Source organism: Dipodomys ordii, unplaced genomic scaffold, assembly GCF_000151885.1.
Source record: "Dipodomys ordii isolate 6190 unplaced genomic scaffold, Dord_2.0 Scaffold165, whole genome shotgun sequence".
Taxonomy (NCBI): Eukaryota; Metazoa; Chordata; class Mammalia; order Rodentia; family Heteromyidae; genus Dipodomys; species Dipodomys ordii.
Window position 1 is genome coordinate 1,970,870 of NW_012267381.1, and position 65,147 is coordinate 2,036,016.

Consider the following 65,147-nt stretch of genomic DNA (forward strand, 5'->3'; position numbering starts at 1 on the left):
TCTTCGGGACTTTGTGACTTTGAACCTTCAAAAGTCTCCCTTCTGTCTTGTGGGAATGTAGTAGTATGTTATAGTCACCAGAGAGGAGTTGGTGGTTTTTGCTAATGTCGGGTGCTGGAAGGAGAGAGCAACACAGCACTACGTGTACATGCGTGCATGCTGGTCCTGGGGCTTGGTTAAAGGCTAACACTCACTTGAGCCAACTCCACTTCCAGCCTTTTGGTAATTTATTGGAGCTAAGAGTCTCATAGACTTTCCTTCCCAGGCTGGCTTTGAACTACAATCCTTGGATCTCAGCCTCCTGAACAGCTGGGATTACAGATGTGAGCCACTAACACCCAGTGGCCATCTACTTTTCATTCTTTTTAATAATTCATTGTTTCTTGTTCCTTTCTCTAGTGAGACTAGGGCTCTACCACTTGAGCCACAGCACCACTTCCGGCTTTTTCTGTGTATGTGGTTCTGAGGAATGGAACCCAGGGCTTCATGTATGCTAGGCAAGCACTCTTATGCCTCTTCTAAATTGCTCTTTAATGGAGTTTTTATTTTTTACCACTGGGCTTTTCTGGAGTTGGGGTAAATATGAATTATAGAATGCATATGATATTCATAGCCCTTGGGTTCGTTCTTGGCTTGCTACCCTGAGATCAGTGTCTTTCTTCTGAGAGGGATAAGGGCCTGATTTCTTTTGTACAAGATGAATGGGGGGGGAGGCTGCCACCCTAGCAGTTTCTGAAACTTGTGTGTAAGGGCTAGGGATGTGTCTAGTAGTAGAGACACACCCTGCCTAGCCAGTCAGGTGAGGCCTTGAATTCAGACCCAAGTAAAACAACATGAAAAGGAGAAAATCTAAGGACCTTGGCATAACTACTAAACAAGTTACTGTTTTTCTTCCACTTTGTGGTGTGGCATTACCATCTGCCATCACTATCTTAGGTTAGTTGAACTCCTCTTCAGCCTACAAAGAATGTTCCAAAGGAAAGATGTATATAAACCTGGCCATTTCATTTGACAATCTTGGTTTTTCTGCTTTAGCCTCTGACCTACATAATTCCTAGGAAGCAAAGATCTCATATACCTACCCAACTTCCTAAGGTTTGAATGTAGAGGCATGACTCTTCCAGACAGTGCAGCATTGTGAGGTCAGCCACAAAGTATAGATTGCTTTTTTGAGTTGGACCAGGATAATATGGTTTGGTTAAATCAGAATAAACAGATTTGAATTCCCAGGCCTCAGAAAGATGTAGTTAATTTTGTTGTACAGTTTTTTTTTCAGGCTTTTAAAAAAATAACCTGTATTTAACATATGCATTACAGAAAACATATAAGCAAAGAACAAAGTATTACTACCACAGGCAGTTCAGTTGGACATGCCTAGATCCTCCATGTACACACGCCAATCCTTTTTAGGTAACTGATAGTATGGTATGTGTCATGCTGACCAATTCAAAATCCCAAAAGCTACATGAATACTACACCAACTCAATCTGGTAAAAATAAATAAATAAAAATCTTAGGGATAAAAACTTCACTGAAGACAAAAACAGCAACAGGTTTCTAGGCAAAAGTATTGGCAGAATTACAATTAAGATACTGATGCGTTTCCTTTATGTTCAGAATGAGATATAAAGCAAGATAAACTAAGCAATTCCTAAGTTCATTAGTAGTATAGCATACTATTAAAATATTAAGAAAGTATGGTTCTACTAAGTATATGTATCCTTACGGGTGCAACTAGAACCATCTACATCAGTGACTCTCATCAATAAAGTGTAAATCTGAAGCTGGGCACTGGTGGCTCGTGCCTATAATCCTAGCAACTCAGGAGACAGATCTAAGAAAGTCTGTGAGACTCTTATCTCCAATTAACCACCAGAAAACCAGAAGTGGTGCTGTGGCTCAAGTGGTAAAGTGCTAGCCTTGAGCTGAAGAGCTGAGGGACAGCGCCCAGGCCCTTAGTTCAAGATCCACGACTGATTTTCCAAAAAGAAAAAGTGTAAATCTATGCCTATACACATCTTTCCCTGCAGGCTTCCTCTTCCTCCCTCTGCTGCCAGCCTCTAAATAAATCCTGACTCCATTGCCCAGAAGTGCCAATCCAAGATGGATGTGTTGATTCTAACAGATACTTAGAAGTTTATTTGCTAGCTCTACTTTTTATCATACACTGTCACCCCAGAACATCTATAAAGATTAGATGTCCTAAAATAATGAACTTTGGGTATGAATATAAGTACTTCACCAAACATGCTAGATGTGGAGATACAAAGAGCCCATCCCTCACCTTCCTCTTCCTCTTTTCTGTCTACAACACTCCAGATTCTAAGTCTGAGATAAAGACTGACTAAATTCACTCCCAGAAGAGTTTTTCCTAAAAACTAAGCAAAGGACATTTATAGGGATTATTTTCTACTTCTTACTTTGTCATTAGGTCTTATCCCTTAATACTTAGCAATATTAACTAAAATATACATATAGAACAAAGTCTAGACAATGATCTAGGCCAACAATGGTCACAAGATAGCCTTCTCTTTGCACATTTCCTTCCCCAACTGTCCCTGCCACCTCTGTCCCTTCCCAGCCCACTACCTTTACTTTTAACATACTGTGAGTACTTCTAAACATCTAGAGACACCAGATGCTTCAAATAAGGATTTAATTGTTCACTGTATTGTTGAATAAACCACACACATGTAACATTGATTCTATGTGAAAGTATCTTCTAAGTGGGAGCATTCTAGCCCAGAACCTTTCATTTCTTGAGTCCTCTCCAGTATTACCCTTGATACAGGTACATAGTCCTTTTCAGAAGACAGTCTTTCTTTTTTTTTTTTTTCTTTTTGATTCTGGTCATGGTGCCTGAACTCTGGGCGTGGGCGCTGTCCCTTAGCTCTTCAGCTCAAGGCTAGCTCTCTACCACTTGAGCCACAGCACCACTTCTGGCTTTTTTCTTTTTGCTTATGTGGTGCTGAGGAATCGAACCCAGGGCCTCTGGCATGCAAGGCATGCGCTCTACCACTGAGCCACCTTCCCAGCCCAGAAGACAGTCTTTTTTTTTGTCGGTCGTGGGGCTTGAACTCTGGGCCTGGGCACTGTCCCTCAGCTCTTCAGCTCAAGGCTAGCGCTCTACCACTTGAGCTACAGCGCCATTTCCAGTTTTCTGGTGGTTTATTGGAGATAAGAGTCTCACGGTCTCTCCTGCCCGGGCTGGCTTTGAACCGCAATCCTCAGATCTCAGCCTTCTGAGTAGCTAGGATTACAGGCGTGAGCCACCAGCGCCCGGCTAAGACAGTCTTTCTAACATGAAGTATACGTGTGCTTATTAGCTCCTTTGTCATACATTGGCCCCCTCTTTAATATCTACAAACTAGACATTATAAAATAGAACTCATTTGTCTAGTCTATACACCAATACCTTACAGCAAAGCTAAATGAAATGTATATAACATACAGGGTAAAGGATAAGCTGAAATTATCTTGCACACACTAACAACATATTTTGCAGCAGTTTCTTTTCCATTACCCTTCTCAATCCAGTGAAAAAGTGCAGACAGTATACTGCTCAGGCTAGCTCCACTTCCAGCTTTTTCTGCTTATGTGGTGCTGAGGAATTGAACCCAGGGCCTCATGCATACAAAGCAAGCACTCTACCACCAAACTATCTTTCCAGCCTCTAGCAACTCCATTTCTTTTTTTTTTTTTTTGGGGGGGGGGGCCGGGCGGGGGGCCTGAACTCTGGGCCTGGGTGCTGTCCCTCAGCTCTTCAGCTCAAGGCTAGCACTCTACCACTTGAGCCACAGCACCACTTCTGCTTATGTGGTGCTGAGGAATCGAACCCAGGAATTGAACCCAGGGCCTCAGGCATGCAAGGCAAGCGCTCTACCACTGAGCCACCTTCCCAGCCCCTAGCAACTCCATTTCTTAACAAGGTATTTCCCCAAGTTTTGCAATTACAGAGTTAGTCTACTTGTACCTTTTTTTTCCCCCCTCTTTGGGCTTGAACTCTGCCTGGGTTCTGTCCCTGAGCTCTTCAGCTCAAGGCTAGCACTCTACCACTTGAGCCACAGCACCGTTTCTAGTTTTTTCTGGTAGTTTATTGGAGATTAGAGTCTCACAGACTTTCCTGCCTAGGCTGGCTTTGAACCACAGTCCTCAGATCTCAGCCTCCTGAGTGGCTAGGATTATAGGCGTGAGCCACCAGTGCCTGGTTCTCTTTGTACTTTTAAGTACACCAAGCACTTCTAAATACCTAGGATTGGCTATTTTATACCCAAACTTGCCTGCTGTGCTCCTGGAACATGCAGCAGTGGTTATAATCTGAGGTTATCTTCAAAGTGTGGCCATTTTGGCCCTGGGCCTTTCCCTCCTCAATTCCTTCTTTCTGCCTTCAATCCAGCAGACAAGTGCAGGTATATGTAATGTTTAGAGACAGTTATATTCATTTCTACATGTCATTTACAAAGAAAAAGCTTTCCAATGACATGTCAATACAAAGTACACAAAATATACACTGGCAACCTCGTTAACCTCTAGAATCTAGATGCTGCGAAATTTGGACTTTATTTGTCCATTATATAAACAGTATATACACAGCAAAACAAAATGTACACAATACAGAAAAATGGCATCTGAGAATGTCCAGGTATGAACACACTAACATATTACCTTTCGCAGTTGCTCCCCTCTACCTCCTCCAGACCAATGAACGAGTACAGTGCAGGCAGTACCTGCCATTCTGCTCACAGAGTTGGTTTCCCCATTCAGTTTCCTAAAGACGGCATTTCATGTGAATGTTAGATATCTAGAAAGTGGTATTTTACTACCTCTACATTTAACATACATTGGGTACTTCTAAACATCTAGATAGACTAGATGTTCTCAAGTAAGGACTCAGATCGCCCACTACGTGTATATACACAGCAGTCTTCACTCACTACACACATGTATCACGTTATAATCTGAAAATTGTCTTCAAAATACAAGCATTCTAGAACCTTTGTCCACCTACCCAGTGGGCTAACTAGAATGCCCAGATTTTTGGAAGACCTTTTCTAGGAATTTTAATATAAAACATACAAAGTTTACCAGCCTACTAATTCTATTTTTCTTTTTCTTTTTTTTTTTTTTTGCCAGTCCTGGGGCTTGAACTCATGACCTGGGCATTGTCCCTGAGCTCCTTTTGCTCAAGGCTAGCACTCTACCACTTGAGCCACAGAACCACTTCCAGCAGGGCTTCGTGCCTGCTATGCTAGTGCCCCACCACTAACCCACATTCCCAGCCTACTAATTCTATTTTTTGTCATACACTGGCAACCTGTCTAGCATCTAGAAAGACTAGATGTAAGTTAGGACTACTTTGTCCTTTATATAAGTTCACAATAAAACAAAATGGGATAATGTTACTCTACTGTAAGCACTGGTGTGGCTCTCCTTACGTTTCCCTTGGGGACCAGGAGGGCACAGCACCATGCTTTACAACTCAAGGGGTTGACCATCCACCCCACCCCCAAAAAATACATAGGAATTTTAACAAAAAGACATTTTTACAAAACGTGTTATTTTCCTACTCCATCCGGCTCTTGAGAACATCAAAGGTGCTTCAGCCAGGGGAACGACATGCGCACAGATGGGTGGCTGTCACTGGAACATGGCTTCCGCTCCCAGTGGCCCTCCTGCTGTCCTGCCCTGGAGGTGGTTAGACATCGCCATCCAAAGTCACTTCCAGAAGGCATGTCTGTGGGTTTTGCGCACACCTGTGTGGCTTTCTGCCCCTGCCTTGTCCTCCGCGGCCGCCTCTCCGCATCCGGCAGCGCCAGAGTCGAGTCGTCTTTTATAAGGTTGCGCGGAGTGCAGAGCAGCTTTTCCACGGTGGCCTGCGGGCACTGGGGGCACTGCGGGGCGCTCCACCCACCATTCCTCCGCGGGCACCGGCCCAGCCGCGCCCGGCCGCCGTGCGGGGCTCTGCTCATCTTCCAGAACCATTAGGGCCATCGGAGGTCTGTCGCGGGGTGAGGTCTCCCCCTGAGCCGCAGGGAGGACAACCCCCTCTCCCGCACCGCCCCCCCACCCCCCGCCCCATCGGAGGGCTCTGCGGCCTGGCGTGCTGGAGAACTACCCAGGCCTCCTGCGGCCTCGGGCCCTGGAAAGCCTCGGCCATCCTCGCCTGGTTCCACCGTGTCCCCTGCCACCCAAGGGCGCCACGTCCTCAGCAGCCCTGCCAGGCTTCCGCGGGGCTTCAAGAGGCCACAGCTGCCAACAAGTCATCGCCGCGGGGGGGCGAGGATGCGGGTAGCTCTCGGCCGCCAGTGCCCCTATGTCTGCGGGATAATGGCTGCGTGGGGTCCCGGCCGGGCCTGGGCCCTGGCTCAGCCTCCAGCCATGGACCCCTGGGAAGCAGGCTCTGTCCTGGAACTCCAGTTTTGTTTTTCCTTTGTGGTGGTGGTGGTGGTGTGTGTTTCTGCCTGGGCACTGTCCCTGAGCTGCTTTCGCTCAATACTGCCCTACTACTTGAGACACAGCTCCAGTACTGGGTTTTTTTTTTTAAGAGATTATTAAAGAGTCATAAACTTTCCTGCCTGGGCTGGCTTTGAACTGTGTTCTTCAGATCTTAGCCTCCTGAGTATCTGGGATTACAGGTATGAGCTACCAGTGCCTGGCTCAGATGTAGGTTTTTGTTTATTTTTGTTCGTCGTGGGGCTTGAATTCTGGGCCTGAACACTGTCCCTGAGCTCTGCAGCTCAAGGCAAATGCTCTACCACTTGAGCCACAGCGCCACTTCCAGCTTTTTCTAGTGGTTAATTGGAGATAAGAGTCTCATGAACTTTCTGCTTGGGCTGGCTTTGAACCCCGATCCTCAGATCTCAGCCTCCTGAGTAGCTAGGATTACAGGCATAAGCCACAGGCACAGGGCTAGATGTAGGGTTTTTGTTGTTTGTTTTGTTTCCAGTTCTGGTGCTTCAAACGGCCTGGGCACTTTCCTGAGCTTCTTTGTGCTCAAGACTAGTGCTCTACCACTTCTGGCTTTTTTGAGTAGTTTATTAGAGATAAGAGTCTCACAGACTTCCCTGCCCAAGCTAGCTTCAAATCACAATCATCAGATCTCAGCATTCTGAGTAGCTAGGATTACAGGTGTTAGTCACCAGTGCCCTGCTTCAGATATAGTTTTTAAACAGTACTATCATTTACTGCTCTGGATTTCTCTAAAGGTAGAAAAGAAATTGGGAATCCTTCTTGTCCTTGGAATTCATGTATAGAAGAGACTTTATTTAATCAGAGTAATAACTTTATTTCCAAATTCACTTTTACAGCAACAGTCAGTGTAAATCATTTGTTAAAACACACAATACACTATATGGACATTCACAGACAGGAAGCTAAGCTAAGCTGATTTCATGTCCCTCCCCCCACCCTCAAAATTACCAAAGACATCTTGGGACTTGCAAGTGCTGGAAGTGGTCCTGCCCAGCACGGCAAATATACAGGTTAAGTCCAAGAGGAGTTAAGACACTTGATCAGTGCCCAGGATAACCCTTTCCAGAACTGGAGAGAAGTACTTGAAAGGCTCATGAAGCCACAGACCAATAGCTGATAACCACCTCTACCCACATCCCCACCTTTTGATTGACTTGGAGAACAACAGTGAGGGGTGTGAAACATCCTCACAGCTACTAGAAATGCAGACTGTGAGAGAGCCAGTGGGAAAGGTATGATCCTAAGGTGCCAGTAGCTTAGAGGGAAGAGTGCCAGGGCCTCAGGGAGGTATAGATGTGGGCTCAGGACACAGACAGCAGGCCAGAGCAACCAGGGGTCAAGTCCCTCTAAAGCTGGGTGGCTGTACTGGGCTGGGGATGTGGCAGGAACCAGCTAGCTGCCTCTGCAAGGGGTAGAGCAGCAAAAGCCCCACGACATCACCTCCCTCGACCAACATGGTCAGAATCCTGAAAAGGGTTACAAGGCAGCTGAACTTGCTGCACTCCAAGACTGCCCCCCACCCCACCCATATGAACTATCTTACATGTTGTCCCATTTCCCCCCACAGCACAACAAGCAATCGCAAACAGGATACAGTCTCACCATTGAAGTCAATTTAAATGGAACTATAAAGTGAATAGACAGTTTGAAGGAACCAGTCATAATATGCCTTATCTAGCCACCCAGAGCCAATGGCTCTGGAGTGGGGGAAATGGAGGGAGAGACATGCCCAGCCCCAGGGCGGGGATTGTCCATTACAGTCACAAGCCAAGCATCCCTTTGCAGTCAGTCAGCATGGACCTGACCACCTGAGGCCACGGCCTTTGGGTTGACCCCAACAGCCCATCCCACAAGGGAGATGAGAAAGCCCTCCATACACACACGGCACTGGAATTACAGAAGGGGGGAAATGAGGTGCAAGGAAAATCAGTCAAAATCTTTGAAGCCATCCTTCCTCCTCCTCTCCCCGTCAGAACTCCTTCCTTTCTGAGGACAGCTGAGACTCGGCAGTGGGGAACCTCACCATGGAAAGTTTCTGGGGCCCCTACAATTCCTTGCAAGGAGAGCTCTGCCCCCATGCCCAGGGCTCTCTTTAACTGTACCCATAGCAGAAGTGGTAGAACTGGGCCTGAGGCTGCTGGGTTTCGGCAAAGATGATTTCACTTTCTGAGTAGCAGCAAAAAAAGCTTGTTGTAGGTCAGTGGAGGTGGGCGAAGGCTTTGGGAACTAAATGGGTCCCCTGACTGGTCCCCTGTCCTCACACAGCCCAGACACCTGGAGTCTGTGCATGCTGGGCAGTCCTTCCCAGTCCCTCCAGTGGGGAGGCCCACCATGCTACCCCACAACCACAGGCTCATGGTGCTTCGGGGGCGGGGGAGGGGGGCTGCAGCTCTTCTGGCCGGCATTGGTGTCCTTTTTCTTGCAATACAGTGATAAGACTCTCTTTTAGAGCTGCTGTGGGCTTGAGGCTGTGACGGTAGAGGACCATCTTCATGTTGCGAAGCAGGCTAGCCACAGACTGCCCTAACAGAGCATTCTTGGGGGCAGCTGGAGGCCTCCGTGCTGGAGACATAGGCAAGCCTGTGCTCGGGCCTTCTTCACAGCTGAGTCCTCAGATGTCAAAATCTGCTGTTGAGCAAGTCCTAGCCAGGTTCTGGTAGGGGTGAGAAAGATCCAGAACCACCTCCCCACAACAGGGTGGGCTAGAAACCTCTTTACAAACATTTCAAGGTACATGCATCTTTTTTTTTTCTTCTTTTCATTATCATAATCACTCTGATGAAGCAAATGTAAACAGACAAATTCAACTACAATGCGACAGGGCGTGGACAGGGGGAAAGGGCCACATCTATGTGGATGTTCAGCTGCTCCAGCAGGACAGGCAGCACCGCTTCCGCTTCCGCTGGGATTGGGCGAAGAACTATCTGAGGGCGTGTCCCATAGCTGGGTGTGGAAGGTCGATTCTATGCATGTGGATTTGAACAGAAGCAAGCTGGGGTGGAAGCAGGGGATGGAGGGGGCTCTGCCCCGGGGAGTCTTTATCTGTGAGTCCTAGTGCTGGTGCTGGCCACCAGGACACCTGATCTGCTGCTGCTGGCTCGGCTCAAGAAGGGAGCTGCCCTGAGAGGAAAAGGCTACCACAACACCAAGCCTAGCCCTGGCTCCCATCTATGATGGGCGGTCAGGGGAGAGAGATTCAATGTGAGAGGCACACAGATTGGATAAGGGAACTTAAGAGCAGGATGGAGCTCCAACCCTTTGTGATGAAATGTTGCCTTCCCTCAAATCTCGGCCCTTAGTGTAGAGTGGGTGTTGCCCGTGTCTCACCAAGGGCCATGAGTCGGGTGGAAGAAGCCGGCCACTCAGAGGACAGTGAGACAGAGTGAGAGGTATGGCAGTGAATGGGCTCACAGCAGACACATGCACACAGCGGGACAGGCAGAGGGGGCTGTCGTGGCTACGGGAGGGATGGGAGGCTTGGGACCCACCTCCCAGTACGACTCCACCCCCACCCTGGACATTCTGGAGGTGCCAGAGGCCCAGGCTTAGGAAAGAAAGATATCCCCTTCAAGAGGCACAAGTCCTTACAAAGAGAGAACTGGTTAGCCCTAAAGTCCCAGGTCTGTGACACGGTCAAAATCGTGCAGTTTCAACCTTCAGAACTCAATAAAACAGGGTTTCTGCGGGGGTGGAGGGAAGCCTCTCAGCTCAGGAGCCCCCCACTGCAAAAAGGGAGAGGCCAATAATCTACAAGGTCGAGCTCCGTCTTCTCCACAGAAGTGATCCACAGGCTGCCGCCTTCCATCTCCTGCCCACTGTCCCTTCTCCAGTGACCACCTCCTGAGGAGGGACAGCCGCGGCCTACAGCACACCTGGACCCCAACAGCAGGTAGACAATGCTGTGGGGACAGAGGCCATCTTTCCTGCAGCCTTTTCTGCCACTTTCAGCAGGGCCCAGGGCCCCTTTCCATATCCCTGCCCTCCCCTCTCATCTGCTCCTCCCTGACCCCCCCTTCCACCTCCCCCACTTCACCCCTCACACTCACACATCCTCTGCCTGTGGCTCCATGAACACACCAAGTTTCAAATCGTTTGTTGTGGCTGATGCTGTTCATGACACTCCCTGGATGGGGGCGGGGGGCAGCAGGAGCCCCAGTCCCTTGAAATTCCCCAGAAACAGCTTTCAGAACCTCTCCTTCGCCCTCTTAATACTTAGGGGGGAAAAGAAAAAAACAAAACAAAACACAAAAGGATCAAAAAGAATTTGCCCAAAGAAATGTTGGGCATGGCCGTGTTTTACACGCTTTTTTTTTTTGTTTTTTGGAAAAATATTTTATTATTAGCCCACCAATCTATTTGGAAAGATGAAATTTGCTCTTATTCCTATCTCTGATTTTAAAGTCCCAATACCAAGCGACAAAAGCAGGTTAGGTGACACCGGCGGGCGAGCCCTGTGCGGAGCAGCGGGGAGGGCAGAGGGCGAGGGGCCAGATCATTCATTTATTTTTCCACACTCTCTCACTCTCTCTTCTCTCCACGATTACTGACCGCCCTAGGGGCCTGATCACAAACCCTGCTTGGCCAGGGAGGCAGACACTTCATCAGCCAGTGTGGCGAGCTGCGGCGAGTCTACCATGTTGATGCTGCCAGTGGAAGACACATTGCTGAGGTGCCGTGGAGACGTGTCCCCGGACACCACAGGAGACTTGTACACAATCTCTGCCCCGTGGTCTGTCTTGGCTTTGGCGTTCTCACGGAAAGTCAGCTTGTGGGTTTCAATCTGCAAGGAGAAGTGGAGGGGAAGTGCCAGGGAAAGCTCTGCCATCTCCCCAACAGGCAGGGCTGGCCTTCGGCGGGAGCTGATTTGGATTTTGTTGTTTTTTTTTGTCAGTATGGGGGAGAGGAGAGGTTGAACTCAAGACTTTGCCCTGGCTAGGCAGGTGCTCTACCATTTAAGCCACACCTCTGGCCCTTTTTGTTGGTTATTTTTAAAGACGGGGGGGGGGGAGACTCCATTTTATACCCAGGCTATCCCAGACAGTAATTCTATTTGTGCTTCTAGGTTACAGGTGACAGGTGGTGCTCAGCCACTGATTGAGATAAGATCAAATCCCCAACCCCCAATCTCTGCCTCCCAGTGAACTAGGATTGTAGGCTTGAGCCATTGCACTTGTTTGCAATTTGGAATTGTACAGTCCTTCTCTACCCAGCCTGATCAAAGGGAATGACTATTATTTCTTTTATCCTCCAAAGATATCTCATACATGTATGCTTAGTTCATATGACAACAATGCATATGGGTTTGCATGGTTTTTTTTTTGGGGGGGAGGTGGAACCGGAATTCAGGACCTCATGCTTGTTAGGCAGGTGCTCTAGCACTTGAGTCACAATCCCAGCTTTTTCTTTTAGTCAATTAAAAAAAATAAAGTCTCTTGTTTTTTCCTGGGCTGGCCTTGGACTATGATCCTCCCTCCCACCTATGCCTCCAGTAGCTGAGAGGCCTTGTACCACCACGCCCGGCTGTATTTTGCTTATCAAACTTAACACTTTCTCTTAGTACACGGAACATCTTGGTGCTTCTTGTTGCTGACTTAATATACCGTCACAGCAGATGAATCAAACTTTACCTCCTCCCCTCTGGATGGACATTTAGGTGGTTCCAATCTTTTACTTTTACATCATTTCACACATGCCAGTATAAAGTTGCTAGGTCAAAGGGCATACAATGGTGTGTGTGTGTGAGAGAGAGAGAGAGAGAGAAAGAGAGAGAGAGAGAGAGATTGAACCTAGGACTAAGCATACTTCTGCACTGAGTTCCACACCAACCTCACAGATTATCATCAACTTGCAACCAAACATGTTAAAGATCACTGCAAAAGATGACAGTGCTGGTGGTTGGGAGCACAGCTCAAGGGACAGAACACTTGCCTAGCAAACACAAGACTGAGTTCAACCCCCACCCGCCACACACACACAAAAGGATCAAAGGTTGTCTCCACAGCCACCAATGCCATCCATGAGTTACACATTTCCTCTCTTTTGTCAGTGGTTGATAATCTGCAGGTGACAGAAATTGCACCCAGCATTGGCAGGTGTTAGCTGTGATACAATGTAGCCCTTCTTAAAGGGACAGAGATGTAGCCAAGAGTCTAAAGGATGCTGGGAAATTCAGAGTAGAAAGCATTAGCTGGAGGTGTGTGAATACAATAATACTCTACTGATTAACCCAAGGACGCAGACACAGGAATTCTCCACCTTATTTTGGATCCTAAGCAATTTAAGCATCTGATGAAGCCAGAAAAATGTGTGTGACCACACTCACACACACATTGCAATGCCATTTTCCCACACAACCTCAGGGCTCTGAGGACCTCAGATGAGCAGCCTCTGCTCAAGGCCTTGCATGTGGACAGAGAAAACCCAGACTCCCATTTAGGCTACATGCATTTCTTTTTGGGAGGAGTGGTCGCTTTTTAAAAAAGAGGCACTTTCTGTATTGCTGTACTTGAAAGGCTGTTTGAGAGAATTATTGAGAGTATTTATGTTAATAGTTTTTTTTAAAAAAAAAATTTGTTTCTTAAGATTAAAGCAATAGCTTGGTTGCTGGTGGCTTACACCTGTAATCTTAACTACTCAAGAGGCTGAGATCTAAGGATTGTGGTTCCAAACCAGCCCAGGCAGAAAAGTCCCAATGAGACTCTTTTTTTTTGTCGGTCGTGGGGCTTGAACTCTGGGCCTGGGCACTGTCCCTCAGCTCTTCAGCTCAAGGCGAGCGTTCTATCACTTGAGCTACAGCGCCACTTCCGGTTTTCTGGTGGTTTTTATTGGAGATAGGAGTCTCACGGTCTTTCCTGCCCGGGCTGGCTTTGAACCACGATCCTCAGATCTCAGCCTCCTGAGTAGCTAGGATTACAGGGGTGAGCCACCAGCGCCCGGCTTCAATGAGACTCTTATCTCCAATTAACCACTCAAAAACCAGAAGTGGCACTGTGACTCAAAGTGGTAGAGCACTAGCCTTGAGCACAAGAGCTCAGGGACAGTGCCCAGGTCCTGAGTTTAAGCCCCACAACCAACGATGACGATGACAACAGCAACAACAACAACAGAGAATAAAGCAAGATTCCTGGAATAGCCAAAGCTGTGCTCCACTGCTTGTGCTCTTTGAACTTGGGAAATGGAGGACTGAATCTGAGGCCACCACAAAGATGAGATAGAAGCAGAGGATCCAAGAAGCTTGGACTTCATTGTGGCTCTGACTGGAGTTCTTAGGGCTTTCCATCTTATTCTTTGAAGACCACCAGGCTGAGGATCTGAAGATTCTGCCTCCATCCCACCTAGAGCTGTACCCCAGGAAGCTTCCTTGGCCTTATGGGCCCAGTATAGCAGATGCCTTTCCTGACGCAGACAATCTCCAAGGCCCTGGCCTGCACCAGTCCCACCAAGTCACTGCAGTGACTGGTCACACTGGAGTGGGGCCAGGCCTGGGGATTATTAAAAATGCCTCAGGATTGTGAGGCCCAGCCTCCTTGGGTGGGTGATGGAACAAAATAGTGGAACCTTGGTCTTTAGGCAGAGAATTATCACCAACCCTGCAGAGCACAGGGTCCTGGCCTGTGCCCCTCAGGCAAATAGCCTTTTATCTGGCTTTCTGCTCCTGACAGCCAGGTACTAAGGGCTCCTATGTGGGGCTGTGGTGGAAACTTCTGCTCCACATGAAATTGGCCTTGGGCTTCTAGAAACCAGAGGGGGCGGTCCCTGGGGAGCCAGAGGCTGTGAGGCCATGGGGGGACCAGGGCCCTTCTGCTCCCCTCAGTGCCAAGTGCACCAGGTTGGATGGCCACTTGGCAAGTTTCTCTCCACTAAATGATGCCCTGGGACATTTGCACAGACGTCAGATGGGCAAGTTCTTACGTGCACAGGCAGAGGCAGAGGCACGGGGGCTGTGGAGGCAGGCAGGGGATGTGTGAAGACTGGCCAGGGTAGGGGACTCCCACGTGTCATCCAGCATGGAAAGCCAGCCACTGCCTCGTCCAGCCAGCTGCACCACCTTGGGTGGTGCCCTGCCTCATGTAGGCTTGCTCTGATTTAACACTCCTGGGACATTCCTTCTCCCTCTGTTAGTCCCCAGCCAACTTTAACTTGGCCCAAGGCTAGTAAGGGAGCCTTCTACAGAACTTCCAAGTAGGCAGGCAGGCATGGGTGGGGCACCCTGGCTGCATTTATGCAGAAGAGAGGAAAAAAAAAATTCAGGGGCTGGGAAGGTGGCTCAGTGGTAGAGCGCTTGCCTCACATGCGTGAGGCCTTGGGTTCGATTCCTCAGCACCACATAAGCAGAAAAAGCTGGAAGTGGTGCTGTGGCTCAAGTGGTAGAGTGCTAGCCTTGAGCTGAAGAGCTGAGGGACAGCGCCCAGGCCCAGAGTTCAGGCTCCAAGCCCAGGGGGAAAAAAAAATCAAGCCCCTCTCTGGCCTAGAGGGAGTGGGAGCAAGCTCCTACTTTCAGTGTACTCTGGTCTCCCCTGCCCAAGACTAGAAACAGCTGGCAACTCCCAGGTCCAGTAGCTGACAGGCAGGGACTGAGGCATCTTTGCTTTGTTCTAATTGCATCCTAACCAAATGCAAATGAAGGTCTGTTCCCAGAAGATGTCTGTGGAACACCAGGGCTGATGCTGGGTGTGGCTGAGAATGCGGATCAAGCCAGTCCATTCAGACATTCCTCCTTTGGAAAAGTGAACCCTCCTTGTCCACTTCATTAATACCCATATCTGAGTGTGTCCTCCCCCAGACCCCCCCTTTACCTTCTTATTCCCTCCTCCAGGAACATGAGTGATATTATCCAGAGAGCCGATCTTCGACTGGACTCGGTCCTTGAAATCCAGCTTTTCAGACTTTACTTCCACCTGACCACCTCCTGAAACACAACACACACACACATACACACACACACACACACACACACACACACACAGAGCGCCACATCATATCTTCTGTGGCACAGTAAACAATGTCCATTACACAAGTTCTGCAGCCTGCAGAGCAAAGTGCCAGGGGCTGCTGGGGGCACAGGTGCTCTGGAGAGTGACACCAGGTACATGGTCTTGCAATGTAGTCCAGACTGACCTTGGATTTGCAATCCTCCTGCCTTTACCACCAGGGGCTAAGATGGCACCACCTTGTCAGGCTGTTGGTCTGATGGCCTGCTCTATCCTGAATAGGGCCTAACTGAGGTGCAAGTTCCTGCTCTGGCCTGTTAAGTTGGGACTCAGAATCTCTACTTATGCTGTCCAATATGGCAGCCACTGTCTACTGTGGGGGAGGACAGTTCTGGAGTTGGAACAATGAAGCCTCATTCTTGCTAGGCTGGTGCTGCTCTACCACTTGAGCCATACCCCTAGACCATTTACTTGTAATGAAATAACAGTACAGCTCTTCTACTGCACTGGCCACATTTCTAGTGCTTGCCAGACACGTGTGGTTAGCAGCCACAGGGACAGTGCGGATGAAGATCTCCTCACTGCAGAAAGATGGTGACTGGAAAGATGGTGGGGGGTGGAAGGGTAAGTGGCTGACAAGAGCTCTAATAGCCTCCTCTTCTGTTTAAACAAAATCACAGCAGGGCCATGACCAGGGTCTCAGGTCTCATACTGTAGAGCAGCTTGTGAAGTATCCCCAGTACTGGTCGGAGACATCCACATATTTGGCTTTGGCAAACAAATAAGACCCAAGGCCAGCCCTAGAAGCCCTGAGTACAGTCTTCTGGAGAGTGATGGGTTAGGGTCTGGGGCCAGCATTTCCCCTCCATACCTCCTGTGAGATGACAGGAAATGCTCAGTAGTGAGCTGGGGCAGCCATGTCCCTCCCAGCCCCCATCCTGCCCCCACCCAGTCCCATGCTCAACACCATCTCTTGAAGGAGGAACCCTACCCTGCCCACCCAGCACCTTTCTGTCCCAATCCTGGCCTTCCCCAAGGGCTACCTGGTTTATGATGAATGTTGCCTAATGAGCCACATTTGGAGGTCACCTTGCTCAGGTCCACTGGTTTGTAGACTATTTGCACCTGGAGATGAAAGAGAATGAGAGTGACATATAGATGGGAGGGAGGGAGGGAGGGATAGAGAGAGAGAGAGAATAAAGTGGGATTTTTTTTACTGTGGGTGTAACACAATGAGAAGCAGCTGTGTGAGTCAGGGCCAGGAAGAAGACATCCCAGTATCCCAGTCAGGGTGAAAAAATGCATTGTTGTTAAATTCAGCTGACCTGGCCCCCGGGGAGCTGGGTCATCACAGAATGACTGTGGGACTGTGGGACAAGCAGGACACTCGGTCATGGTGCAGTGCCGTTCTGTTAGCAAACACTTCAATGTAAACATGGTAGTCCCTTTGTGGACAGACTGACAGCTCACGTTCAATGAAGACACAGGAAGGAGTGCTCAGTCCGTGCAGCCTTTGAACAAAGTACTGGGAAGAGCGAGAGCAAGGCAGCCGTGGGCCTCAAAGGGTAGAAGCTTGGTACAGATGGGTGGGCTCTATCCAGGAAGCTTCCACAGCTCCGGACCCACATGAGAACAGAGACACTCAGCAAGCAAGACCCAGCAGGCTCTGCGACTCAGCATTAACCCACCTGGCTTAGCCTGGACATTTCAGCCTCTACCCAGAGGAGTGAAGCGTCCCCAGCAGGCAGGGCAGGTGCACAGCAGAAACCCAGGGGGAGCAGACAAGGCTGCTCCAGGAGGCCTCTGGGCTGGCTCTGAGATTCAAAGCTGGCCCAAGGGTTCTGCATGTAGCCTGGTCACATGCTCACCCTTCCCTGGGGAATCAGCTCTCCTGCGGCGAGGCTGATAGAGGACAGGGTCTGTACAAAACCATTGCCAGGAGGGTCCTAGATGTCTGGCCACTGACTGACGCCTCTCAGAAGCCCAGGAGCCAGCCACAGCAAGCCTGTGTGAGGTCCCCTAGAGGTGACCGTGAAGGGAAAGAAGGGGACCTCGTGTGAGAATGGGCTCATGGAGGCCAGCAGAAAGGAGAAGGAATTTCTACTTGTGTCTAAATGGAGGGCTTCCGCATTATTTTAGGTCATGGTTATGCTGGCTCTTGCTATTTGTTGACAGACAGGAGTGTGACCTACGTGTCACTGTGCAGGTGCCTGCCTACATCTGGGCAGGATGGGGGTGGAGGAGGCATTTTTTTTTTGTCAGTCCTGGGGCTTGAACTCTGGGCCTGGGCGCTGTCCCTCAGCTCTTCAGCTCAAGGCTAGCACTCTACCACTTGGGCCACAGGGCCACTTCCCGTTTCCTGGTGGTTTACTAAAAATAAGAATCTCATGGACTTTCCTGCCCAGGCTGGTTTGAACCTTGATCCTCAGATCTCAGCCTCCTGACTAGCTAGGATTACAGGTGTGAGCCACCGGTACCTGGCGGTGGGAGGCAATTTGCAGGACTGCCTGCAAACAGGCTCGGGGGGGTGCTGTGAGCTCTGGGGCTGGCGTGGATGGGAGTCTGGGGCAGGCGCATCTCCTGCCTTTGTGACCAGGGCATCATTCTTTTCCCCCTACCTTGGATGGGGCCACTTGTGAGAGAACTAGGGTATAGCAGGGGCAGGAGATGGCAAGAAGAGAAAAAGATGGAGGGCAGTGGGCCCTGGGGGGGAGGGAGGAAAGCAGCCATAGGAGTAGGGAGAAACCCAGCCAGTAGGCTGGAACATTGCGAGATGGAGAAGGAATGAGGCTGGCCTGCTGGGAAGCCCCTCCACGCTGGGGAGGGAAGGGATCCAGCACCCCAAAATGCCATGCCTTCCTACATTCAGCAGTGACCACTGGCCAAGGACAACGCCTAGGGTCAGCCCAGGCAGGCTGCCTTGGTGGCTCTAGGCAAGGTCAGAAGCTAGCCCCCAGGCTGGCGCAGAGCAGGACATGTTGCAGGAAGCCCCAGGTGTCCTGGGCTCTGTAGCTTTGTCAGCTACACATTGTCACGGGGGCAGTGGTCACACTGTCCTGTGCTCTGTCCTCCCATCCTTCTCTGAAGGAGGAGGTTGGACCCATTGCCCAGTCAGCAGACCATACAGCAGTTAAGCTGCAGAAAGCACATGGCCTCCCCTCCTATGGCCAGAGTGGGCAGAATACGTCCAAACAGCAACCACAGGTGTGCCCACAGACAAGAGGCGGCCAGTGGGGCAGGATCAAGTGGGGGTGGACAAGCGCTCAAGGGGAGGGGTGGAGAGACACTCAGCAGCAGACAGTGAGAAAGCGTCAGTGAGTGAAGCTCAAGCAGCAGCCCAGCCAGAGGCCTTGGAGGCGGAAGGCAGTGGGGCTCAGGGCTCAGCGTGCAAGGCAGCAGTACATTGCAAGAATAAACCCTCTGGGCCTGGAGGCATGACATGCGGTTTCCGGAGAGAGGGAGCTCACCCCACAGCAGCGCTCTCAAGGATCTCCTGCTGACCAAGAGAGCCGGGCATGAGGATTTTGCTGAGAGAAGCCTAAGGGTGTGAGCACTGTCTAGTGAGCACCGGCCAGCCAGGAGGAGCCAGCTCATCAAGGCAGCAGATGGGAAGTGGCTATCCAAGCCCATTACCTCACAGGGACACACACTTTAGGACACAGGGGGTCCCTGGGTACACAATTTAGAAGGGCCAAAAGCAGTCCTTCAATAAAGAGCCCAAAGACAAGCATCACCAGTGGCATTGTGTGTGGCTGTTTGCATCTGCAGACTGCCCTTGGGTACACCTGCCTTAAGGAAGCCCTCCTTCCCCCCCAGGGGTAGGAGATTCAGTGCAGCGGCAACTAGGCCATCCTGCCTTTGAGGTGGGATGGTCAGGCCTCTACATTCACTCACCACCTGCCCACCGTGGAGCCATCTAAAGTAGCCTGCCAGGTAATGGGGAGGAGCCGATCTCAGGTGCCGCTGTCTCCAGCCCAACTTCAGATGGACTGTGCAGCTCCTGAGAACAGGTGCTGGGCCGTGAGTGGTCCACCACTGGTAAAACAAGGACCCTGGGGGTTGGGCCAGGAGGACTCTCATTCCCAGAGAGGACCAATCATCTTGATTATTCTGCCCCAGCAAGCACATGCTCCCAGAGCATGGGGGGGGGGCGCAGAATCTGGGAACCTTGGACCCCCGTGTGGGCAGGAGGGGTGGGGAACTCTCTTCCTAGGGACATGGGGAGGTCCTGAGCCTGAGAAGATTTATTCTATGCAATGTCTCGCACGTCTACACACTCCTGCCTCTTCCCAAAGCGGAGACCGCAGCACGAGGATGGAGAGTGAGCCAGTACTCACACTGCCGCCGCCAGGGACGTGTTTGATATTGTCCTTTGAGCCACACTTGGACTGGACGTTGCTAAGATCCAGCTTCTTATTAATTATCTGCACCTTTGATAGCCAGAAAAAAGGATGAGTGACAACCACACCCAGATCCACTCTGCGCCCACTCGGGCTTCCTGACCTGGGGTGGGGCAGGCCCTGGGCAGTGAGCCCTGGGCACAGGCCATCTGATGGGGGTGAAGGGAAGGATCTTCAGGAGGAAAGGAAGAAAAGTCATCAGAACTTGAGGTTTGACATGGAGGCTACGGCACAGACCCTCAGAAGGCAACTGTTCACTTTGCCAAAGGTTTGTGATGAGGGAGGTCTTAGCACACCTGTAAGTCAGCAATGGGCGCATACCCGGTTGGGATGGAGTGGGAAAAGTCCCCCATGACACAAATCTATGAGAAAGCAGAGTCCCCCAGGGTCCTCATGCTCGAACCCTGACAAGACCATGGGAACATTCTCAGGGGACTAATGGGCACTGGAAACACCTGTAGATTTTCTTGGAAAGAAAACCCCACACTCCTTCCACCTCTGACTGAGGACAGATTAGAATCTAAGTTGCTGTCCTTCTGAAAAGTTCCCAAGATTGTGATACTCGGCCAGGGTTGAGAACCCCCAGCCTTGTGGAATGCACACTGATGGCTTTGCAGAGAAGATAATTTCTTGGGGATGGAGGCATAGCTCAGTTAGTAGAATGTCAGCCAATGAGCAAAAGTATTAGGTACCAAGTTGGAGTTCCAGTCTTGGATCAAAATTTTAAAAAGAGAGGGGCTGGGAAGGTGGCTCAGTGGTAGAGCGCTTGCCTTGCATGCTTGAGGCCCTGGGTTCGGTTCCTCAGCACCACATAAGCAAAAAGAAAAAAGCTGGAAGTGGCGCTGTGGCTCAAGTGGTAGAGCGCTAGCCTTGAGCTGAAGAGCTGAGGGACAGCGCCCAGGCCCAGAGTTCAAGCCCCACGACCGGACCAAAAAAAAAAAAAAAAATTTTAAAAAGAGAAAGAAAAAAGATCATTTCTGCTCTTTTTTGGGTTGGCCATGGGACTTGAACTCAGGACCCGGGCACTCTCCTTGAGCTCCTATGCTCAAGGCGAGCACTCTACCACTTTGAGCCACAGTGCCATTTCCAGTTTTCTGGTGATTAGTTGGAGATAAGAGTTTCAAAGATTTCCTGCCTGGCCTGGCTTTCAACTGTAATCCTCAGATTTTAGCCTCCTGGGTAGCTCAGATTACAGGTGTGAGCCACCAGTGCCCAGCTAGTTTCTTCTCTTATAGAGGTTCTGTTGCCTGGAAGGTGGGGTAAGCACCCTGCCCCTTTCCACCCACCCATCCCTCTTCCTCCATTCCAGGAGGCCCTCAAAGGAAGCAGAGCCCCATTCTCTGTGAACCCATGTGGGCCCGGTCGGTACTGCTGATGAACTCTAGTTTTTCTCTCTCCAGGAAGCAGGGAGAAGGTGTAGGGATATCATCAATGTTTTAAGTGAGGAACCGTTTTTACCAAATTTGCCTATCAGCTATGAAACAAGCAACCTGGTGTGTGGAAAGAAGCTGGAAATGTCTACGTTTGTCAGCTGGAGCAGGATGACATCTTCCACCCCACGCGGTTCCGTGGATGGAAAGAGTGGGCCTGGCTTTTATTAATCACAGATGGAAAGAATTACCAGCCAGAGTTCCTAATTAAGAGTCAGCAGTGCCAATACGACCCAACTGAGGTTTCAGTTTCGCAAACATCGGCACCTTTGTGAGCAGTGGGTGAAGATTTGAGATGGCCTGGGCCGGGTTGAGAACTGCCTGGAAAGAAAACCCCAGTCCAGCTTCTGACTCATCTTGTTCTTTTCCTTTATTTTACTGGTCTGACTATTACAACCTGGGAATCAGAATCACATGTCTAACCCACCTTTTCATTTATTTATTTAGTCAATCATGGGGCTTGAACGCAGGGCCTGGGTGCTATTTCCAAGCTCTTTTGCTAAAGACTAGCATTCTACCACTTGGAGCCACAATCCCATTTCCAGTTTGTCTGGTGGTTAACTGGAGATAAAAGAGTCTCATGGACTTTCCTGCCCTGGCTGGCTTTGAGCCTCGATCCTCAGATCTCAGCCTCCTGAGAAGAGCTAGTATTACAGTTGTGAGCCACCAGTGTCTGGCTTCATTTTCATATATATATATATATATATATATATCTGTGCTTTTCATTGGAAAATATGACATTATGATGGTGAAAACAGAAATTAAAAAAAAAACAAGTTAAAAAAATTCTTTTTGACATAGGGTCTCACTGTAGCCTAAGCTGGCTTCAAAATAGAGCTTCTCCTGTCTCAATCTCCCCAGTACTGCATTTACAGACATGAGCCACCATACTTGGCAAGAGAACAGTTTTCTTACCAACCTACTACAATCACTGTTGAGTTTTGATCTATTTCCTTGAAGTCCCATTGTATATAACTGTCACCATGTACATATACATGGCAGAATTATTATATATCTGCTTTCTTTTCTTTTTTGTTTTTGGTGGTACTAGGGTTTGAACTCAAGGCCTTGCTACACTTTCTAGGTAGGTATTCTACTACTAGAGCCACATTCCCAGCCCTGAATACCTGCATTCTCTCTCTCTCTCTCTCTCGTGCACCTTTACTAGTGTTTGAACATTTTTGCTCAAAGCTAGTGCTTTACCACTTGAGACATAGTTCCACTTCCATATGTTTTTTTTCCCTTTTCTTTTTTTCTTTTTTTTTTCTCTTGTCAGTCATGGGGCCTGAACTCTGGGCCTGGGTGCTGTCCTCAGCTCTTCAGCTCAAGGCTAGCACTCTACCACTTGAGCCACGGCACCACTTCTGGCTTTTTCTGCTTATGTGGTGCTGAGGAATAGAACCCAGACCCTCATGCATATGAGGCAAGCACTCTACCACTGAGCCACCTTCCCAGCCCTCTTTTCTTTGTTTTGTGTGTGTGTGTGTGTGTGTGTATGCACACTCGCGCACACGCATGCGCTTAATTGGAGATAAGAGTCTCACAGACTTTCTTGCCTGCACTGGCTTTGCACTTTGATCCTGAGATCTCAGCCTCCTGCATAGCTTGGATTATGGGTATTCACCACTGGCACCCAGCCTTTTTCTCTTTGAGAGGTCTGACTATGTTGCCTAGGGGCTCAAGTGATCTAGCCACTTCAGCTTCCACTGAGACACCTTCCCAGCCCCATAAGCCACACTTTTTTTTTTTTTGGGTCCAGTTGTGGAGCCTGAACTCTGGGCCTGGGCACTGTCCCTCAGCTCTTCAGCTCAAGGCTAGTGCCCAACCACTTGAGCCACAGCGCCACTTCCGGCTTTTTTCTTTTTGTTTATATGGTGCTGAGGAATTGAACCCAGGGCCTCAGGCATGCAAGGCAAGAGCTCTACCACTGAGCCACCTTCCCAGCCCCGCCACTTCAGCTTCCTAACTAGCTAGAAATAACAGATATAAACCTCCACACTTGGCTAAATGTCGTCGTCATCATCATCATCATCATCATCATTTTGCTTTTGCTTTTGAGACAGAGTCTGGTTATGTAGCGTAGCTTAGGCTAGCCTTGAACTCGTGACCCTCCCGCCTTTGCCTCTCATAGCATGTTCCTTTAACAGCATGTCCTATGTACTCCATGAATTGTTCCTTTTGTTGCCAAATTGTTGCATCGATTCCATTTTAAACAGCATCCATAGCCTCCCACGAACATCTTTCTGCAAGAGGAATTTTTTTTAACAGTATAGATTATTTTTCTAGCAGAGGGCCCTGGAAATAGAATTCCTGGGCCAAGGTTAAAAATATTCTCAAAGCACTCAACACAGTTCTCCAAATGGCCTTCTAAAGGTATTGGCTTGAGAGCAGACAGGTGACAACATTACCGCCGCCACTGGCTACTTAGAAAGCCTGCTTTTACTAATGCACTTGGTCGTTTCTAGGCGATTGGGGGCCGGAGGGGGGATTCACTTTCCAGGGGAAGGCTAGGAGTCAAAAACTTAGAGGTTGATCTCAGCCTCAACCATTCATCTTGAATAATCCACTTAGCCCTTCCGTAAAATAAGCAGGGGAGTGGGGATTTACCTCAGTGGAAGAGCACTTGCCTGGCAAGTGCAAGGCCCTGAGTTTGGTCCTCAACTCTGAAAAAAAGAGCTAAAATGTGTGGATGGCAGAATTGTGTTCCTAGGGCCTTGGAGAGATGACACCCCAAAGGCAGCGCCTGCCGGGACACACTGGACAGTGAGGACTGTTACCGCGGTCACTTGGGAATAGCTCCAGTTTGTAAGCAGAATGCAAAGTCATAACAATTGTTTATTTCTTTGACCAAAAAACAGAGCTGCACTGATGGCTCCGCCTGAATTTCTTCCTTACTAAAATTGCTTCTTCTTTGTTTCTTTGCACTGTTGTTTTTGTATTTCTGAAGGCACTCTGAAATTGCTTCTTTTGTTCCCTTGTTGTTGGCAGGTATGGTGTGTGTGTGTGTGTGTGTGTGTGTGTGCTCCTGTGTGTGTGTGCTCCTGTGTATGTGTGTGTAGTATTTAACATACAAATGTTTACTTTTCATTTTTTTTTGGGGGGGTGCTATTCCTGGGGCTTTAACTGTAGGGCCTGGTAGGCTAGTGCTCTGCCACTTAAGCCACAGCTCTACTTCCAGCTTTTTGCTGGTTAATTGGAGTTAAGAGTCTCATGGACTTTTCTACCCAGGCTGGCTTTGAACCTTGCTTCTCAGGTCTCAGCCTCCTAAGTACCTAGGATTATAGGCATAAGCCATTGATGCCTGGCCAATGTTGACATTTTTAAAAGCTGAAATTCTTTCTTAGTGACATCTCTGTCTAAATGGAAGTTCAGAGTCGGCCAGAGATAGAACTCCAGGCCACGCCTCTGGCCCCCCTTCTTTACAGCACAGAGGCCATCTGAGGCCTAGAGGCTCAGCAACTGCAGTAGGGCAGTGGTAGACATCACATTAGAACCCAGAATTGGATGTCCCTGCAGCCACTGAGGACAACAAAGCTTTGCCTGGGATGACCTCAAGGTCTTGCCTCATAAACCAAATAAAAACAATACTGACTCCTGGCCGACCCAGAACTTCTCTCCTGGCAGAGATGAGTAGTCAGTCACTGGGACAGCGCGCAGCCAAGGTTGGGCAGGGGTGGGGAGGCCTTTCCCATACTGGTTGGTTCTGTGTGTGTGTGTGTGTGTGTGTGTGTGTGTGTGTGTGTGTGTGTGTGTGTGTGTGTGTGTGTGTGTGTGTGAGACAATACTGGGGCTTGAATTCAGGTCGTGGGTGCTGTCCCTGAACTGTTTTGCTCAAGGCTAGCTCTTTACCACCTGAGCTACAGCTCCAATGTCTGGCTTTTTGGTATTTAACTGGAGATAAGAATCTCATGGACTTTACTGCCCTGACTGGCTTAGAGCCATGATTCTCAGATCTGAGTAGCGAAGATCACAGGCTGAGCCATTCACATCCAGCTTACCCTCAGGTGATTTTAACAGTCTCACGTGAGCCTCTCCTTTGGGACTCTCTTCTCCCTTTCCCCCTTTTTCCTCTTTCTCTTTTTCTTTCTCTCTTTTTGGTGGGCTTGAACTCTGGGCCTGGGCACTGTCCCCCAGCTCTTTAGCTCAAGGCTAGCACTCTACCACTTGAACTACAGCGCCACTTCCGGCTTTTTCTGCTTCTGTGGTGCTGAGGAATCGAACTCAGGGCCTCATGCATGCAAGGCAAGCGCTCTACCACTGAGCCACCTTCCCAACCCTCTCTTTTTCTTTCTTTCTTTCTTTCTTTTTTTTTTTTGCCAGTCTTGGGGCCTGAACTCTGGGTCTAGACACTGTCCCTCAGCTCTTCAGCTCAAGGCTAGTGCTCTACCACTGGAGCCACAGCGCCACTTCCGGCTTTTTCTGTTTATGTGCTGAGGTGCTGAGGAATCGAACCCAGGGCCTCATGCTTGCAAGGCATGCACTCTACCGCTAAGCTACCTTCCCAGCCCCCTCTTTTTCTTTATCTCTTGTTTTCTCCCTTTCTTTCTCCCTCTCCTTCCTTCCTTCCCTCTCTCCTTTACTTCCTTTTTCCTCCTTTCTTTTCCCTTCCCTTCCCTCCCTCCCCCACTTCCTCCTTCCTTTCTTTTTTTGTACTGAGTTGTGGACCCCAGCCCATGGAGTCATTTTCTGTTCACAACTTCTTCTTGGATAAATCCCAGAAGCAGATCTGCCAGCTTTCAGAAAAGAACAGAAGCAGTTTAGAATTACAAAGCTCACAATGGCTCACCTGGCTACTCAGAAGGCTGAGACCTGGAGGATTGCAGTTCTAAGCTAGCCTAGGCAGGAAAGTCCAAGAGACTCTATCTCCAATTAACCAGCAAAATGCCAGACTGGAAGCATGGTTCCAATGGTAGTGCACCAGCCATGAACAAGAAAGCTGAGTGAGAGTGTGTAAGACTTTGGTACCAAAGATTTTTTTTAAATGAAAAAAAACCCCACACATTCCATCTGATAATAAAAACAAGTATCTATAGCTATACTATCCTGAACACACCCAATCTCACCTGATCTCAGAATCTAAGGAGGGTCAGGCCTGGTGAGTACTTGGATGGGTGATAACAAAACAAGAAAAACTTAAAAAGCAAAATGTAAAAATAAGGGAAGGCTATTGAGAATGACAAGTATAAGACTGAATGTTATATTTAGCCCTGAGCTTCCTGGAAGCCAAGGCAAAAAAAAAAAAAAAAGAAAAGAAAAGAAAAAGAAAAAGAAAAAAGAAAAATGATGGGTTACATAACCCTTCTTATTTGACAAAGAAAACTTTCCAGTTTCTCAAAGGACGATAACCTTATTTTCTGCACTAACACATAAAAGAAACTAATCAAATTAATCAGGGGACATTAAGCAATAACACAAGGTCTGTAATGTACATTAAGAAAAATTTTCCCCAATGTGGTTTTTTTCTTGTTTCAACCCCACAGAAAAGGCAAGAAGCTTTTGTGGGGTTTGGCAACAGACATAAGGATATTTACAAAGCAGATGTGAATGACCGTCAGTTGTCCCATTAAGTCAACATCCTTTAGAGAATCTCAGATTTACAGAAAGCAGAGAAGAGGATGATGGTTGGCATTATGAAATTGCAATCCTGAAATTTCTCAGTTAAAGCAACATGTAAGATTATTGAATCTCAGCCCTGGCCAGACACAGGGAATACCCATCAGGGGAGAAGAGTGTTTTGGGAGCTCCAATATTTTATTTTTCTTTTTGTCCATCTTGGGGCTTGAACTCAGGGCGTGGGCACTGTCCTTGAGCTCTTTTGCTCAAGGCTAGAGCTCTACCACTTTGAGCCACAGTGCCACTTCTGATTTTTGAGCGATTTCTAACTTTTTTTGGGGGGGGTCCAGTCCTGGGGCCTGAACTCTGGGCCTGGGCGCTGTCCCTCAGCTCTTCAGCTCAAGGCTAGCATTCTACCACTTGAGCCACAGCGCCACTTCCGGCTTTTTTCTTTTTGCTTATGTGGTGCTGAGGAATCGAACCCAGGGCCTCATGCATGCAAGGCAAGCACTCTACCACTGAGCCACCTTCCCAGCCCTTTTTGAGCGATTTCTATTGGAGATAAGAGTCTCATAGGCTGGCTTTGAATCGCTATCCTCTGATCTCAGTCTCCTGAGCTGCAAGGATTATAGGCATGGGCTGCCAGTGCCTGACTAAGGGATCCCCAATTTTTTATCTGAGTGACTTCTATCAGGAGAGAAATGAGTGTTGTAAAGGATTGACCCCAGAAGAGATACTAGTAGGCTGGGGCTAGGATGGATCCACTTTGGTTTAACCCATTTCCTAAGGAACCCCAAATTCTCCCAATCCTTCACTAGGCCTTGATCTGGCTCTGTCTGGGTTCAGACCTCTCCAGATGGCTTCTGCCTTGCTCTCAGGCTTCCAGCCCCCCCAGCCAGCCTCTCTGACTCCAGTCTGGCTCAGACTAAGCCATCATTGTCTCGTGCTTGCTGGGCTTGGCCTCACAGTGTCAGTCAGCAACACCCTGGCAGTACACTAACCCAGAGCAGTCAGCAGACATCCACAGCAAGCCTTGTCTTAAACCCAAGATGGTCTATCTGAACATAAGCACAGAAAACCCTGTGTCCTGTCAGGTCAACTGCCAAAGAGATTCATTAACAGGAAGATCCTCTTTAGGACTGGGACTGCTCCTTTAAGATCAATTTCATCAACACAATATTTTTCAGAAGCATAGACATGCAGCAGAGAGAATGCTGGGGAGTCTTAGGGGGACAGGGCTGTCCAAGGCAGTGTCCAGCCTGGCTCTGCTCACCGTAGTGTCTGACACTTCAGCCCAAGTCACCCGAGTCCTAGCCTGATCCTGAAGGAGATGGAAACTACCCCAGGTTCAAATTCACTTCATTTATTGCACACGTGTGTGTGTGTGTGTGTGTGTGTGTGTGTGTGTGTGTGTGTGTGTTTTAGTGGTCCTAAGGTTTGAACTAAGGGCCTGGGCTCTGCCCCTGAGTCTGTCTGTGCTCAAGGCTAGCACTCTACCCCTTGAGTCACAGCACCACTTCTGGCTTTTTTTGAGTAGTTTATTGGAGATAAGTGTCTCATGGATTTTCCTGCTTGGGCTGGCTTTGAAACCTCGATCCTCAGATCTCAGCCTCCAGAGTAGCACCAGTGTGAGCCACCAGTGCCTGGCTATCTATGCTTTAAAAAAGTAACATCTGAGACACTGCTAATGAACGCACTAAGTGGTTTTTTTTGTTGTTGTTTGTTTGTGTGGGGTTTTTTTTGGTAGTACTGGGGGTTGAATACAGGACTCTACTTACTTACTAGGCAGGTACATTTCAAATGCTTTAAAAGGGTGACATGGAGAAATAGATCAGAAGAAGATGAGCAGGAAAAGAGAGAGATAACAGTGGTGGGAGAAGGAAAGGAAGATTTAAAGCAAAGAAATCCTATCAACACAATTGCAGAACAGGAAGCAACTTCCACTAAGGGTGTGTCCAAGAATGGATGGATGCCTGCAACACCTATCGCCATCTTGTGGCTGTCTAGAATAGTGCAGCCCTGAGGGCTTCGGGCTCCCATAGGGCAAAATTTTCTGTTGTCCTGGGGTCAGCAGGTTGTCCTGCCTCCAGCCTGGACACTCTCAGAGGAAGAGACTTTGGTTTTATCTGCTCAGTCAACCAGGCCACCTCCACGTTCAGACACAGAAAATTGTTTTTGTGGAAATGTTGGCACTATGTAAAGTTCTGCCCAGGTGGGACCTGCTCAGGCTTGGGACGTGCAGCCCTTACCTTCCCACCGCCTGGCTGGTGCTTCAGGTTTTCAGTGGAGCCAATCTTGGACCTGACATTCTTCAGGTCTGGCATGGGCACCGGGGCAGTCTGCAGGCGGCTCTTGGTGGAAGATGGTGACTTTGGGGGAGTTCGAACCACAGCCACCTTCTTGGGCTCCCGCGTGGGTGGAGTTGGCAGAGATGGGGTGCGCGAGCGGCTGCCTGGAGTCCCTGGGGAGCCGGGGCTGCTGTAGCCACTGCGATCCCCAGATTTTGCCGATTCACCTGGAGGGGAAAGGAAGGGGTGAGCCTAGGCAGGCTGGGGGGGAGGTCTGTAGTGGCCGGGCAGGTGGGGGGGACTTCCATCCTGGGGGGTCCACTGCCAGGCTGAGAACAGAGCAGATGGGTGGGAGTGAGGTCCACAGCTCCCAGTGGGAAGCTCTGGAGTCTATTCCCAAAAAGCCACAGAGTGCCCCATCACAGAGACAAACTGCCCCACTGTCCCTGGGGCAAGAGATGGGCCCCCACTAGGCCAGTCAACTCTCTCCTGGACTCAGAGGCCTCAAGGTGAATGGAGAAGTGCTACAGTAGGGCCCCAGGGAGTGCAGCTGGGGAGGATGGTGGGTGGGAATCGGCTTGGCAAAACTCCTTGTACACGACCTTCACTCTGAGGAAGGACGATGGAGTGACGGATGTGTCTGCTCTCTGCCTCCCTCCGCCCTTCTTGGTTCCTCTCTGGAAGCTGGGATTCAGAACCCCCTGAGCCACCTCTGCAGGCCCCACGAAGTTTCCTGCAACTGAATCCTCCTAGCTGTTCCCTTCCTCAGAATGCCCTTCCCTGCAGCTATTACCCTCTACCTTCTCACTCACCAGCCTCCGGAGCTGCGGGGACATCCTCTCACCAACAGATCCCATTCCTGCCTCATGCCTCCGCCTTTCTAAAACTGGGGACCATGAACCCCAGTGTCAGAATCTCCAGAAGAGAGGTGTGTGTGTGTGTGTGTGTGTGTGTGTGTGTGTGTGAGAGAGAGAGAGAGAGAGAGAGAGAGTGATATCTCAGGAGCTGTTGAGGAGGAAGTGGGACTTGTAAATGCAGATGTATGGGCCCTGTCCAGATCTGATAGAGTGGTTTTTCAGAATGGGGCCTGCAGAACTGTTTTTTTTCTCAAGCTCCCCACCCCAGCGTTGGGAAGCCTGTAAGGAACACTTTCACTTGCAGCCTATCTGAGACCTCTCTGTCAAGAGTGAGCAGCACAGTGGTGAGAGGTGGAATTTTCCAGTCGCTGATGTCCCTAAAACAGTCATGCTCTGTGACCACAGGGGAAGCGGAACCTCTGCCTCCCGTCTTCAGGACACAGGGCAGCAGTGGGCTTGGTGGTGACAGCTGTAATCCACTGAGCACCACTCACTTGCAGAGTGACCTTGGGCAAGCCAATCACTGTCCCTAAGCCCAGTGTCCTCATTTGAAAACTGGGGAGAGGGATTAGAGCCTGCAGGTTGGTGTTTTACAGATGGGCTGTTTTAGTGCTCTATATAGTTTTTTTTTTTGTCAGTCGTGGGGCTTGAACTGTGGGCCTGGGCGTTGTCCCTCAGCTCTTCAACTCAAGGCGAGTGCTCTACCACTTGAGCTACAGCGCCACTAGATGGGCTGTTTTAGCAGGGTCCTCTGCAGAGCCTACACTCACAGAAAAGTTGCTCAATAAATGTCAGTGGAACGCCGGGCACTGGTGGCTCACACCTGTGATCCTAGCTACTCAGGAGGCTGAGCTCTGACGATTGTAGTTCCAAGACAGCCTAGGCAGGAAAGTTTATGAGATGCTTAACTCCAATTAACCACCAGAAAACCAAAAATGGCACTGTGGCTCAAAGTGGTAGGGCACTAGCCTTGAACAAAAGCGCTCAGGGGTAGTACCCAGGCCTGGAGTTCAAACCCCATGACTAACAACAAGAAGTCTCATGGGCTTTCCTGCCTAGGCTGGCTTTGAACTGCAATCTCCAGGTCTCAGCCTCCTGAATAGTAGGATTACAGGTGTGAGCCCCCAATGCTGAGCCCATGAGAATCTTATCTCCAATTAATCACAGAAAGAGTGGGAAGTGGTGCTGTAGCTTAAGTGGCAGAGTACTAGCCTTGAGCAAAAAGAGCTTAGGGACAGTGCCCAGGCCCAAAGTTCAAGGTCCAGGACTGGCAAAAAGTGAAGAAAAATAAATGGCAGTGGAAGCCAGGTATGGTTAGTGCACCCCTGGGGTCTCAGTTACTAGCAGCCTAGGAGTAAGAGACCAGCCTGGGCAACAGAACAAGACCCCATACCCCAAACAAACACACACCTTCTCTCTCAGTGGGGATTTTCCGAACCCTAAACGTGGTCCAAACCTCAAACACCCCGAACTGTCCTTAGGCACACAAGCCCTGCCCCACACTCCCCACAGCCCTTGTCCCTGAAGCAAAGAACACACAAGACTGAAGAGTTCAACCAGACAGACTCATCTGTGAGAAGAGAAGTAGGGGTGTGTTTCCAGTGCCCCAGGGATCAGTGGGGAATGCCTAGTGGTAAGTGTGGGTCCCTCCCAGCCCTAGAAGCAGCCCAGCACACAGGCCTAGGGGCTGGGGAAGCAGGCCCACAATTACCTCTCGGGGACCGTGTCTCTGCAGGGGGTGGCTTTCTCTGCACTTGCTTGGAAGCTTAAAAAGAAAAACCCACAGACAGCCCAGTTATAATCAGGTTTAATGGGGGGGTGGTCAGTGAGTTCATGCTGGCCCACCTAGCATAAGAGAGGGAGGCAGGGCACAGGCACAAGAGTCAGGAAGCAAGGCCAGCAGGGAAGATCTGCAGCGCTAAGAGCAGATGAGAAGCCTCAGGAGTAAGGCAGGCTGCAGCCTCACACTGTCACAACAAAGTGTGAGTCATGTCCAACAGTGGTAAGGGAGATGCAGCAGCATCAAAAGCATAGCCAAATAATCAAAATGCCGTTGATGCCACTCAGATCAGAGTATATAACAAAACACCAGGTCCCCAGACACTAGGTGAGAACACACAACAAACACCCTTCATCAGCAGCAGTGTCTTGGCACCACTCTTTGCACGCTTGGCAAACACATGCAGCCAAAGAAGGCAGACTCTGGGCTTCAGTGGCTCACGCCTGTAATCCTAGCTACTCAGCAGGCTGAGCTCAGAGGATCACCATTGAAAGGCAGCCTGGGCAGGAAAGTCTGTGAGACATTTATCTCCAATTAATCACCCGAAAATCAGAATTGGTTCTGTGGCTCAAAGTGGTAGAGCCTTGAGCAAAATAGCTCAGGAGGAACAGTGCCCAGGCTCTGAGTTTAAGCCCTACAACGGCTACTACCACCACAACTACCATTACCACCATCAACGACAATAAAAAGGAAGAAGGCGGGCTCTGTGGCCATCTCAAGCCAGATAAGTGAGTGGGGCCGTCGTAAGTCAGGCCCCCAGCACGGCCTGCACTCAGACCCCAGCCCTCCTAGAGATCACCAGGGAGCGGATGATGCCAGTCACACCTGGGTTGTGTGCCATCTGACACTTCCACATCCCACCTGGCCCTAACGAGGCCTATGTTCCTAATAGCACTAAGCCTGACCAGACCTCCAACCCTGCTGCATTTTATTCACAGGAATCAGCTGATGAGCACACATGCCACTGTGGGGCCAAGACGCTTGATTTTGCCAGAAGTTTCCTAATGTCCTCAGATCAGGCAGTGCCAAGCACCCCATTGTGGCCCTGAAAACACCCCATGCTAGAGCTGCCTATTCAGAACCCTGGATTTAGGGCCTCCGAAGCTCCGGTTTACTAGTCATGCAACTGCACTTTCTAAGGCTTAAGATAAGCTGGGTAGAATCAGCCAAGCAAGTGCTCACTGATCAAAAAGGGAGGAATCTATGTCTACCACAGGAAGTTGCTAAAGGATTAAAAAAAAAATGAACATTTGAGTTCTTGGCAAACTGTGAAAGTGCTGGTCAGCTGCCATAGGTTATTGTCAGTAGCTTCCGGAGCTAAGGGCTAAACTTTCTGGAAGCTTCCAGTGAAGACTCAAGACAACACCCTTACCAGTGCCGGGCGGAGTCTTTGGGGAGGGCGTGGTTTTGGCTGGAATCCTGGTGGCATTGGCTGCGCCCTTCTGGCCTGGAGTTGCTGCTCCCCGGGGGGTGGCGATCTTTGTTCCAGTTTTCCCATCGGCTCCCTGTAAATGGAATCAGGGTAAAGCAGTTTTCACCTTGGGGAAGGTGACTGTCACTGAGGCGAGGCCAGCCCCATTTTCCCACCTTGACAGGAAGGAGGGAAGGCAGGAGGTGGCCTCGGCCTCTTGGATGCTTCTGTGAGTGGCAGCCCGAGGCCCCGCCCACACACCCAGCACCCGGGTTCCCATTTCCTGCCAGAGAAATTGTGTGCGTTCATGGTATGACAGAGCTTCTGGAGCCATGGTCACAGTCATTATCCACTCCGTGTGACTGTGACCCTAGGAGACCTGTCCCTGAGGACATCGCTTTTCCAACTCAAGTTATGGATGTTTCTCACTGATTGTGACTGTGCTTTCCAGAAGGCCTGGAGAGAGACACCATTTGTTGAACCTGACCAAGAATGCTAGACAGTGCTAGGTCCTGTTGTTCTTTTGTTGTCTTCCCATCAGCCTGGGGTGGGGGTGGGGGCATCTCAAGGGCCCCTGAGCTGTGCTTAGACCTCTTCGTGGTAAACACAGGAAGGCTGGGAGCCAGCGCCAGCACAGGCATTGTCTGCTGGTTGGGGGCCTAGAGATGACCACTAGATATAACATGAACTTCAGTAGATGGCTCAGGAGGGAGGGAGCTGGCAGGGCTGGAGGGGGTACTATGCAATCATGCTAGGGTGAACTGGGGGTCATTTCTAGTTACCAAAGGAACCAGGCTGGGGAGCCCCTCTAGAGTAGAGACTTTCAAACTAGCATCCCCAGGTGTCTCCAGGGTGGAGAGAGAGGGGAGAAGGAAGAGAAGAGGAGCTACTTTCAAACTAGCATCCGCAGGTGTCTCCAGGGTGGAGAGAGAGGGGAGAAGGAAGAGAAGAGGAGCTCAGAGCCCCCGTCCCCCTCTCCCCTGGTCAATGAGAACCATCAGAATCTGCCTGGCACTTCCCTGTCAGCAGGTTCTCTGAAGGAAAAGCACATGTGAACACCACAGCAGGGTAGCCGGCTTCTGACAGGTCTTTCCTTACCTTGAGTTTCATCTCCTTTGATGCAGAACTGGCAGTTCGGGGTGTGACAGGAGAGGCGTGTTTAGGAGAGGTGGCTGGCTCAGGGCACACGGCAGGGCTGGAGGGTTTGATCAAAGGGTCTGAGCTACCAGGAGTGGGGCGTTTGGGGCTAAGGCAGGGCCTATGGTTCAGGGTTTTAGCACAGGAAGGTGTGGATGTCTTAAACATAAACATAAATAAAATCAAAAGAAAAGTCAGCACATGGGGGGAGGGAAACAAATTGAAAAAAATAAAAATAAAAAGACAGTGATTGAACATAAAGAGTGCAGGCCATGGTTTAAAGCAGCGATCTCCACAGCGTGGGGGTGCCTTATCAGCCTTTCTGAACCTCAAGAAAGGGAAGCAACCATCTTCTCTCAGCACGGGGTAACTGTCTGCAGTTCGACATGTGGCAGACATCACTAAACTTGCATATGACAGAAATTTTCAAAGAGAGGATGAAATGGGAGCAGTGGTTCTAGAATGTTCTTTCGCTCACCATTGCCTCTTGTGTCCCCTCCTTTGGAGACCACTGGTTCAAGGATGCTTCATACTCACTAAGTCCATGGAGATGACTGAGACTACAGTCGCAGGATGTTTCTCAAGACAGAACTTCACATGGTATGGGTCAGAGGTTCCCCACTTTCTGCTCAACTCCCCAAGGGGCCACTAGTCTAGGCTGGCTCCCTCCACCATGCCGACAGAAGCCTAACAGCTCAATGGGGATTGCTCTGGCCTCATCTCTTAGAGATTCGGACACTGATGAGGTTATTTTTTTTTAAATTTTTTTTTGGGGGGACTGATGAGGTTATTCATGCATGTAGGTGGGTGCGCACATGCGCGCGCACACACGTCCCTAATCTTCATGTTATCTAGGGAATCCTAATTTGGCCAAAGTTGACTCTGGAACACATCCCACCCATGAAAATAGCCAGTGTCTGGACACCCTATGTGAAGAATCTGCTCCTTTGAGTGAGGGCCCCTGACACCCACAGTTTGTCCTAACTGCTTGTAGGGGTCTCTTGATTGTGAAACATGGCCCAGTAAAGAACGGCATAGGGCCAGACCTTAGGGAATAAAAGCTAAATGGCTAACTGAGTCAGGGCTACAGAACAGGGACCTGACCAGAAAGCTACCTTGCTTTCTCCAGAATGTTTTTGTTTTGTTTTATTTTTGTTAGTCATAGAGCTTGAACTCAAGGCCTGGGCACTGTCCCTGAGCTCTGCTCAAGTGCTCTACCACTTTTGAGCCACATTGGTTAATTGGAGATCAGTCTTGCAGATTTTCCTGCCCAGGGGCTGGAATTCTCAGATCTCAGCCTCCCGAGTAGCCATGCGCCACTGGGGCTGGGCTCCAGTGTGTTTCTTTATCATCTTTGAATTCCCTGCTAAAGTTTCTGAAGCCCTCTGGGTGCCACCTTGGCAAAAGAGAAACCAAGGGAGAGACAGGCTGAGATCATGGGGCAGTGAGGAGAAAAGCCGGGTGTGTGTACTGACCACCTCCTCTTGGTTAGTGAGCAAGGCTCCTCTCTCTGCCTGGTTAAGGCATGCAACAGATCTGACCCGAGGTCTCTGAGAGCAATTCCAGGATGCAGGCCTCATGCCCACGTATGCAGAATGAATGCAAAGACAAATGTGTGAATGAATGCATGGACACATGAGCAAATGATAACATGGATGCATGCATGCATCCATGAAGTGAGTTCCCTGTCCCTTGTCCCAGTCCTAAATGTCATCATGACTAACAAGCATCTATATTGCTCCTACTTGAAAGCATCCCCTGGAATGGCAGGGCTCTTTTAGGTCTCGGAGGGATGCTCAGCTGCTTCCCTGGGCAGGGTCTGTGAGACTGGGGAGCCCTGATTTGCACTGGACAGGCACTTTAGGAAGTAGCCCTCAATCCAAGCTATCAAACTCCAGAGTCATCTTTGCATATGGAGACTCCTGGCAGGCTCTTGTACAAACTACAATCCAGATATGCTGGGCAGTGTTATGTGTGTATTTGTTTACACTGGGGGGTTGAACCCAGAACTTTGCACACATTAGGCCATGTGTTCTTGAACTCAGGGCTTGGGTGCTGTTCCTGAGCTCTTTTGCTCAAGGTTAGTGCTCTAACACTTTGAGCCACAGCTCCACTTCTGGTTTTTGAGTGGTTAATTGGAGATAAGAATCTCATGAGGACTTTTCTGCCCAGGCAGGCTTGTAACTGCAATCCTCAGATCTCAGCCTCCTGAGTAGCTAGGATTATAGGCATGAACTACCAGTGCCCAGCTCCAGCCTTCCTTCCTTCCTTCCTTCTTTCTTTCTTTCTTCTGAGACAAGGTCTTGCCACTGCCTTTCCCAAACTGTCCTAGAGCTCAGGACCACCCTATGTCTAGTCTACCTCCCAAGTATCTGGGATAGATGTGTGCCAACTACATCTACTTTTACAATTAATTATTATTATTTGAAGTTCTAGGGATCAAACCCAGAGTCTGTATATGCTAGGAAAGTATGCCACCACTAAGGTACATTCTCAGCCTGTTCCAGGCTATTTTATTTTATTATTTATTTTTTGTTGGTCATGGGGCTTGAACTCTGGGCCTGGGCGCTGTCCCTCAGCTCTTCAGCTCAAGGCTAGCGCTCTACCACTTGAGCCATAGCGCCACTTTCAGTTTTCTGAGTGGTTTATTGGAGATAAGAGTCTCATGGACTTTCCTGCCGGGGCTGGCTTTGAACTGCGATCCTCAGATCTCAGCCTCCTGAGTACCAAGAATAAAAGAACCAACGGCAACCGGAAGGCTCATTTTATTTTAATTCATTTTCTTTTAATTTTTATCTTCATGCTGGTACTGAGACTTGAACTCAGGGTCTCACTCTTGCTCTCACTTGGCTTTTTCACTCAAGGCTGGCACTCTACCATTTGAACTACAGCTCTACTTCTGGTTATTTGGTGGTTAATTGGAAGTAAGCGTCTCTTGTCTAGGCTGGCTTCGAACAATGATTCCTAGATATCAACCTCCTGAGTAGCTAGGATTACAACCAGCGGTGCCTGACTTTCCAGGCATCATTTATACCGGACATTTATTTATTTATTTATCAAGGTGATGTACAGAGGGGTTACAGTTACATAAGTAAGGTAATAAGTACATTTCTTGTCAAACTTGTTACTATTCCTTTAAAATAGGGCTGGGGCTGGGAAGGTGGCTCAGTGGTAGAGGGCTTGCCTTGCATGCATGAGGCCCTGGGTTCAATTCCTCAGCACCACATAAGCAAAAAGAAAAAAGCCGGAAGTGGCGCTGTGGTTCAAGTGGTAGAGCGCTAGCCTTGAGCTGAAGAGCTGAGGGACAGCGCCCAGGCCCAGAGTTCAGGCCCCACAACTGGACCCCCCCCAAAAAAAAGGCCTAATCTGGGACTGTGGTGGAATTTTCCAGAAAAGACACCATTGTGCAGTTTCAGGAGCATTTTCTCAGATAAAAAGTCACTAATGGATTTGGGCTGAGAGGGACAGGCAATACTCAGGATGTAGGCTGCTTCATTTGCATATATCATATCACCACTTTGACAAAACTGCCAGATGGGGGTCTAATATACTAACCCATGCTTGTCTACCCTGTGTTTAAGACGTGGATTGGGTAGAAACCTGATCCTCCAGTACTTCTTCAAACCCATGTCAGCGCCCCCAGAGAGCTCTACAACAATCAGGCTGCTTACCCTTTGCCTGTGCTGTTCCTGTCCTTGGCATACATGTCCCTGCATGCCAGCCTCCCTCCGAGCTCTCTTCCAAGGCCTTGCCTATAACCCCGCTTTTTACTCCAGATCACTTCCTTGCTCAATGCTCTCTCAGCCCCCATATGTATTTTTTTTTTTTTTTTGTCAGTTGTGGGTCTTGAACTTTGGGCCTGGGCGCTGTCCTTCAACTCTTCAGCTCAAGGCTAGCACTCTACCACTTGAGCCACTTCTGGTTTTCTGGTGGTTTATTGGAGGTAAGAGTTTTGTGGACTTTCCTGTCCGGGCTGGTTTGAACCACGATCCTCAGATCTCAGCCTCCTGAGTAGCTAGGATTACATGTGTGAGCCACTAGTGCTAGGCCCCACATTTTTTTTTTAATTTTCTATGTATCCTAAATATATATGTGTTTTGCTGGGTCTGTAGTGGCAAGCAGAAAATGTGCAAGCCCAAAGTTACTGCAGAAAATTTCAAGCATGCCTCCATTTGAACTGTGTGAAGAAATGGCAATTAGGAGCAGGAATTCATCAACCAAGGGCCGCCCTTCCCTGGTATTATTAGCAAAATTGATAAATGTTGCGGGTTTTTTCTTCCTTTTTCTAAAAGCTTGCAGAAAAACACAATGGCTTGAAATGACAGCAGTATTCTGGTGACAAATGCTCTGCACATGCTCTGTATGAGCCTGTACTCATACCGAACTTGGCCGGCATTTGCGCTTCAAGGTCTGATCCACTTACCTTTGCTTTCTTGTCATCATTTCCAGTGCCATCTTTGCTTTTACTGACCATGCGAGCTGATAGGAAAATACAAAACAAAACTGTGTGTTACAACACCGTGTGCACAGTTCCAGGAAGAGCCAATTGTACTTCAGGACTGGTGCCTGGCTTTCGTGGAAACCAAAGTGATTTTCTTCGCCTTCAAACTTGCTGGGTCTCACTTGGTTAGTATCACACAGCACACTGGAGCCATGGCTCAGAGCAACCTGGCAAGAGGGGGTGGCAGGCTGGTGAGGGGAGGGACATGCAGAAGGGCTGCAGTGGACACGGTTAGAGGCACCTGTTGACCCTGGCTTGTCATAGGCTATCTCCCTGTCTCTGCCAAGGTCAACCCCATCCCAGCAGAGCCAACCTTACTTGGAAGAGTATTTAAAGGTCCCAATGATATGACCTACCAGGTTCCCTTCCTGTGAGGTTCCACTTAGGAGCCAGGGCCTGAATGCCTCAGGGAGCCACCCTGATTCTTCTGTCCCATGGCCTCCAGTTTGGAAGTGGTCCTAGTGTCCACTTCCCAGCCACCCTACTTTCAACCACCTCCCTCACAAGGTCACCTGCCACCAGAACAGGTAAGCTTGGCAGGGGAGTCATCATTCCTTTGTTGCTATCTGTGACCCCCCCCCCCTCAAACTGCCCCTAGTAGTGGAGATCTTACTACTAGTCCCAGATGCTATCAGATGAGCCCATCCAACCCTACCCTGACTCTGAGGTCAGGGTCTTGCCACCAAATAGGAGCCTTTATGGACGTTAGTCCAGCTACTTCTCCAAGTCAGGTACAAATGAGTTACTGTCACACATCCATAAATGGCATCTGGGTGGAGCCAGCTGAACCACTCAGTCTCATGCTTACTCAGTCTTTCCCTCTTGCTGGTCATTGGTGACCAGGTGAACATATGACTATAGACTGTTGCTGCTCTTGGTTTCAACATGCTGTTCCACCCGCCTTAAGGCCATATGGTCTCTCAGGGCTCTGGGCTGCAGCTGTAGATTGGATTTCTAAAGTGATCAGTGCTGCCTCTCTAGCCTGGAAGACTTCCAATGTGACTGTACAAAGACTCACTTGGCAGGGCTGCTTATATATGAGCTCTGTACTGCTCCCACTGGGTCTGGAAACCTAGAGGAGCACCAGGAATCTGCACTGCAACAGGAGCCCCCATGCTTTTTCCTTTGCCCAAATTAACAGTATTATGTGTGTCACCATAACAGTACCTGCTGGGCCAGCCTTCCCCATCAGAAGATGGAGACATAAAGAGGAAGCCCTCTTCCAGGAGATGCTACCATTTGCAAATACAGCCAAGAAATTTATCCTGGACATCCTTCCTAGATGGTCACAGTTCACATTTACACACGAAGGGTGCTGACGAGTCCTGCCTGCACCAGCAAAGCTGGGTTTAACTTCGCTGGTTCTGTTTTCTCCACACTCACTGGGTCATGGAGCTCTTCCTTATCTTCCTCCACTGGACACAGTATCGATGTCTGATGGGTCAGGATGGAAATAAAGTATCATTGGGGAAACACTGTAGTCACCCTGCCATTTTGGAATTTAAAATAGACCATGGAAATATATACATATACATGGATCTCACTTCTGAAATCCAGGCTACCTTAAAGTTGTGGTCCTCCTGCCTCAGTCTCCCGAGTGTTTTTAATCTTTAAAAAATTTTCCCTATGGGGCTGAGAAGGTGGCTCAGTGGTAGAGCGCTTGCCTTGCATGCATGAGGCCCTGGGTTCGATTCCTCAGCACCTCATAAGCAGAAAAAAAAAGCCGGAAGTGGTGCTATGGCTCAAGTGGTAGCGTGCTAGCCTTGAGCTGAAGAGCTGAGGGACAGCGCCCATGCTCAGAGTTCAGGCCCCACAACCGGACCCAAAAAATAAATAAATAAATAAATAAATTTCCCTAATTCTAGGATTTGAAGTCAGGGCTTCACATTGGCTTGTTTACTTGGCTAGTGCTCTACCAGGTAAGTTACACCTCCAGTTGCCCTTGGGGTTGTAGTCTCATGGAGATTTTTTTTGCCTAGGCTGGCTTCAAAGCATGATCCTCCAGATCTCAGATTTTTGAGCCACTGGTATTCAGCTTAATCTTTTTTCTTTTGCTGGTCCTGGAGCTTGAACTCACGGCCTGGGCACTGTCCCTGAGCTTCTTTGTGCTCAAGGCTAGCACTCCACTACTTGAGCCACAGCACCACTTCCAGCTTTTTCTGAGTAGTTTATTGGAGATTAAGAGCACTTTCCTGCTCCAGCTGGCTTTGAACTGTGATCCTTGATCTCAGCCTCCTGAATAGCTAAGATTACAGGAGTGAGTTACCGGCAGCCCAGCCTCATCTCCATCTTAAAAATTAAACACAACTTCTTTTATTTACCATGAATCAAATGTTCTGCATAAGTAGAATCTAAAATCGACTTGTCACCGTGAACTAAGGTGCATCCATTGCTGAGCCCTGTAAATGATTCTAAAACATTGTGTTTTAAACTATCAATGCACCTGCCTGGAAGGTGGCTGTTTCCATGCTCCATGTGGCTGAGCTTTGACCCTGTGAGATGGCACAGTGACCTCCATCTCTGCCAGGGAGGAGGGTATACTAGACCAGGCAGCTGTTTTCTCCAGGAGGGCTATGGGCTCCCCTTGGGTTCTTGGTTCTCTCCAAGACTGTATGAGTTGTCTGCGGAGGAAGACAGGTTCCGGTGCCTTTCTGGCAGAAAAGCTCATGGCAATGCCTTCTCCAGGGCATCATGGGGCCATGGGGAGTGTGTGCCTACACTCAGAACTGGGCCCCATCACTTACTACAGAGTATGACCTTAGGTGGATTTCGTTTGCCTCTCTGAGTCTTCGTTCCCTCATCTACAAAGGAGGGCTAACCTACTTGGGATGATTCTAGACTATATATAAAGCCTGTTACAGAAACTTGAAATGGTGGCAGCTGTTATCTTTTTTGTGGAGGGTGCCCACCAACATTGTGTGGGCTGGTGGACCACAGTGCCACATCAAGTGACCAGAGAACCACACAGGGCAGAAGCACAGGATTGGGTGTGGGGGGGGGGAGTGTCGGTGGTGACATGCAGAATGGCCAGCCGGCAAGCGTGAGAGGAGCAAGGGACTGGGGTGGGAGCGGTGGTGGCCCAGGTGTTCAGTTTAGTGCCTGTCCCTGAGCTTGGACTTGAAGGAGCTGAGGAGGGCCGGAAGCTCAGTGGCAGGGCCTGAAGCTTGAGTGGCACAGGAGGGTGCCGGGGGACGAGCAAGGGAGCTGGAAACACAGACCTTTGAGTTGAGGGACCCGGCTGACGGGTCTCCCTGGCAGGCTAGCTGTAGGCTGCTTCTTAGATGACTCCAGAAGGCCAGCCTCTTTTGTGGCCTCTTCCATAGAGAGGCTCCGGGCCTCTTGCTCCTGTCCAGGGGCCCCCAGAAGTGTAGCCCCTTCCAAATCCGGGTGGGCCTGCGCCTGCTCCTTCTGCACGTTGGCTTTGATTTCCACGTGGAACGTGAATTCGGGGACCGCCTCAGGCCCTTCCGAGGTAGGCCCCGTGCAGGGCCCATCGGGTTGCAAGGCTGGGGTCTCTGTAGAAACTTTGGAGAGGAAATCAACAGGGAGTGGGATGGCACCCTGGGCTGGCCAGCTGAGGAGGCCAGTAGCCTCACTGGAGACCACTGCGGGGGATGGCCCGGCAGGGGCAGGTGAGGTCTGGGAGGAAATGGAGTTGTGGGGTGATGACTCATCCACGTCACGGTCTTCATCCAGCTCCTCCTGGCCACCCTGCCTCTCTTTGCCCCAGACCCCCTTCAGAGCCAGCCCCTCCTGGTGTTCCAGCAGCTCAGAGCTTGGGTAGCTTCGCTCTGTGTCCTCAAGTCCCATCCTTGAAGGTGGGTATGTGGCCTTTCTGAGGCCTTGTGGCAGGAAGTGGGTGCCAGGCAGGTCCAATATGCGCTGGAAGCTCAGACCCGGGACCTCTGGATCGGATACCTGGCCTTCATGGCACTCTGGTTCCCTGAGCAGGTTTTCCTGGACCATCCCGACTCTCTCAGGCTCTATGTGGAGATATTCGGGGGAAGAGGGCTTCAAAACAGCCAGACCCTCCCTGGCTTGGTCTCCACGTTCTGGTCCCCACTCTTGGGGGGTTTGCTCAGGCCCTCCCGGTGGAGGAGGCACTGGGTGGGCGGGATGCTGATGAGGAAGGTGTGTGATCGCTGGGACAGGAGTCTCTGACTGCTGGTCACCCAGAGGTGGCACTGAGTTCTCAGAAACTTCACCGCCATGTCCAGGCTGGACTTGAACACTAAGCTCCTTGGCCAGGGGCCTCTTAGGTGCCTCCCTCTGCTGTCCTGGAACTCTCACTTCCTCTGGGTTTGAAGAGGCAGCAGTGGCAAAGATTAGCAATGGTGAAGTCATGGTCTGAATTTTTTTTGAGGGGAGGTGACATTGGGGTTTGAATTCAGGGCCTTTTACTTGCTAGCCAGGTGCTCTACCCCCTTGAACCATGCCACAGCCCTTTTGGTTTTAGTTATTTTTCAGGTAGGGTCTCAAGCTTTTGCCTGGACTAGCCTCAGACCACAATTCTCCTACCTCTGGGATGACAATCAGAGACAAACGTACATGTTCAGCTTACTGGTACAGTTGCGGTCTCATGAACTTTTTGCCCAGGGTGGTCTTAAATTGCAATCCTCCCAATCTCTACCCTTGGAGAAGTTGGGTTTATAGATGTGAGCCACTGAGCTCAACAGAAGCATGATTTTTGCTATGAGAAAAAAACACTCAAAGAGCATCGCAAGTCTCTTTAACAACCATAAGGCAGGCCCTGGCCCTGGGACCATCAAGTTGCTTTTGTTTGCTTGGAACGAAAGTTCTCCTGTCTATGTTGCTGGGTGACCCAAGATGAAAACTCCCCTCTCTGGGCCTCAGTTTTCTCATCTATCAAAGCAGGCTTGGGCCTAATGACTTTCCAGGTCCCTTTGGGGTGGGCATTTCCCCTCCACTTACTGCTTACCCACAGACCCTTTGCAGGGTGCCAACCCATCAGTATCTCTTGTGAGCCCATCAAGGGTCCCTGTCCCCTCCCCTTCTCTCTCTCTTCCCCTGCTGGAAGTCACAAACCAGCTGGCCTCAAGCTCATGTGCTGACAGACTAGGAAAAGCCCTAATTCATGATCACCAAAGATTAAGCTTTTATTAATAGGTCTCCCATAAGATTCCTATAATTGGAAGCACATTCACGTCTGTCCAGGTCATCCATCAGAGCTAGCCTCTCACCTAAGTGGGGCCGGAGCATGGTGGCAGACAAGAGCCCGTGTTCTAGCTGGTCACCCAGCACATGGCCCTCAACTCATGGGGTCAATGGAACACTTTTTCTTTTTGGCTCACTCATGTCACATTTATGTGAATCTTTTATTTTTTTTTAAAAATAGAATCTGGCTGTGCTCGCAGGACAGAAAAGTTATGCTCTCTGGGTCTTTTAACAAGCAACCTCTCTATTTTTAAAATCACACCTTCTTTGCTGTTGTTATTGTTGATTGTGGGGCTTGAACTCAGGGCCTGGTCCCTGTCCCTGAGCTCTTTAACTCCAGGCAAGCTCTACCACTTAGAGCCACAGCTCTACTTCTTATTTTATAGTGGTAAACTGAAGGTAAGATTCTTATGGACTCTTCTGCCCAGGCTTTGAACCAAGATCCTCAGATCTCAGCCTCCTGAATAGCTAGGATTACAGGCGTGAGCCACCAGCACTAATCTCAACTCTGAACATTCCACCTAGTCTTAATACATCACTAATTACCCACATAGATCTCTAGTTTTCCTCTGAGCAAACTAACTATCCCAAAGGATTTAGAGCCTTAGAAAAGAAAGATATCTGGATGGTAGGGGAAGATAGGGGAGAACATGTATGCATTGATACAGGTGTGAGCACTGATATGCGGGTAACTCGTGGGTTGTACTTCTGTCCCTCACTGGAAACAGTGTGGCTGCACACTGGCTCACCAAGAGAGACTCAGCTCCACCTCAGTGTGGCCTGCTCCGAGCACTGTATGGCGGTCACACAGCTGGTGTCAAGAAAATAGATTGCTTTCTGTTCCTCAAAGGGCCTTCAGGTACCTTATTGAGGTCCTCAGTCCAATTCTAAGAAGGACAACCAAAAGCCAGAAAGCCAGCACAGGTGAAAGCTGGCTCTAAGTCTGAGAGGCAAAGCTTCTTCTCAGTGGACAAAATGAGCTGATGACCATGGTGCAGCCCCACAGGCCAGGTCTGGAAGATGCAGCCTCCTGGAAAATGCTCCCTAGCAATTGCTCTTGACTAGGATGTTCTGGACTCTGATATACTAGAAGACCCTAAGAGACCTCCCTAAACAGAAATCATGCAGAGACTTTGAAGGCATCTATCCAGGTTTGTGCGGTGGTGTATGAGGATGGATGAAACACGTAGCACACTGCAGCTAGAGTGCTGAAGGGAGGAGCCCTGCTCCAGATCTACTGGTTCTGAGGGCTTCTTCAATGGATGCATACATATTAAACATGGCAGTCATGGGGGAGGGGTAGAGGGAGAGTCCAAGTAAAGAGTATCTAGTAAACATAGAGACCAGACAAACTGTCCCCGGTCCCCCTCAGTGTCCAGGTTCACCCAAAGGAAGAAGGTCTGCCTCTGGGAGGAGCTGGGTATGGACGAGGCCCTTACACACCTGAGTCTCAACATCTGATGGCTCTATTCTGGGTTTCCATCTCTTAGGCTCCTTATGAACAGACTCCTAAGCCTTATTTGGGAAGACAGCCATGTAAAGCCATGGTCTGCACTAAAAATTTACAGAACAAACTCAGATCCACTGTTTCATATGAAAACAATTGGTGAGTTCTATGGGTTTGGACTATACAAAAGCTAAAAGAAAACAAGAGAGCTGTGGGTGTGGCTCAGTGGTAGGCCAGGACCCCTCTAAGAGTAGGAATGTATAGATATCAGCAAGGCAGTGTTCCCAAAAACCAGCCAGCACCACTAAGGCAGGATGCATCAGCCCACCTTTTGTAAAATCTAGATGTTTCCACATTATACAGTAAACTCTAGTTCATTTATCCAGAAAAAAGATTTTAAAAAACCCAGACAACCCTCCCCCCAAAACCTATGTCAGAGTCTCATTTCCTCAAATTAATGCAATAGGATTTTAAAATTAAATTCTTTTTTTTTTGGTGGTAGTTGTGGGGCTTGAACTCAGGACCTAGGCACGGTCCCTGAGCTCTTTCAGTCAAGGCTTTGAGCCACAATACCACTTCTGGTTTTCTAGGGGTTAATTAGATATAAGACTCTCCTGGACTTTCCTACCCATGCTGGCGCTGAACCACAGTCCTCAGATCTCAGATACCTGAGTAGCTAGGATTACAGGCGTGAGCCACTGGTGCCCGAGGAAAGCTGCTTTTCTTGAACACAGAAGTTGAGTTTCTGAGAAGGAAATCAGAGATCTGAAGGCTGCCCCAAAGGAAGCTCAAACACAAACATTTGCTGGTGATGGGGTGAGGAAGAGGGCAAGCTTTCAGAGTTATTTTTAGGAGAGCTGCCGGACATTCTCCATGGCTGGGCTGGCAGGGCTGGCTGCCTTCAGGAGACAGAGCACCTCAGGAAAGACTCCGTATGGTGTCAGGAGACCCCATCAAGACTCTTGCCAACTCTAAGTAGCCCACCTTTGATGAGAACCATGTCCCCCAAGTCCCCTGAGTTTGAGCATGAGGGCCTAGGTCAGAGCTCTATTATCCAGGCAGAGCCCCCCTCTGAAGGCTCCCATCCCCCTCTTCCTGACCCTCAAGTGTGGAGACAATTTGGGGTCACTGACCTTGAGTCACGTGTCCTGCAGCTTGGTCTTCCAGGTTTGGGGTGTCACCAATGCCCGCTTCTTCAGCTGCTCCGGCAGAGGCAAAGGAGAGAACATAAGCACACAGTTACTGCTTGCTGGGATCCAGGCTTTCTGTGTCTCCTGTATCTTTTCTGAGACCTGCAGGGAAAGTGGCTCCTAAGAGGACCATTGCTGCAGCTCTGCCCCTAAGTCACTGCTCAGGACAGGGATGACATGAGTTCCTGAAACAAAATCCACAGCACCACACCCCTTCAAGGTGATGAAGACCTGGGAGAAAGGAACTTTTCAGCTGGGCACTGGTGGCTCATGCCTGTGATCCTAGCTACTTGGGAAGCTGAGATCTGAGGATTGCAGTTCAAAACCAGCCTGGGCAAGGAACTCTGTGAGACTCTCATCTCCAATTAAACACCAAAAATAAAAATGAAAATAAAAAATCTAGAAGTGGAGCTATAAGCAAAAAAACTTAGGGACAGCACCCAGGCCTGGAATTCAAGCCCCAGGACTGTCACAAACAAACAAATAAGAAAAAAGAAAGAGAGAGAAAGGAAGAAAAAGAAAGGAAGGAAGGAAGGAAGGAAGGGAAGAAGGAAAGAAGGAAGGAAGGAAGTAAGGAAGGAAGGAAGGAAGGAAGGAAGGAAGGAAGGAAGGAAGGAAGGAAGGAAAGGAAAGGAAGATAGAAAGAAAAGACCTTTTCCACAAAGACACCAGGATGGAGGAGATGGTGGATGGAACCATTTTTAGGAGCCACAGGCGGGAGGTTCCAGGGAAGCATGATGCAGAGGGGTCAGGTAGACAGGTGCATGCCCAGGCACTGCCACTTGATATTTCTGAACCAATTTCCTTCTCTGAAGCTCCAAGGCGATTACGTGGGTTTGACTGTAGGAAGATGGCAGGGATAATAAGAGAATCTGGCTGGGCACTGGTGGCTCACACCAGTAATCCTAGCTGAGATCTAAGGATTATGGTTCAAAGCCAGCTGGGGCAGGAAAGTCCACGAGACTGTTATTTCCAATGAACTACCAAAAAGCCAGGAGTGGAGCTGTGGCTGAAGTGGTAGAGTGCTAGCCTTGAGCATAAAGCACTAGGGCTGGCACAAAGAAAGAGCGAGTGAGCAAGAGAGAGAGAGAGAGAGAGAGGGAGGGAGGGAGGAAAGAGAGTGAGGAGAGAGAGAGGAGAGAGAGAGAGAGAGAGATTCTGCAAGGATGTTTAGCCCTGAGCCTGTTATAGATAATCCCTCCAAAGATGCTAAGTATTTTCCCATTGTGTCCCTTTAATAGAACATCTAGAACAGGTGAGCAGCTTATAGGGGATCTTGGGGTCCTGTTTAGGGACCCACCGGTCACCCCAAACAAAAAGACTGAGAAAAGCTCTGACAACACCAATAGGCCACAAATCAATAAGTGCTCATACCTAGGAGACAGCAGAAGTTAGGGTAAAGCTACAGCATGGCAGATGCAATCATCCTGGGCAGAGTTTATAATGCATTGACCTAGAATTACCAGCTGCCTGAGGTAGGAAGAGGTGCCCACTGCCTCTGAGAAGGCCGTCACATTGCTAGCTGGGTCAGCAGCCTGCCTCCCAGACTAGTGGTGCTTTCTCTTTACCTAGAACCAACATGTCAGCTTGGCCTTCTAGGGACAGCAATGAGAGATCTGGAGTTGCTGACTAGCTACTAGTGGCCTTATTAACAGCCAATCCACTGGCTATCATGGGGCAGCTATGGTGGGGCTGGAAAGGGCAATGGGCTCAGGACCTCCCCTCCTTAAGGTCATCATCACACACCTCCTGGGTCCCCAAAGCTGTCCCTCTGCTGCCCATTAGGTCTAATGGCAACAGTTCACTGTCAGGTGACATGGTATTAGCTAAGCATTGGGCCAATCTCCCAGGAGGCAGAGTTTGCCAAGTGTGGGTTTTGGACAAGATTGTGGAAGTGGAAGACAGGCTCAGAGGGTCAGCAAGTCCAGCTACATGGCCACGGAATCCTCAAGACAGAGGGATTTCATCACTGTCTTGACATTAGGAGAGTCAACAAGATAGGGCTATGACATTCTGGCCCTGCTGTGAGGCCGAGCTGGGGGCTTGCCAAGATCTCTGACCCTAGCAGATGAGAAAAACCCAAGGTGGAGATGGCACATAGTGCTGGTGTCCTGTCACAAATGACTTCTCGCATCCCTGGGGAATATTTTCAAGGGGGCAGGGGCTCCGCCGTGGGGCAGCCAAGCGTCAGCCCCCACTGGACATCCATGGCCACCTTCATAGGAACATCAAGATGCAGCAAAGCAAGATGCTAAATCCACGCACAGTCAACAGCTGAAAAACTGTTGCCCCAGCTCCAAGACCTCTATACCATACCAAGATATGAAGGGCTGCAAGCTGTAGGTGGCTCCACCATTTTCGTGTGGCACTGGGAATTGAATCCAGGGCCTTCCTTGCTAACTCAGGGCAAGTGCTCTTCCACGGAATTATATCCTTAGCTCTTGTACTATTTATTTCAACAGGGTCTGGCTATGTTCAAGTCCCTACCGCAGTTTCCTAAGAGCTGAGATTAAAGGTGTATACCACCATGCCCACCTGGAGACGAGATACTTGAGCTGTGCTCCCTCTGGCTGGGGACCTTTAGGACTGCTGTGAGGGCTCTACCTGGGAGAACTAGAGGTTGGAAGAGGGGCTAGGCCAGCAGTGGTGGCTGAGCACAGGTGCAATGCTGACCCCTTCAGCAGGCTGCATACCTACAGACCTGAAGTGGCACAGATCAGACAGACCATGTGGGGACAACAGATCGTGTCTAGTAGGTACCAGCAGGAGCAAGCTACCACCGGCAGAGGTGTGTCTGCCGCTAGATCCAGGAAAGGAAGGAGGGAGGACATGTGGCTAGAATCCAGTGGACAGAGATCTTCAGAGGAGCATGGCAGGAGGCAGAGAGGGAAATCGGGAAGAAGCTACCTCTGAACACGTATAGGGAGTGGGGTGCAACTCACACCAGTGCTACCTGGCTGTCTCTCTTACCCACCTACCCCACACCAGCTGGACAGAGTAAGGTGACCCCAGAATGGGGCCAGAGCTCCACTGTCCTATGGACTGACCACCATTCATCCCGATTGGTACTTGCAGACTGTTTGGCACTATGGAGACTAAAGTGTTTCTGTTTTCCCAGAGGGAAGGAAGAAGTCAAGAGTTGGCTCAAGTTTTCATCAGGATAGGGGAGAAATTTCATAACTGACAAAACTGTAAAGTGATAATTACAGAAAAAGACAAGAAAACAAAACAAAACAAACAAACAAAAAAAACCCCAAGTCACAGCCCAGTGCTAGTGGCTCACTCCTCTAATCCTAGCTACTCAGGAGACTGGGATCTGAGGCTTGCTGTTCAAAGCCAGCCCAGGCAGGAAAGTCTGTGAGACTCTTGTCTCTAATAAACTACTCAGAAAAAGCTGGAAGTGGAGCTGTGGCTCAAGTGGTAGAGTGCTAGCTTTGAGCACAGAAAAGTTTAGAGACAGAGACTAAGCCTTGAGTTCAAGCCCTAGGACTGGCAAGCAAAACAAAACAAATCACCAAGTCACACTGTGAGTTGTTCTGTGACCTTGAATCTCCTTCATGCTCAAGGCTGAGGCTCTACTAGTCTTGAGAAAGTCTCCTCCACTATCTCTGATGACTTTGCTAACAGCAGAGGGCCATCACCTAGCAAAGTAGAAACATTGAAAGAGAAGGGGTGACGCCCTCTCTCGCTGCAATGGATGCTCTGAACCCCAACTTGGAGAAAAAAACCACCAAGATTCAGGAAGGCCAGAGAGCCCCGACTGGGGTTCTTTTCCTTGCCTCCATTGCTGGAGCTTCCTGTGCAGAGATCTTTGGCAGTGCTTGCTGAGCAGCTGTGGCTTGGTGAGCCAATGTCTGGAGTCTTCTGTGCACCCAAGGAAGAAGATTCAAAGGTGTGTGGGGTGGGCGGGGGGTGGGAGGCCGGTACCTGGGGCTCCTGGCTGTGCTGGCTTTTTCCTAGGGCCTTTGTGGCTGGGCTCATCAGTGTCTGGTCAGACAGATTCCCCATCCCTGTGGCCACTGTGGTGTGGGACAGTTTTATAATGACAGTGTTGAAAGCCAACAATGTTCTCCAAATGGATGCCAGGCCACATTTCTGAATTCTTCTGGGATCACCCGCTGAGACCCGTGTGCTTGGGTGCTCCTGGGGGTAAGCTTGTCCCTTAAGGGTCCCCTGCCACCCGTCAGCATCCGAGCAGGAGCAAGAACTGCCCTAGGGTGCGAAAGTGGCATAGGTCTGTCTTGCCTACCTTAAAACACCTGGCATAGAACTCTCTGGATTTGATAACATGAGTAAGGAGGAGTGGGATCCAGGAGGAATCCAGAAGGGCCCAGACGCTCTCTGGGAGCCTGGTGGAGAGCATCTCCCCCCCCCCCATGGCCCACATTCCCGCCTCACTCAGACATGGCTGCATTTGTGCAGCAGGACAGTTGCAGCAGCAGGCAGGGCTTTCACAGCAGGGGAGAGCCCTAGAATCGCCCTCACCTGTGGTTCCTTCTGGGATCTCCGTGTGGCCCTGGGCAGCAGCCTGCTCGCCAGGGATTCTCTCCTCCACTAAGGGTGCGGTCACGTCTGAAAACCACCAATAATGACCTCAGGTGTGTATGGGGGTGTACATGCCCAGCCGCTGTCCTTTGCTGCTTAATCAAAGTGATGCAGGGAAGGGAGCAGCTACATGCAAGAAAGCACCAGCACTAAGCAGGCCCAAAACTTCCGGCCCCCATCGTGGGGGACCATTGATGAATTCAGCTTTATGGCAGAGGCAGGAGGTAGCCCTCTAGAAGCTGTGGTCAGTGTCCCATGGAAGCAATCACCATAGACCACTGGTCCTCGGGAGCGGCCTAGTTCCATCCAGGTGCTCTGGACATGAGAGGTGGTCAGCTCTGAAGGGTTCTTGGGAGCCAATCAGCTTTGTTTCATGAAGGCCACTTAAATTATGGTCATCTCCAGTGTAGATATAGCAGCTAGATAAAACCCAGCCTCCACCAAGCTCTCTGCAAGAGCCAAGGTGCCTGGGGCTACACAGGTACAGTCTAGACTGCACTAAGCCATGGGAGAAAGCTTCTTCTGGAATGATAATGACAGTGTGGAAAGCCAGGCTGGGGAGGCAAGTGCGGGAATTCAGGACTTCCTCAGGTGACATGTAACTTGTAAAACAGATGAGCAGGAAATGTCTTGCATGACCAGCTATCAGGGGAGCAAAGAGAATTTGACCTGGACACTATCACCAGACTGAGGAGCTCAGGACTAAGGGCTACCTGGCTGCACCTTCCACACATGTGCCGTAACGCTAAGTAGCTGGCAGGGACTTGACAGCAACTTTCTGGACTAATTCAAAGGTGGATGCTTAAGAAGGTGCCAGGGCTAAGTTCTCTTCCAGTGATATAACAACGCAAGGTGCAGGGTGTGGGGAAGTGAGGGGAATGAAGCTTGGATCTCTTTGAGGAGGATGAAGTGATAGAGGGCAGATGCCACTGACTGGTTCAAATATGATTCTCCATGTCCCTCTCTCTCGATTTATTTTATTAAACAGGCTGAAAAGCAAAATGCTCAAAATTCTAGCCATGTACCAAGGGTGGCCAAGAGACCCAGGTCTGGCCAAAAGATACAAGTGGAAATCTGCCAGGAAGAGCTTGCAGGAAAATGCCTGTTTTCCTAAGAGAACACAGTGGGTATCAGTTCTCTTTTGGCTATTTTACTTTTCTTCCTTCCTTCCTTCCTTTTTTTCTTTCTTCCTTTCTTTCATTTCTTTTTTGTGTCAGTACCAGGGCTTGAACTCAAGGCCTCACATTCTTGCTGAGCATTTTTGCTCAAGGCTGGCACTATACCACTTGAGCGATAGTTGCACTTCTGGCTTTTTGTTGTTTAAATGGAGAAAAAGGTCTCTCAGAGGCTGGGCAATGGTGACTCATGCCTATAATTCTAGCTACTAAGGAGGCTGGGATCTGGGGATTATGGTTTTGAAGCTAGCCCAGACAGGAAAGTCCACAAGACTATAAATCACCAGGAAACTGGAAGTGGTGCTGTGTAAAGTGGTAGAGTGCTAGCCTTGAGCAAAAGAGCACAGGAACAGTGCCCATACCCTGAGTTCAAGCCCCATGACAGACATTAAATTTTTTTTAAGGGCTGGGAAAGTGGCTCAGTGGTAGAACGTTTGTCTTGCATGCATGTGGCCCTGGGTTCAAATCCTCAGCACCACATAAGCAGAAAAAGCTGAAAGTGGCGCTGTGGCTCAAGTGCACTAGCCTTGAGCTGAAGAGCTGAGGGACAGTGCCTAGGCCAAGAGTTCAGGCCCCACAACTGGCAAAAAAAAAAAAAATTAAAAAATTCTCTCAGACCCTGGGTTCGATTACCCAGCACCACATAAGCAAAAAGAAAAAAAGCCGGAAGTGGCGCTGTGGCTCAAGTGATAGAGCGCTAGCCTTGAGCTGAAGAGCTGAGGGACAGCGCCCAGGCCCAGAGTTCAGGCCCCACGACCAGACCCCCCCGAAAAAAAATTCTCTCAGATATGTCTGCCTAAGCAAGTTTTGAACCAGGATTCTCAAAACTCAACCTCCTGAGTAGCTAAGATTACAGGCATGAGCCATCAGTGCCTGGATTATACTTTGCACTTGTTCTTGCTCAGACATGATGCTTAGGGTTGCTGCAGCCATCTTGCAATCAAGAGGCAATGACCCATCCGTTAAGGATAGCAGGGGATGAAGACAGAGTGCATTAGCAATGCCAGGGAACTGCTGCTCAAGTCTAGACATCTTATTAAGTGAGATGAACAAACCTCTTCACACATTTGCCATCATGAGTTGGGTTTTCTGTTGCCTGGACTCAAATATAGTAGTTTCCATTCACACAGATGGGAAAACAAGAGAAGGCGGTGAAAAACCAGGAGTAAGAAGTGTTTCAGGAAACAGGTAAGGGATTTTATAAAAATTTGGACACCAGCTATCTGGAGGAGACAAGCTAGAAGAGCTTGAACACACCCCACAGCCCAAGTCCAGAGGCCCAAGCCCTGTCCAGGGACCAAGAAAGGAAGGACATGAAACCAACATCAATCCCAAGGCGTAGCTGAGGAGATGCTCTGCCCCACCCGTACTTCAGCCAAATGGAGACCCAGGGTCCTGAGAGAAAAGCGAAGCGGAGGTCCTGAGGGGGCTGAGGAAGGATGGAGGTTCTGGGGAGCTGTGGCACACAGTTCAGTCTCTCAAAGCACACGCGAGACCACGGTGAGCAAGGCAGAGAAGCAGCAGCATCCTGCAAAGCACTGCACGGCACAGCTCTCAGCCAGAGGGAGAGGGAGCAGGGAGGCCATCGGCCTAGTGCCCAGCCAGGATGGGAGGCTCAGAGCGTGGCTAAGCGCAGGGAGGGTGCGGTCTGAAGGAAGCGGTGGGAGGGAGGCCCCACCTTCAGCCGTCGGAGTGCTCTTAGCATCAGAGGTCTCAGAGCCCGGTTCCTCAGATCCGTCATCGGCAGGAGTCTGCAGGGGAGACTCTGGAACATACACAATGAGCCCTCAGAATGGCTGCCTCTTCCCATGCCCCACTGTGCCCTTGGGAGGAACTTGGGAGCAGTGTCTTTTGAGCTGCAGCCCCCTCACAGTGACCCCATTGCCTCATGATGAAACCGTAAAGAGATCCAGCCCTCCATCTCCCCCATGTAACTGTGTCCCCCAGAGTCCCAGGACACAGGTGTTTTGTGTGTGTTCCTTAGGGGGATGGATGGATGGATGGATGGATGAAATGAAACATGAAAAGCTCCCGTCAGATTTTGGAGTCCTTTTCCAAGACCTCTTAGTCACCTATGTTTCCTTGTCTTCTCCTGAGCCTGGTCCTGCATACCCAGAAAGAACTCTCCTGTCTTCTGATGGGTCAAGGCTCCTCAGCTCTTGGCTAGGTGAATCCTCTTACCTGTATGATAGCCGTTCACGACTCTTCATGCATGTATGGGCTGCAGAATGTTCTTTGTTGCATAGTTATCCTACTCAAGGCATAGACTAAAATCTAAAGCCAGGGAGTTAGATCACAGGCTCTGGAGGCAGGCTGAGGGAGCCCAAAACCTGGTCCCGCCACCTACCAGTTGTGTGGCTCTGGCCAAGGGAGTTAACCTTTTTTCTTCCTCAGTTTCCTCCCCTATAAAATGGGGCTCACAGTTCTGTTCACAAGGCTTTCGTGATTATGAAACTGCTTAAAGCATATTTAAAGTACTACATGCCAGGCCTGGCATGTGAGAAGCCATCAAGATGTGATGATTACTATCAGCCTTACCACGCTACCTTGACTGAAGGGCTCAGGGAGAGGGAGCACTGTGCACTAACAGGAACGTGAGTTGTTGTTGTTGTTTTTTTTTTAATGCTGTTGCTAATGTTTATGTAGATATCTCATAGGAATTCCTGGGGCTCCTAGCATGACATCAGATGAACATATGGGCTCTGATCATAGGAAGGAAAGTCCTACACCATTTGTAGTCACAGCCACATGAGATTTGTACCCCATCAGACACATTACAGATACCTCCTCTGTGACACAGGCTGCTGAGGGATTCCCCGCCCCACCTCCCCAACCTCACCAAGCCCTTCCATCTAGCTCTTCCTCCTTGGAAATCATCCTGATATGACTTGAGCTGTGTCTAGTCAAGAAGCCACAACACTCAGCCTCCTGGGGAAGTTTTGGGAGATGATATTTGGGTGCTCCCTTTGAACCATCTTATTTCCTTCCCTTCTTTGCTTCTTTCTTTTTTTCCTTTCCTCCCTATCCCTCCCTCCCTCCCTCCCTCCTTCCTTCCTTCCTTCCTTCCTGTCCAGGGTTGTACCTATGTAGTCTAGGTTGAGCTTGAATTTCTCCTGCCTTAGGTCCCAGGCCCCTTCTGATCTATGATATCCCTAAGATACCTTGAAGGTGGAAACTGCTTGATAAAGGTAGTTTTGCTTTTTCCATATGAAAAAAGAAAACACTCTCAGCCTGCTGACTGGACACAAGCAGGCAAAGGACCAGATCAGGCCTGCCAGTCATTTTTCTAAGGAATGGCCTCCTGCCCTCAGTGGATGAGACAGAATGAAGGGAGGAGGGTGCAAAGGCCACAGGACCGCTGTGTTTAAGCCAAGGTTTGATATAGGGATGTGTGGGTCAGGTGAATTGGAGGATGAGGTCCCTGGGGAGCCGTGGAAGGTTATAACGGCTGGCCAGGGTCATCATCATGACCCTATGAATGGTGGTGCCACTCATAGCTGGCTAGCGGAGTATGGATGGGCACTTGTTAGGTTGCAGGTGTGCCTGGTGCATTCAAGAGATAGATATTGCCCTTTAAAAAGCAAGAGGGAGATTCTAAGGTTGGAGCAATCTCAGAGTCAGAATGGGGGACCAGGGTGGTGGTGACTCTATGCACAGGCAGAACACAGTAACAAAGACAAATGGAGTTCAAGTCCACAACACAATCATGCACCCCACGGCCTTGGTCAAAATGCAGCCTCTAAGACATGGACCATCAGGCACCCATTGTGCCAAAGGACTGCCCAGTGCTACACAAGCTTTGGGAATATCCAGCTCCTTGGTCCTGGAGCATGTGAAAACCCACAATATGCTTCAAGAAGATTTAGACATATGGTGATGCCTCACCAGGAAGACAACCTTTGGGTCTCGGTACTAACCAGCTTGGACTGTAGGGGACAGGGCACAAGGTGTGATGGAGCTCCTTTCCCACCCTGCTCACCATCTGCATTGTTTTTGGAGGGGAGGAAGGAGGGAGATGCCCCTTCTCAGTGTCTGGAAAGCAAATAAAGCTATCACCCCTTTTTAATCCCGAGGGTGCATGGTTTTACAAGCTAACGTGATTTTTTTTTTTAAAAAACCACTTTGCAGCTCTCTGCCTGTATTCAGTCCTACTCCAGTTTTGAGCATCTGCTTAGACACTCTTTGTTCTGCTATTTCACACATCTGCCATTTCTTGTCATTATTCAAAACAGTCTTTTGTCACTTATCTAAACTGTTGTTAGTACAGTGATACCTTCTGCCAAGTGAAACCTGTCACTTCTCACATAAAAATAGATCATTCTACACTGCTCAGTACCAGGAATCAACTTGATGGAAAGTATGGAAATCTCTTAGGCATCACTGGTTTTTGTGGAAAGTACAATCTTTGGGTAAGCAAATTATCATCACAGGCTTTCATTTCAGAGACATTTCCAAAAGGTTTAGCAACCTCAGTGTTGCTGTTTTGTTGTTGTTTTTGTTGTTGTTGTTGGTGGTGGTGGTGGTGTGTGGTGCTAGCATAGAATGTCTCATATTTCATGTGAAAGATAGTTTTAAGCTGGATGCTGGTGGCTCATGCCTGTAATCTTAGCTACTCAGGAGGCTGAGATCTGAGGATCATAGCTCAAAGCCAGCCTAGTTAGGAAAGCCCATAAGACTCTCATCTCCAATGAACCACTAAAAAACTAGACGTGGAAATGTGGTTCAAAGTGGTAGAGCACCAATCTTGAATAAAAGAGTTCTATGATGTACCAAAAACAAAAAATTGGGTAGTTTGAGCAAATAAGCTTTAGGTGACCCTGAATCAGAGAAACCTGGTAAGCTTGTTCTACTTACAAATTGAATATAATATCTCTTTTAGACAAATAATATGAGTAAAAACCACTCCCCCATTCCCACTTTAATTTAAATGAACTTGTAATTTTAGGACAGTTAGATATACAGAAAAATTGTGAAAATTGTAGGGTTTTCCTCTTACTCAGTACACTCAGTTATTAACATCTGACATTATTATGGTACGGACTTTTTTTTGGCAACATAGTATACCTTTTTATTTTTTTTTTTGGCTGTACTGAAGTTTGTTGTTGTTGGTTTTTTGTTGGTTGTAGGGCCTGAACTCTGGGTCTGGGCACTGTCCCTCAGCTCTTCAGTTCAAGGCTAGCGTTCTACCACTTGAGCCACAGCGTCACTTCTAGCTTTTTCTGCTTATGTGGTGCTGAGGAATCAAACCCAGGGCCTCATGCATGTGAGGCAAACATTCTACCACTGAGCTACCTTCCCAGCCCCTGTACTGAAGTTTTTTGAGCTTGCTGGCATGCCTTCAACCCTATAATATACACTTTTAATAGTTAAACCATGCTTTCTTGTGTGGTTACATGTAGATACATGTGGTTACATGTGCATACACCCTGGTTCAGGATATGAATCTTTCACTGTGAGTTCTGTATATTATGATTCTAACTTGGGTGTTACCCAAGAGATTTTTTCAGAATTGAATTTGTTTGTTTGTTTGTGGAGCTTAAATTCAGGGCCTGGGAGATGTCCCTGAACTCTTTAGCTCAAGGCTAGCACTCTAACACTTTGATCTATAGTGCCACTTCTGGTGTTCTGGTGGATAATTGGAAATAAGAGTCTCACAGGCTTCCTGCCTGGGCTGGCTTTGAAGTGATCCTCCTGAGTAGCTAGGATTACAGGCATGAGCCACCAGTGCTCATGGCTAGAACTGAACTTATTATACATTTCTCATAGCACTTGGTGGTGACTGGTTCCATGTTGGGAAGTTTGACTGTAGTGTGTCCCCCAACCCTCACCTGTGAGCTAGCCTCCACCCCAACTGTGTCACTGTGACCAGCCTTTCTAATTCTCCAGCATCAGCAGGGCACTGGTGGCTCATGCCTGTAATCCCAGCTACTCAGGAGGCTGAGATCTGAGGATCGTGGTTCAAAGCCAACCCAGCTAGGAAAGTCCGTGAGACTCATCTCCAATTAACTACCAGAAAACTGGAAGTGGCACTGTGGTTCCAGTGATAGGGTGCTTGCCTTGAGCTGAAGAGCTAAGGGACAGTGCCCAGGCTCAGAGTTCAAGCCCCATGACTAACAAAAACAAAAACAAAACAAAAAACCCAAAAATCCCACAAAAAACCAGAACAACAAAAAAACGAATTCCCCAGTATCTCCCTCCCCGACTCCTGACACGGGCAGAAGCCAGCCTGTGAGATAGCGCCCCCTGCTGCCCACCTCATCCCAGCCCTCCTCCAAGTACTCTCCTTGGCTGGACACTGCAGTGGAGTCTCTTCTCAGCCCAGAGCTCCAGGGCTTTACTAACTACCCCACACCCTGACTGCAAAGCACTTCATTATTTTTAGCATTACAAGAGACATGGACCCTGTTCTACTCGGGCTGCGATCTTCCTACTTCTGTTTCCCTGTGTTTCTGCGGACCATTGCATCCAGCCATTATGCGATTCCCAGGGTGGGGATAACAAACAGATGCACACTGCCTTGTCCAATCTTGATTAAGATGGGATCTTGTGAACCTCTTGTGCCCAGGATGGTTTCAAACTATAATGTCTGCCTCCTGAGTATCTAGGATTACAGGTTTGAGCCACCATGTCCAGCTAAGAAATTCCAGTTTCTATTGCTTCTCTAGTTTCATAACAGGAGGGGTAATCACTTTTTTTGAGGCTAGACAATAAAAACAAAGAAATACAATAATAAAAGCAAACCACAACAACAAAAAGAAAAATGTAAATCCTTGCCATTTTATCTCCCTGACAATGGTTCTGGGGAGGGGTTCTTCTCACCAGGGCAAGTGGGGCTGTACCTAGGAGTGTGGATTGGGAAGGGAATGTTGGGCGGGGGGTTGTGGAACACCATATAGCACAGCTCTGGCAGGGAATGAGGGGCTGGCTCCAAGAGCTACAGCCAGGACTCTGGGTGTCCGTGGATGGTAAACACGTGGTTACATGGTGAGGCATAGTGGGGTCAAGGGAGAGGTCATGCACCATGGCCAGGAGATTGTATTCTAGCTTTTGCATATGCAGATATGATTTATTAATGGGGATATAGTAAAAAAAAAAAAACTAGAGTTTAACTTCCAGACACTGGTGGCTCACACCTAATAATGCTAGCTACTCAGGAGGCTGAGATCTGAGGATCTTGGTTCAAAGTCAGCCAGGGCAGGAAAAGCTGTGAGACTCTTATCTCCAATTAACCACCAGAAAACCGGAAGTGGAGCTGTGGCTCAAGTTGTAGAATGTTCGCCTTGAGTTGAAGAGCTGAGGGACAGCACCCAGGCCCAGAGTTCAAGCCCCATGACTGATTAAAAAAAAAATTCAGATCTCACCTATCTTGCTAGAGAGGGGCCAGACAGATCTGATTTAAAGGGCTGCAATGTTATGAATAAAGCCACACATTTCACATGCTTATCGGAGTACTATTTTATAGGCTGGCAGGTGTTGCTCCTGACACAAAGAGCCCATGTATTACTGAGTGACAAGCCATGGAAGTCTCTGTCATACTCCATCCATTCAAGCAGTCTTCTACTCTGGAAAGGTGGATTTTCAGATAACCAGCCGCCTGCGTGCCCCCCCGCCCCCCGGGCCCCAGTTCTGAGTTATCCTGGCCCATTCAAATAAACATGGTGCCCTTTTGCTCACAACAAGGTATTGAAGACTCCTTCAAAAACCAGGATGCGAACCCTTCCTGCCAGTCCCTGCTAAGGCAAGCAGTTGCTGGGTCACCCACTAACCTTTCAGACCATGTTCTGTGTCTCCATCTTGGTCATGCAGCAGGGTGTAGCCCCCAGCATGATCTTCCGTTGTGTCAAACTCCTGGCGGGGCTCAGCCATCCTGGTTCAAGGCTCACCTGGGGAAAAAAGATGGGCGGGTGAGGGGTGTGGGATGCTGAGCCCAGGGGCTTCTGGGAGCATAGGGATAGAACAGGGTTGGCAGGGAAAGAAGTGTCCCTTCCCTCATGTCTCAGCAAGCAGAGGTCAGTCTCCCACTCGTGTCTGACAAGCAGATGTCCAGTCTCAACTTGCTCCCCCCTGGCCACAGTAGTGTGACATTCCTGTGTACTTCTATTTTTTTGGGGGGGGGTCCAGTTGTGGGGCCTGAACTCTGGGCCTGGGGGCTGTCCCTCAGCTCTTCAGCTCAAGGCTAGTACTCTAGCCCTTGAGCCACAAGGCCACTTCTGGCTTTTTTTCTTTTTGCTTATGTGGTGCCGAGGAATTGAACCCAGGGCCTCAGGCATGCAAGGCAAGCGCTCTACCACTGAGCCACCTTCCCAGCCCCTCCTGTGTACTTCTAATCTACTATCACAGCACATTCAAAACAGCTAGGAGAGGCAGGTTCAGCAGGCCTGGCTTATTATCCTTAGTGCTTTCTCCTTGATTAAAAAAATAAATGCCACTGACTGGTCATTTGTTTTTTTGTTTGTTTGTTTGTTTTTTTTTATGGAGAGGATAGGATCAGACAGGACAAAGGAGGTTATCTCAGGGCATTTCTGGGCAGGAAAACCAGGCTCAAAGTTGCAGAGTGATTATTCTATCAATGGCAACTGAAAACAAAACCAAGTCTTTTTGTTTTTCTGCTTAATTAAAGACAGGGTGTCTTGCTACATTGCTCAGGCTCAAGTAATCCTACTGCCTCAGGCTCCCAAGTGGCCGAGACTACTGGAGTGTGCATGGCCTGTATATATGTATGTACATTTTGTTTTATGTGCATATCATGGTGCTTGAACTCAGGGTCTGGGTACTGTCCCTTAGCTTTTTTTTGCTCAAGGCTGGCACTCTACCACTTGAGCCACAGCTCTACTTCTGGTCTTTTGGCAGTTAATTGGAGATAATAATCTCATGGAATTTCCTGCCTTAGCTGGCTTTGAACTGTGATCTTCAAATCTCAGCTTCCTGAGAGGTTAGGATTACAGATGCAAGCCACTGGCTCCTGGCAGAGAGAGAGAGAGAGAGAGAGAGAGAGAGAGAGAGAGAGAGAGAGTGTGTATCTATGTATGTTTGATGCCAGGGCCTTGTGCAGGTTGATTACTTCCCTTGCTCTACATTCCCAGCTCAATCCCAGCTCTTGACTCTTTATGTTTTGTGTGTGTGCTGTCTTGGTCCTTAAACTCAGGGCCTGGGGCTGACTCTAAGCTTCTTTTGCTCAAGGCTAGTGGTGTTCTAGTGGTGCTCATAGCACCACTTCCTTTTTTTTTTTTCTGAGTAGTTTATTAGAGATAAGAGTCTCATGGACTTTCCTGCCTGGGCTGGATTCAAACTGAGATCCTCAGATCTCAGCCTCCTGAGTAGGTTAAGATTACAGGCATGAGCCACCAGTGCCTGGCTTTTATTGGTTTTTTAGAGGTCTCACCAGTAGCCCAGGCTGGCCTGGAGCTTGAGATCTTTAAACTCAGTTTTAAGCTGGGGTTAGTTGCATACCACCTCATGTAGCGCTGCCTCTTTCTTGCTGTGGCCTCTGGATTCCCACAAGGGAGAAGATTATTATGTTAAGGCTCTAAAACTGGGACAGGCACGGCAGCTTTGGGCTCTACTCAAGGTCTTGGAAAGTGAAGGGAATGTCTCCCCCAGGCTTCTGCCAGTTACTCTGGAGGCTGAGATCTGAGGATTATGGTTCAAAGCCAGTCTAGGTAAGAAAGTATGAGACTCTCATTTCTAACCACCAAAAAGCCAGAATTTGAGCTGTAGCTCCAGCAGTAGAGCTTGAGCCTTGAACACAAAAGCTCAGGGATAGCTCCCAGGCCCCGAGTACAAGCCCCATGACCAGCATACATACACACTCACAGTTCACAGGTCTTTATTATCATGGATTTTTCAACCCAGAGGAATTCCATGTTAGCTTCGGGTCAAAGGCCAGCAAATTATTTCCAGCAAGAAGAATTTATCAGAGGGTATTCAGGCAGACTTCGTGGCTGCAGTCTCTGCAAAGGTGGTGGGAAAGCAGGTCTGATGGCAAATGAACAAACATGACCACGTTCTGACAACACTTCATTTATGGGCAGTACAACTTGAGTTTCATCAGTTATGGAATATCATTCCTCTTTTGTGTTGGCTTTTCTCAGCCATTCAAAAATACAGACACACTTTTAGCTCAAGACAAGGTTTGGCCCGTGAGCCTCTGTAAGGCTTCTCTAGTAGTTTCTGACAGTAAAGACAAAAGCCCTATAAATAAATAAGTCTCAGCCAAAATATCTCATCAAACATGGTAGCACATGCCTGTAATTCCAACATTTGAAAGGCTGAGCCAGGAGGATCCTGAGTTTGAAGCCAGTTTAGACTATGTAGTGGGACCCCATCTCAAAGCAAGCAAACCAAAGCCTGAGTACCTGACTGCCTTGCAGCCCTCCGCTGTGTTCCTTTCTTGGGTGTTACTGGGGCTGGAACTCAGGCGCTCTACCAAGAAGCTGTGCACGCAGCCCCCACTCCCTGTCTTCTCAGTGTGGAGAGGTTTCCATAGACTCCTACTCAGGAGCTGGAGAAGCCAGGGTCATTCCTGGTCTTGAGCCTGGTGCCTCCATCCTGGAGTTTGGGATATGGAGCCAGGCTGCCACCTTCAGCCCTCAGAGCAGACAACAAACAGGGCAATGGGCCCCTCAGTTCTGGTTCCTAAGGAGCTCTCCTCGCCTCTGCCCTGCCCCTCAGAGCTGCAGTCTGCTTTACCCACCGGAAGCTGTGTGAATCACAGGGGCTGATGCAGAAATTAAACCAGCCTGGCAGTACGGAAAACAAACTGTTCCACTCAAAGGCGAATATTTTCCCTTAGGAGATAAAAAGTAGAATGAGTAGGAAGAACTGTCAAGAGTCAGGAGGCTCACTCTACTACCATTTCTCATCCTGTAGACCCCAGCATTTTTTCTACATTCTTCATGAGAGGACTAGGGGGGCTTCCCAGCCATGACTACAGGCCATGCTAAGAAAGACAAGCAAGGCTGGGGGCACCGCACTTAGTGCTAGAGCATTCGCTTCGCATGGGCAAAGCCCTGAGTTTGGTCCTCAACATAGAAAAAGAAAATGGAAGGGAATGGAAAGGAGAAGATAAAAGAGGAGAGTGAAGGGGAATGGGAGGAGAGAAGCCTGTGTTCTGGCACATTCTTTAGGGTGGAACTGGCATAGAAAGAAGAGGTCCCGGGAGAGCAAGAGGTGACACACACTGATGGCGTGCGAGCAAGAAGCGCCATGGGGGACCTGCCTGGGCTGATGCTGCAGGAGCCCCAGGGTCTGAAACAGGAAATGATCACAGGGCACCCGGCAGAGCCTGCTTGATCCCTGTGGGTACCCCACAGGGCACAGGACAGAGCCAGCCAGCAAATAGCACAACAGTGCATCTCAGCCAGAGACTCCCACAAAACATGTAAATAAGCAGGCCCTGAGGGGGCTCCTTGTAGAGACCAGGCCTGTCATCTCCTCTGCATCCCTGTAATCTCAGCAGACAGAGGAAAACAGACACCAAGCTGACTTCCTGTTCTCAGTCACTCTGTCTCTCTGTCCTCAGTCTCTGACTCCCTACTTCCTGTTTGCCCCGCCAGAGGTGTGGAGACAGTGAGGGTACAAGGTAAGGAAGACCTTGTAAGGGAGGAAAAACAAAAGCTACAATGAGTCATTTTTAGGGACTCCTGGAAAAAGAACTGCCTTCTGAGAACTGGTAGGTCCCAGATTCTGTCCCTGACATCCTGTAGATAAATTAGGTCCCTGGGAGGAAGACAGGCTTGCTGAGCCTGCTCTCCTACAGGAACGGAGCTGATCAGTGGCATTTGGTACATGCACAACACTGGCAACCACAGCTTTTGTCTCCTCTAAAGCATTCTTTGTCTATACCCCTCCAACCCCCCACTAGAACGGCTGTCATACAGAGTAATCCTGCCTTCTGCTCCCTGGTAACCCCTGGCTCCTTCCAGTCTGTGGATTCAAGTCTTCTGGGTACTTGGCATGTATGGAATGGAGGCCTGGGCCTGATATCTCGCACTGAGAGATCAAGTTCAAGGTTTGTCCAGTGTTTCAATCCAAAGCAGTAAAAATTCCAGTGAAAAGATGAACCACAAACTGGCAGCCAACAAATGATATGGGACTATTTTAATTTGTGGTTTTTTTTTGAGTGGTGTTGGGGTTGGAGTTTCAATTCAGGGCTTTACTGAGTTTGCTAGGCTGGTATGACACTGAACCACACCTCCAGCCCTTTTATCGCTGGTCGATTTTAGGATAGGATTTCACTCCCCTCCTGGGCATAAGCGTGGGCTTCGATCTGCCTACTGCTGGTTTCTTCTGGGATAACAGATGTGTGCCATCTCCAGCTTCCTTCCATGGAGACAGAGTCTTGAGGACATTTTTGCTCAGGCTGGCCTACACTTGTTCTAAATCTCCCCATTCTCAGTCTCCTGAGAGCTAGGATTATAGGCATGAGCCACCAGTGTTTAGCATATGGGACTTTCTGTTGTGACCCCCCCCAAGAATGCTGAAAGAGGGGTGTAGGAGAGATGTGGTGAGAGAGAGAGGGGCTGGAGGAAGGAGGAGACTGGCAGGGTCCAGACATTCAGCTTCTTCCTTGCCAAGACTGGGGTCCCAAAGGCTCTCCAGCCCTCAGGAGTCAGGTCTGTGGTGTGAGACCTGCATAGGAGCTCACTTGCTAGCTTAGGCTGTCCTCTAAGGTGGATGGAAATGCACAAGGAGCCCTGGGTGCAGGGTTCACCTCAGAGGACACCTCTGGAGCTTTGCTGGGACCTTGCTTGCTCTCTGGAACGTGCCTCCATTGCCCACCTTCCCAGGCCACAGTCAGGGGTCAGGGGACTCTGATCCTCTACCTCCCCTGCCCTGTTACCTTCGGGATGATTCCC

The 65,147-nt window shown here is 49.3% G+C and overlaps 1 protein-coding gene across 9 annotated transcripts; it reads right to left on the reverse strand.

Moving 5' to 3' along the window:
- Positions 1 to 10,008: 10,008 nt before the first annotated feature.
- Positions 10,009 to 60,170, reverse strand: Mapt (microtubule-associated protein tau). 9 transcript variants are annotated; one of them, XM_013033317.1, is made up of 14 exons: positions 60,057 to 60,170; positions 53,969 to 54,055; positions 51,056 to 51,142; positions 46,514 to 46,579; positions 41,977 to 42,741; positions 38,681 to 38,736; positions 34,219 to 34,416; positions 33,082 to 33,214; positions 31,641 to 31,694; positions 29,034 to 29,299; positions 19,739 to 19,831; positions 16,445 to 16,526; positions 15,267 to 15,379; positions 10,009 to 11,251 (listed from the first exon to the last, which is right to left on the reverse strand). In XM_013033317.1, exons 1-14 carry the CDS (start codon positions 60,154 to 60,156, stop codon positions 11,036 to 11,038), a joined length of 2,316 nt encoding a protein of 771 aa, XP_012888771.1. In that variant the 5' UTR covers positions 60,157 to 60,170; the 3' UTR covers positions 10,009 to 11,035. The 9 variants fall into 9 exon arrangements, with proteins under 9 accessions (XP_012888771.1, XP_012888772.1, XP_012888773.1 ...); XM_013033318.1 differs by lacking the exon at positions 31,641 to 31,694; XM_013033319.1 differs by lacking the exons at positions 34,219 to 34,416; positions 41,977 to 42,741.
- Between the last annotated feature and the right edge of the window lie 4,977 nt (positions 60,171 to 65,147).

What these genes read in the sequence shown, in the direction of transcription:
- Mapt (XM_013033317.1), bottom strand. Translation starts at nt 60,156, where the DNA reads ATGGCTGAGCCCCGCCAGGAGTTTGACACAACGGAAGATCATGCTGGG. An exon ending in GATCCCAGAAGGAACCACAG is followed by an intron (nt 46,580 to 51,055) that starts GTGAGGGCGATT and finishes CTGCCGGAGCAG; the next exon opens with CTGAAGAAGCGGGCATTGGT. An exon ending in CCGGGTCCCTCAACTCAAAG is followed by an intron (nt 38,737 to 41,976) that starts GTCTGTGTTTCC and finishes TTTTCCTATCAG; the next exon opens with CTCGCATGGTCAGTAAAAGC.